Here is a 69,853-nt window from a genome sequence, read left to right as displayed (position 1 = left end):
GGAGAGGGGCAGCTTTGAGCTCAGCCTGCTCATAAACAGGTCAGGGTCCTGATGCTGAAAGCCCCGTCAGGATCGGTTACAGCTGGAGCGGTTCTGGTTTACAAATGGGACGGCATTCCTTTGGCAAACTGCTGAAACGTGGGGAAGATGTCTTCCTCTCCTGGGATTGTATGTCCCTGTGCTTTGTTTCCTGTCAAGAGAACTCTTCAAAGAATTGTACAAATCAGTCTCTGTGCTGGCCACCTGTGCTGCAGGGCTGTCTGCCTGGTTGTGGTTGTTGTTACCCAGCCGACCACAAAGGGCTCAGTGTTCCAGGCGCTGGGGCTGCCTTTTGTATCTCCTGGAAGCTGGGATCTCTGCTTTAAAGTCAGCATCTTGCATTTTGTTTCCCTCAGGGAGAATGGTGAACACCACTGAAAATCCCCTGATGAAATACACGCATCTGAATTATATTGGCAGCGGGTGAGTCCAACAGCAGTTACTCCTGCACAACCGTGGGCCAGGTGTTTTTGGGGTGGAATGTCTATCCAGCGTGAAGTCAGGCCAGCTGCAAAGATGATCACACACTGGGGATAGATTGTCCCATCTCTCAATGCTGCTCAGAATTTGTGAGTGGGCTCAGAAGGCATTGTCAGAGATGCCTTGCTACCGAGATCTTGCCTGCATCAAGGAACAGGACCTGGAAGGTCTCCTTGTCTCTCAAGTGTGGGACAGCTCTGTGTTAATTTCTTTAGCATTTTTTGTATGTCTCAAAATCATACTGGCACACTAATGAAAAGAGAAGAAACTTGCTTGCCTGAAAGAGCAACCTATGCCCTATCAAAGCTGTGAGATAACAGTTCCCAGGAACAATTCTTTCCCCTGGTTTGAAGAGGGAAACACTCTGTGGTCAGGATAGGAACCACACTGTTTAGACAGTGAAACCCAAGAGGAAAGACTAATCTCCCTTTAGAAATTGAACCCCAGTGCTTCAGGAACAGGCCCAGTGCCCATGCAGTTGAGAGGAAAATGCATCATCTCCCTCCTGGCAGAGCCCTCCTGCATCCTGCAGGTTTTGACACTTCCAACAGAGATCTCCTGTGTGGGCTGGCTTTCACTGCAAGATCTAAACAGCTTCTCCTTTCTCTGCTTCTGTTTTGTTTCTAGGACTTTTGGAGATGTTTACAGAGCACTCGACAGTGCCACAGGAGGAGAGGTAAATGTCAACAGCCCCTGCAGGCTCTGCTGCACTCGAGGGCTTTCCCCTCTGGTGTGAGCTGTGGCTGGAGCTTTGGGCAGAGCTGTGCTGAAAAGGCACAAGAAGCACAGACTGGTGCCAGCCCACAGAACACATTTGGGACTTTGTCCTCCTCAGCTGCCAGAAGGAAGGCACGGAGGGCAGCAGTTCCTTTCAGAGAAGGACGCGCTCACTCGCTCTCCATTGCTAAAACAAAGGTGGTGCCTGCGAGCACCTCACTGCTCTTTGGGGCTGCAGCTTCAGAGTCCTGAATTCTCATTTCTGGCTGCCAGCAAATCCATCTGAAAGTTACTGGTAGTTCCTTAGCCACCTGCAGTGCTGCACTTGGGAACTGCACGTAGGGAGAGATCTGCAAGGCGTCCCTGAAAGCCCTAAGCCCTGCCCATATCACAAGATGTATCCACAGAGTATTAAGGCATGGATTCCTTCTTCTGAGTCCCAAACAAAGCAGCAGAGAGTGCGGTCAGAGGTTTGTGGGTGATAACTGAGACACTGCTGTTACCAAGTGGTCAAGGCAAAATGCCAGTGGCCCCACGTGTCCTGTAACTGGCTCCCAAGGGAGCAGAGAAATGGGCTGTTGGAATGTCAGTTCCTGATTACTGCAGTGCCTAATCACAAGGCAGTTTGGCACAGCTCAGCTGTGTCATTGCAAAATCACTCGCTCCACCTGCCTTGTAGTCTCGTGCCACCAACCTCTCTAGTTACTGATTTTCAATGTCATTTTAGGTGGCAATAAAAAAAAATAAATCTTCAAGGAGTGAGGAGGAAGGAGCTAACCTTTAATGAAATAGTGATCATGAAGAGGTATAGGAGTCCCAATGTTGTGAATTATTTAGACAGGTGAGAGGTCATGGTCTTATCCCATGGATGTGTGTTTACGTAAAGCAAACATGAGAGGTTCAAAACCCACTTTGGTCAGTGGCAGCAAGTAAAGCTGTTAATTTTTATTTATTCATATTTCTCTACTCATCTCCAATGGATGAGAAGAGAGTGCATCTTGTCTGCATGAGTCTTTCCTGGCACACCTAGTTTGATAATTACTCCAAAATTATTCAAAACCTGGATCAGCTGTATCTTCCTAACTCAATAGCCTCAAAGTTCACTGCCTCCACATTTATTTGGGATTGATTTTTTAAAGTTTCTTAAGTGCAGATGAAACATCCTAAAGTGGATTTCCCTTGGATTGCTGCCCCTCTTTGCCATTGCTCTGCATGCCAGGAAGACTAGATGCTTATTTCCAGAAACACCATGCCTGACATGTTTTTATCTGGGCTGTTTCTAAACTGCACTTTTCATTTGCTGCCCATCTAAGACATCTCCTTTTTCACAGATGTGTCTTTCTCTTTGAGACTGCACAGATTGCAAATAATGCACAGCCAAGAGGGAATGTCTATTCCTTTGATTCTGTCCTTGTCACAAAGGCACCTGGAAATAAGAAACCTGGAAGCAAAAAATCTACATAGCCATGCATGTTCATCTCTACCTGCTTGTTTCCTTCTTTCAGCTACCTTCTGGGCGAGGAACTCTTGCTGGTTATAGAGTACATGGATGGAGGTGTCCTGAGCGACATCGTCAGCCAGACATGCCTGTCAGAAGATGAGATGGCAGCCATCAGTCGGGAGGTCAGCAATCCCAGCTGTGTTTCCAAGGGCTTGGGCAGGATTGTCTGGGAAACAGGGGCTCAGAACAGGAGAGGTTTCCTGTGCTGAGCTTTGTTTCTGTGTTGCTGGTATGCTATGGGCAAGTAAAAGCATCTCAAGTGAAAGGCCTGCCAGTGCCCCTGCACTCCCTGTACTCTTATCTCCTGCTGTTGTATTCTCGCTCTGTCTCTTGTATTTGTATTTGCTGTTCTCCAACTTGCCTCTCTAAATGTTTGCCTGGAGTCTGTCTTCACTGCATTCCTTGCCTGTAAAAGGAAAGGTGCTGGTGGCAGGATTTGAAACAAACAGCAAAGAAAGAAGAGAGAGACTCGTTTCTCTCAGTGCTCAGCTAAAAAGGATAGAAGTGCAGAATGCTCTTTGCTTCTGAGCACATGCGCTGCAGCAGGAGTCATCCTGGCTGGTTGGCAGGGGACAGCCTACAACAGCAGGTGCTGTTGCTCTTTCAAAAGCTGACGTGCCTTTCCTAAGAAAGGTCCTGCTCTGCAAGTGTTGGAGCAGCAAGCTCTTCCTCTCAGTGGCCATTACTGTTCTGCCATTACTCCCCATTCCCCCAGAGAGGGAATCTTTTAGATTCTTTGTTTCCTTTCTTGTGTGATGAAATCACATCACTCATTTTTGCCCTTCTGTTTCTGTTTTCTCGCTCAGTGCCTGCAAGGACTGGATTTTCTTCATTCAAACGATGTGATCCATCGAGACGTGAAGAGTGACAACATCCTTCTCAGAACCGACGGTTCTGTCAAACTGGGTCAGTATATTCTTGGTCAGGTGCAGCGTTCCAGGGATGTGGGTGTGGGGCTGCTTGGCGTGACTGCCAGCTCCCCAAAAATGGTGCTGGTGGCAGTGCAGGGACCCCTGCTGCGAGCTGAGGGCACAGTTGCAACGTGCACAGAGGTAGAAGGAGCCACAAGCAGTCAAGAGTGGCCTTGCTCTGTGTGGGTCCCTTCCAGAGGGAGGGAGTTACAAGTCTAAAGTTTCCAAAGAACAAAAGCCACTGCTAGAGGCAGTGTAAAACATGGGGGGATTTTTAAAGTCGCCAATGCCAGGAGATTCAACAGAGCAATTTCAAACTTCTGCTGGGGAATTCTTTTGCTTGCTTTCCTAATTACACAGAATTGAGATAAAACCAGTATTTTGTTTTCTCCTCAGCTGATTTTGGCCTCGCTACTCAGCTCACCCCTGAGCAGAGCAGACGGTGCTCGGTAACCGGGACTCCTTGGTGGATGGCGCCTGAAGTGGTGACAGGTCAACCATATGGCCCCAAAGTGGACATATGGTCTTTTGGAATTGTGGGAATTGAAATGATAGAACAAGAACCTCCTTACTTGGGCGAAAGTTCTGGCACGGTAAGGAGCAAATACTCACTGATCCCACTGTCTTTCTCACCTGTCCCATGTCCTGTGTGCCACTGGACAAAATCCCATTGCCATCTGCTAGAACTACTTCCACCAAGGTCCCCTCCTACAAATGTCCCTGCAACACATCAGCATCTGCTGGACTTTTGGTTGCATCAGTGGGGGAACTCAAGCCTTACCACATGCAAACAAACTCCAAACAAACTCCATTCTCACTCAACACTCTCCTTTGGGTTAGTGGTTCCAGTTCTTTTGTCTGTGTAGATGGCCTTAATAACAGGAAAAAAGCATCTTAAAACTGTTGTTATCTTTCCAGAAATTAAGGAAGGAAACCCAAACCCAACAAAGTTTCTAAAACCGTGGTCTTTAGAGAGGAACCTAACCCTGTGTGCAGTTTCTTCTCACTGGAAAACATGGGCATGAGGGTGTAATGCACAGAGTCTCTTCTGCTTCTTGTGCAGTGCTGCTGAAACACTCAGTGACCGTGTTTCTCTCCTAGCCCAAGCAACATTCTGCACATCACCAAGCCAGAGCCTGGTGATGTGGAGAGCCTGCCAAAACCTCCTGTTTGTTTCCTGGCACTTTCTGGCATGGGCCTACAATTAATGCATTGACTTGAGCAGCCAAATGACTGGAGGGTGTCCATAGGGATGGAACCTCTCCTTCTTCTGACCTAGACAATTTTTCTTTTGCTGCAAAAATGGGAAGCTGAAATTTTCAGACTGCTGAGAGACAGAGCTGCAGGTGGCTCCTGTGTGCCCAAGCAGGCATTTTCATCCCAATACATTTGTGCAGGCATCTTAATGTGTCTGTGTTGAAGAGGAGATTGTAAATGTTTGTTTCCCTACCTGGGTATTAACTGATGGATTTCCTTTCTTTTCTTCCAATTCCCATTGTTTTCAAGAACAGCACAAAAAGCTTGATGAGTTTTGTTCTAGGGCACGTGCGCTTAAAGGACCAACAAGCACCGCAGAGATGCCTTTCATGTACTAACCCTTGAAATTAGTATAGCAAAGTCCCTCTTCCAAAAACCATCTCAAGCTGGCATGAATCCTCAGAGAAGCAAATGTCCTTTTGCTGAAGTAGTTCCCACTAACTAGGTCAGGCAATGAAATCAGCTGCCAAGGCAAGATCTGCAGGATGGTGGAAAAGCTGTGGCTGCATCGGGGTTTGGGTTTTTGGTTGGTAAAGGAAAGTCATCTCTGGGTCTGTGCCAGGGCAGAAACTGCCACTGAAGAACAGAGGTTAAACAAAGGGATCTGGGAGAGCCTTAGAGATGTGAAAGCAGGAGGTGGAGCCTGGTGTCTCCTTTCTCTCCAGGCTACATACCTGATAGCCACAGTAGGGACTCCACAGCTGCGGCAGCCCAAGCTCCTCTCGGCTTTGCTGCGTGACTTCCTGAGCTGCTGCCTGCAGACAGACGAGGAGCAGCGCTGGTCTGCCAAGGAGCTCCTGCAGGTAAAATGTGAAGGGGCTGCAGGTGAAACAGGCTCTGAGGGATGGGCTCCTCCTCCACTCAAGCCCAAGGCAGCAGATGACCCCCCTTCCTCCTCACCTCCCCTCTTGCTGCTCTTCAAATGAAAATGGTGAGGAATCCTAGACTGGGCTGGGCTGGCAGGGCCCTGTAAATGTCCTCTGGTGCAAGTGTCCTGCAATGAGCAGGGACATCTTTAAAAAGATCAGGTTGCTCAGAGCCCTTTGCCACCAGAGCCGGAATGGTTGCAGGGATGGGGCTCCTACAAGCTCTTGGGGCAAGCTATGCCAGGGTCACACCATGCTCCGAGTAAACAAGTTCTTCCTTAGACCTAGTCTGATTAGATGCCCTTAGTGTTTAAAAATATTTGTCCATATCCTATTGTAACTGGCCCTGTTAAAAAAGATGTTCCCCACTTTCTTCAAAGCCACTCTGAAGTCTTGGAAAGTGGCAATAAATTCTCCCTGGGGCCTGTCCTTCACAAAACTGAATAACTCCAGCTCCCTCTGCATTTCCTGTGAGGAGAGGTGCTCTGTCCTCTGACTGTGTCTGTTGCCCTCTTTTGTGATTTGGTGGAGTGTTCAGTTTTATCTAATGGCAAAAGAATTGAAGCAGAGCAATGCAGGGTACAGAGACATGAAATGGTGGTGGAGGAACCCAAGGAAGCCAGTCCCAGCCTAGGGGTCAGAGATTTGGCTGTGGGCAGGAGGGGCTGTGGGGGGCTCACTGTGAGCCTCTGAGGGGCCCTGGTTGGTGCCCCCCAGCCCACCCTCAGAGGTTTCTGCCATACAAACAGGGACAGCTGGGAGGGACTTGTCCCAGCCCCATCTGCTGCCTGGCACGCTCAAGCAGATGGGAACTGTGCCAGGGTTACTGCCAGGTTGTGTGGCAGAGAGGGAACTGCAGGGCCCAGTGCCCCTGGGCTGGCCCTGCTGGGAAGGAAGGTGCCATCCAGCACACGAGGGGCAGGGCATGGAAAGGCAGACACTGCTTTCTGTCCCTGTGGGAATCAGCACAGTGCCTGTCTTTCAAAGGCAGGGACCTATGTGAGTCATTGGAGTTTCCTGAAAGGAAGAAAACCCAGGGACAGAAAGCGCCATTTCTAGAGCACTTGCAGGGCAAAAATCCCAGCATGATGAAGACATCACAATAAACAGATGAGTGGGATTCTGGGCCAGGTTTGCCTGTGATGGCAAGGTCTTGCACATTGGGGATGACTGGGGAGCAGATGGTCCCATTGCTCCTCTTTCTGGGTCTTTCCAGGAACTTGATGTATCCTGATTGAGTCCCTGAAGCAATGAGCTTGGAAAGTAATGGTTCACTGTTCTTTGTTGTATTTTTTTTCCGGTGGACAGCATCCATTTGTAACTTCAGCCAAGCCACCATTCATCCTGGCACAAGTCATCAATTCAGTGAAGAAGACGAATAACCCTAAACCTAAACTCTAAACCTAAAACCTAACCCTAACCTTAAATGCTAACCCAAACCCTAACCCTATGCCTATCTCTATCCCTTACCCTTTCCCTAACCCCAATCCTAAGCCTAAGCCAAAGCCTAAACCTAAACCCAAACCTGAACCTAAATCTAAATCTAAGCCTAAGCCTAAGCCTAAACCTAAACCTAAGCCTAAACCTAAGCCTAAGCCTAAGCCTAAGCCTAACCCTAACCCTAACCCTAGGAGACGAGAACATAGCAATCATGTCAAGATGTTATCTCTGTTACCAATTTAGAGTAGGATTGTAGAGTAGGGTTGCTAAAGAGATTTGAAGCATAGAATTATAGATTAGAGTTGTAATTAATAAAGTTTCTGAAACATCAACTCACTTGGAAGATTCTCCTCCTTCTGACCCCTTCAGAAAATTCAACATTTCCTTCTGAATTACCAATTGTTTTTTATTGGTACTAAGTCACACATATGGCTTTTTTTGTATGGTTTCATAAGTGAGGAGGCCTCTTCTTCATTCATCCTCTCCAGACCGCACTGCCTTTGGAATATGACCCACTGGCTGGTTATGGCGCAGCTGTGGTATTTCTAGTTGAGGCAGAAAGGGCAATGGCATTTGAAGGCAAAACCAAAGGAAGAATGAGGCAGCCCAAACACCCTGTGCAGATGCAGGCCTCCAGCTGTGACTGGAGAGCAATGGGGTTCCTGCCACTTGGATTTGTATCCCTAAATGCAATAATCTCTTTGTCTGGAGGAGAGCCTTGCTCAAGTGAGAAAGCAGAAAGATCAGAGAGGGTGCTCGGGAAGGTCTCCTGTGGCGCAGAGCTGTCAGCGCCTGTGAGGTGAGAGCGGGCCCGGCCTTGCCCGGGCTGGAGCCCCAGCAGAGCCCCGGCAGAGGCCGGAGCAGCCTGAGCCCCGGCAGAGGCAGGCTGGAAGGAGGCCCTTGGAGCTGCAAGAGGCGGCAGCCGGGCCCTGGGTGCCTCTTGCTGGGAGCGGGCGAATCCTCCGCTCTCAGAGCCCAGGTGGCAGCTGGCTGCTGCCGAGGGGAAGCGCAGCCGTGCTGGGCACAGCCCGGCCTGGAGGCCATGGCCGTCTGGAGTGTGCCCAGGAGCAGAGAAAGGCCAAGGGCAGCCGCGGGCCGCTGGGCTGGCTGAGGATTCCTCCTCTTCTGCCGGCTGCCCTGCAACTCCTGGCAAAGGCCAGCAGTGTGTGCAGCACTCTGGGCACCGGGGCAGGGAGCCGGGCTGCTCGGCAGGCTGGAGCACAGGGCAGCTCCTTCAGGCCCGGCACTTGTGCCAGGGAAGCGAGGCCAGCGTGAGGCAGGGACAGCTTGGCAGGGCCCATCTGCAGGAGCCAGCGCCTCACGCAGCTCTGGGAGGAAGCGCCTGCAACCCTGCAGTTCTGCATTGAGCCATAGCAAAGGTGTGAGATGCAGAGTGTTTGGCAGAAATATTCAGGCCCACCAGGCCAGCCTGCTTTGTGCTCTGTGGTGCACAGCAAGCGCTGTGCAATGCAGCTCTGAGGTGCTGGGAGAGAGGCAGTCGGGGATGTGCCTGAGGTGAGTCAAGGGGTTAGCTGAAAATGTAATGAGGATAATTGAAAAGTGCAGATGGGTTGAGGGCTCAGCTGGGAATAGAATTGGGATAGTAGAAGATTGCATATTTTAGTTAAGATTTTAAAATGAGGTAAGAAGCTAAGTTAGTAATACAGGTAGCAGAAATCATGTGCCTTAGTTAAAGAGTACCAAATATATTAGGAACATAAAGCTAGGAGTGACAGGGATAGAGGAAGCAATTGTGAAGAAGCTGAGACCATAGAAAGACCTTGACTTAAGAATAATTGAACAGTTAGGAGAGCCTTGGACCATGAGCAGCAGGTCAAAAGTTCTTGTCAACTGGCCATGGGAGGAGAGTTCACCATGAGGAAGACTGCTTTCTTCCTCCTATACAACCACTCCCTCATTTCAAAATCCTTCCGATCCAATTAAGGGAATACAATTGCGCAGCTGTAATAGATATTCAGCTGATAAAAATGCAAAGCAGGCAGGTAATAATTATGTATTATGGGTCCTTAGAAACCTAATGTGAAACCTTTTCTGTAGAAATAGAGAGCAGGAGTCTGCAACTCCTTGCACGTGTCTTTGGAAACTAGTTCACGGGTGACCATGGCTGCAATAAATACCCTTCTTTTCTACTATAATTAGTTGAAGAGTCATCTGTCCGTGCTTCAAGGGTTATGCTGGAGTAGTGAACTGATTTGGATGGGAGCAGAAGAGTTTCAGCAGGCAATTTTTGGAAGAGATGGAAGGCTCTTGTGACTGAAGGGAAAGCCATTTGGAATGGAGAAATGATCCCAAAGTCCATCCAATTGTATCTTTGTGTCTGAATTTAAATCAGAATGATTATAGATAGCTTCATGCAATTTGTCTACAAATTTATCAAAGTCTTCATTCTTTCTTTGACAAATCTGTGTAAAAGACATAGTGTGTAACTTATCTGGAAGTGCAAGAAATGCATTACATGCTAGTTGTTGGCTCATCTGTAAGACTTGATCAATGCTCCTAGCCTGGGCAGTGGCAGTAGCCCAGGGCCCTTTGCCAAGTAACTGTTGTGCTGTTAAACCATACAGAGGATCACCCTGCACTCTAGGTCTTGCAGCTTTTTGAGCACACTTTTCATCCCAGCTTTTATGAAACATCACCTGCTGATAGGGTGACATTCTAAGTCTTATTAGGGTATGCACATCAGCTGGAATTAATGTGTTAGATGGAAAAATATACTGCAGAAGTGACTGGGCAAGTTGGCATTTTCAACCAAATTGTGAAAATGCAGCTCTCATCTTTTCTAAAATCTTCCAATCAAAAGGTTCTCAAACTCTACTTGCAGCATTAGTTACTACAAGAAAAGCTTCTACATCATTGGAGAGAAAAGTCCCTTCTACAATAGCTTCTGCAATAACTTTTTTCTGCTTTTGTTTCTCTTTGGTGGAGATAAAGCTTGGCCTGCAATTCCTCAGAAAGGATTAGGAGGACCATGCTAGTTTGGGAAATTGACACTGTTTGCCCCTAGCATTCAACAGATGCTTGACATCAGGCACAAATTCCAACGTCCAAAATGTAGTGAGCATCTATTAGACTGCAAGGATAATGTAGAATTGTGGAATTGGCCTTCGGTTATCCTGGCATCACTTTTTACACCAGGATTAGCTTCATCACAGGCCCTTACAGCATTCAAACGATTGGCTTGTTGGACAGGAAAACAAATTAACATTACATCTGCAATCCGGAATGAGCTTACCACTGATGTAGGTAGCATACACCACGCTGTGTTACAGGATAGGACTGCTATAAATTTTTTGTTGCTAGCACAAGGAGATGAGCGTGAAGATTTTGAAGGGATGTGTTGCATGAATCTCTCTGACCACTCTGGATCTATTGACAAGAAATTGTCATTGCTTAAGGAGAATATGAAAAAGCTCACAGTGGTTGAGAATTCTTTTGATGAGTGGCTAAAATCCTGGGGAATAACAGGCTGGCTCAAGGATTTAGTACCCTTTGGCATAATGATACTTTGTCTTCTTTTTTCAATTCTGCTTGTAGTGCCTTGCTGTGCAGAAAATAATTGAGCGTGCTTTTAAATCAGTCTGGCTTGTGCAGAAACAAAACCGGGGAACTGTTGAGAGTTTTTTGCAGATTGAGGAGTTCTTGCTAGACAAGGGCCATATTCAGCCGATGCACAATCCAACCTGCTTGTACTAATGGACAATGGATACATTCACAAACAATGGATAATGGACATATTCAGAAATGGGGTTGGTATATCCTTGAGAAAAATCCAAGAAGAGTCATCAGGACTCAGCAAGTTTAACAGCAAGCTTGGGAAAGAAGGAAAAAATTGAACCATGAGTGGGCCAGAAGACGACAGCAAGACGTGTGAAAAATTAGGTGATCCAATCAGCATTCTAATTTAGATGTGTAAACAGCTAGGATTAACCAATCATGTATTAGCTAGAGACACGTGGACAGTAGAGATTTATTATAAATATAGTCTTTTTAGGGATAATAAATTTGGCTTCACTGGATCATATTGGTTGTGGTGTGATATCCCTGAACCTCCGCACCCCGCACAAGGGCAGCTGGGGAGGCCCAGCCTGGGCAGCAGCAGAAAGGAATTTCCCTGGCAGGGCAGGGCTGTGGTGCAGCACGTCCCCAGCAGGAGCCTGGAGCAGCCCCAGGCTCTGTGTGGGCAGGCAGAGGCAGGCAGGAGGCAGAGCTGTCAGCAAAGGAAGGGCCCAGCCAGGTGGGGCAGCCGGGGGATGCCGACAGCCTGCAGGGACAGAGGCGCAGGGCAGGGACACCGTGGGACAGCCTGGGCTGCACAGGGCACAGGGATGGGCAGCAGCTGCAAGACAGCCCTGCCAGAGCCAACCTGGGCAGCACTTTGGCCATGGCTGCTGGCCCTGGGCCTGCGGCCACGAGGGGACAAGTGACCCTTGCAGGCCTGGGGCCTCATTGCCTCCTCGTCCCTGCTCAGCAGCCTGGCAGGGGCCGACATGCCAAAACTAAGCTCACAGATGTTGCAAAAGCAGGGGAAAAAGTCAAGGAGGAAGACACAACTTAGGGGGCAAGATATGAGGGACATGGCATGGACACTTTAGAAAACAACCAAAAAAAGAAAAAAATCTTTCCCAAAGTCAAAGCCATCAAAAGGCATGGCATGCCATCAAGGGCAGGGACATGCACCAAAGATTCCTCTATTGGTCCCCATTGAAATTGCAAGATTCCTTTTCCCTTCCCGAAGGGAAATTTCATTTCCTTTCGGGAAGGGAAAAGGAATCTTGCGAATCCCAAAAGAAAGGCTTACAAACACTCTGGAAAGGAGATAGGTTCAAATGAAATGCAATTGAAAAAAGCAGAAAATCGGGAATTTTAGTGTCTTCAAAAAATATGCTGTGAAGAAATCAGCTGCATTGCAAAGGACCAAAACATGCCAAAACTAAATTCACAGCTGTTGGAAAAGCAGAGGAAAAAGTCAAGGAGGAAGACAACTTAGGGGGCAAGATATGAGGGACATGGCATGGACACTTCCGAAAACAAACAAAAAAAGAAAAAAATATTTGCAAAAATCAAAGCCATCAATTGCAGGCAGGCCATACGCCAGCAAGTGCAGGCACATGCAGCAAAGCTTGCCAAAATTGATCCCTACTGAAGGCCAAAACAGAAAAGAAGGACCTACAAACACGCTGGAATGGAGACACCATCAAAGGAAGTGCAATTGGAGGAGAGAAAAAGAAAATTTGGGAAATTTAGTGACTCTAAGAAAATGGCCCAGGATTATATCAGGTGCAGTGCAAAGGACCAAAACATGCCAAAACTAAGCTCACAGATGTTGCCAAAGCAGGGGATAAATGTCAAGAATGAAGACACAACTTAGGGGGCAAGATATGAGGGACATGGCATGGACACTTTAGAAAACAACCAAAAAAAGAAAAAAATCTTTCCCAAAGTCAAAGCCATCAAAAGGCATGGCATGCCATCAAGGGCAGGGACATGCACCAAAGATTCCTCTATTGGTCCCCATATAAATCTCAAGATTCCTTTTCCCCTCATCCTTGGCTTTGCCATTCCAGTATCCACCATCTGCATCCTGTACACCATGATGCTCTACAAGCTGAGGAACATGCACCTGAACTCCAATGCCAGAGCCCTGGACAAAGCCAAGAAGAAAGTCACCATCATGGTCTTCATAGTCCTGGCTGTGTTCCTCTTCTGTTGGACCCCCTTCCACCTGGCCACCATCGTGGCTTTGACCACTGACTTACCCCAGACCTCCATGGGATATTTCCGTTTAATCAAAGCAGCTGTTATCTCAGAAAGAGGATGATGCTTAATTTATAATAAAAGTTCTGCCAGAAACATTATTCCTTTGTTTCCCCCAACCATTCACTAAAAGCCCTCAGTCACTTAAGAACTTTTAAAATAATTTCTAGTATTCACTACATGGCCAATTACTAAAGGAGCTCTGACCCTGCAGGGCAGTTAATGACCATTTCTGACATATTTCTTACATGTATTTTTTTTTTCCCAACATTTTCTTCATCAGCAGCTAACCAGGTACCTTGCCCTTTTTATCTCCTGTTTAATCCATTTACTCTCATCCTCCATGGCACAGCACATGAGGTTTCCACAGAACCAGCCTGCACCAGTGTTGTAATGCGTTTTTAAGTTTCTCTTATGTTCTCCCATTTTATGTATTGTTTCCCCCTTTGTACCTTGTATGATGGTTCTTCCCTCCCCAGTTTTCCCGCCACAGCTCTCCTTGCAGTTATGTTACTATGGTTACCCCTGCCCCCTTAGCTGTCAATCGCTCAAGTTATGTAACTTCCCCTCCCCTATTGTACCATATAAGTAAGTTTTTCCTCCTCCCTGCGCCCAGTCAATCACCCCCCCACTCCTCCCAGTGTTCGAGAACTTTCTTCTCTTTGGGGGTTGTGGTTGGCTGGGGTCCCGGGGCTCCTCCTTAACTTTATGTTTATTGGATATGTTTGTTTGTCAGTTATGTTATGCACCTCCCTATATGTTCTCCTATTGGCTAGCTGGGTTTCCCTCCCTTCTCCACCCCTTACCTTTAAAACCTTGCCTCTCCTCTTGTTCCTGGCCATTTGCTGGTCGTTGCCCTCCCTGCATTGGTAGCTGCCATCCTTCAATAAACCGACTTCAACCCCCAGCAAGTGGTCGCTCCCTTTCCTCGTCTCATCCAGCGTGTATAATCCAGTCCGCGATCCAACCCAGCCCGAGGCCGCGATGCCAGGGGGGGCTGGCCTCAGATGCAGCAGGGGCGTCGGCCGTTTCCCCTCTAGCTAGCCGGACTTTGGGCCACATACGCCCTCGTGCACACCAGCCACTATTTCACAACTCACCCATAAAATCCCAATCTTTGACACTTCCACCTCTTCATCTTCCCATCCAGGGAGGGCAGTCAAGGTCAGCCAGATGCAAACGAGTGTTTGAAGCTGAGGTGTGATGAGGCACTGATTGCTTGATGAGCACAGGAGGAGGAAAGGTCTTGGCTGTGCCTTGGTTCTTAAATCATCCTCAGTTGTGCAGGAAAATTAAGGACAGAGCAGTGATGCTCCTCTGACCAGCTTCCCCATGGCGTTGTTCCTGTCACGAAGTCAAACACAGGCAGGTCACACATGTTCTCTTTCTCTGACTCCTGCTGGGATGACAACATTGAAAAATAGAAAAAAAATTATAATTATCAGGGGTTTTCATAGTGTGAGCTCAGGATTCCCCATGCTCTTGCAGAGGGGGAATGTTCATCAGGTAAAGGATATGAGAAGGAGCTTCAAATTGCCCAAAATCCCAGTAAAAATATTTTTTTCCTATGGAAACCTTCACCAAAGCTGGTCACACTTCAGGCCCTTTGTGCCCCCATTTCCTGATGTGCATCTCCCAGTGGGGTCTTCCCACTGCTCCAGGGACCCCACACAAACCTTACAGCCTCCCACAAACACACCCCCAGGAGCTGCACCCTTCCCTCCAAACCTGGGTACCTGCATCAGCCACCTCTGTGCTGAGCTGAGTCTGTTTCTCCCCAAAAGAAGGTGCTCAGTTTATCCTTGGAAAGACTGACAGCAGCATTCTTGTCTTCTTCAAAAGAGCCATTATTTCACAGCTGTAGTCTCCACACTGAGACTTTATTCCCTTAAAGTGTCCAAGTACACAGGCAGTATCAAGGAAGGCACTGAAGTGAGTCAAGTTTAACCCCAAAGAGTTCTCAGCTCCCTGTGAAAGCCGAGAGAAGCAGCAGAGAAAGAATGAATGCTCCTATAATGGCATCTAACAGCCACAGGGCAAGGGAGAAGTTGGGTTTAGAGAATGAAGAAAAAGCACTAAGTAATAAAAGGTGAGAAAAATCCATCACTCGAACAGGTAAATGAAGGTAAACCACTTGAAGAGACAGGTTTAATATGGAGAGAAAAACCCCACAATTAATAGTGTTCATGACACCCAGAGGCAAAACAAGCCCAGGGGATCAGGAAAGAGGCAAGCCTGTGCTCCAAGGAACAGCAGAAATGAAGTGAGAGCTCTGGAGGGAACAAAAGAAAGAGGCACTCTGAAGAAAGGAAGAAGTGCCTCCCCACAAGGTGTTTGTTTTGGTTTTTTTAAATCAAGAGTCTCTTATATGATGTGGTAGAAATACAGAAAAATAAAGGTCAGGAGAAGCATGGTTGATTGGTAACATTCCTGCATAGCAGACAAGATATGTCCTTGTGCAAATTATTCCATGCCACACTCACATATTTAATTACTTCTTTTCCTCTTCCTGGGGAAGCAGAGTTGCTTTATTTACTCCAAGTAATATTTACTCCCTCCTCCCTGGCAAAGACCAAGCTCCCATCTTGGCAAGGGCTCGCTGGTTTACTTAATGCTCATCACAGCCATGCTGAGGAGAGTGGAGCAGGTTAATTTATCACTTGTTACAATGATTAACTTGCCCAGCTGCCGGGTCCAAGAGCCCCAGAGTGCCTCAGGTTATACAGGATCACAGAAGGAAAAGCTCCATTGCATTAAGCTGCTGCCACACTGTCCCTCTCTGCCTGTCAAATACACTCAGATACTCTTGCACTGCCCTTTGAAAATCCCCCATAAAATACAAGTGAAAATCCCTCATCACCTGTGGGAAAGCACAGCTGGGTTCTGCTCAGAGCATTTCAAACTATGGGGTGTTTGTGAGCTCCCCTTACAAGGGCAGCATCTCAGGAAAACCAAAAGTTTCTTTCCATGGACTCACCATACTCAGGACACTTCCCCTAGATGAGGTTGCTCCAAGCCCCATCCAACCTGGCCTTGAACACTTCCAAGGGTGACACAAGCACAGCTTCTCTGGAACCTTCTGCTCCACCCAGATCTAAAATCATACCCCAACTTAGCAGCCTCAGACACAGATTTCTATTAAATATCTACATTTTTCTAGGAAAGAAATATGGCAAACCTTGTTTGCATCCAACTTTGCAAAATCAACACAAGCTCTTCAGAAAGGGCTGCCACCAACTTTTCTTATTTTTCCCCATTTGGTGGAACATTTTCATTCTGTTGTTGTTTGGAGCAATATTTTAATATATATGGCTGAGCTGCTTAAAATAGTACAGCAAGATACTTGTGTGAGGGGTGGAAAACTGAGCTATCTCACATCCAGTGTTTGTGTTGTTGGAAGTTTTAAATCCCACCTCTCTGGTGGGATGAAATAGGTGCTACTAATCCAATTTCCAAAGTATCATGCATCAAGCTGACACTATTTTAAGACTTTAAAAACCCCAGCCAATTTAAACAAACCTCTGCTCCTTTCCATTTTCTCTGTTCCACAGTTTATGACAGAAGACAGAAGAGAAAGATTGTTTTGGGAACAATGTTTTCAGCACTCTAAAAATAATATAAAAACTGCTGTGCCACACTCTCAGCTGTTACAGCCCCAAAAAGCACAGGCTGTCTTTGCTCACAGAGTCACAATTGTGGTGGGATTTCTACCACACCAGAGGACAATCAATTTTTTGTTTTCTCCTGGAAATAACTACAGCACTTCTGGGTAGCAAGGCAAACATGAGCCTCTTTCAATGGCCCTTGAAACTGGCCATGTGAAATGAGGGACACAAAGCCAAAGGCCAGCTGAACCTGTGATCTCTGAATGTCTTCACAATCTTCCCAGGAAGATGAATGGCAATCACTGTTCTGCCAGGGAAACTGCATCTGCTGGGAATGGGGTGTAGAAAATGTGCTTTCTGCTCCTCTCAGAGCCAAAATTCCTACACATTTCTTGTAAGTCCCTCTTAGAAAAGGACCATGTTCAGCTGAGTGACAGTGAAGCAAAATGGCAATCCAGGAATAAATGTTCCTGTGCACAACATCCTCCATTCACATGGATGCTTCCTCACTGGCACACAGGAGCAAGGAAGGAACAAAAACGCATCATTGTACATCAAGTCAGATGTGTTGAGGGATGAAAAGATCTCACAGGCATATGGAAACCTCCCCTGAAAACCCAGTTCAGGGAGAGCCTGAGCTGTTTTGTGGTTCCAGGCATGAAGATGCTCAGGACCTTCCACAGATGCTCAGGATTGTGCCTGGATCTTGCTCTGGAAATGCCAGCGGCTCAGCTGAGAGCTGTGGGGATGATTTACACTGCACTGAGAGGGGCCACAGTCCTGCAAGGGTCCTTCATCAGGAGCAAACAGCAGCCTGGAGGGTGGGGAATGCTGATCTGAACCACTGCTCATCCTTCACCTTAATGTGGAGCTGCCCCCAAAGTTGCCATGTATCACTTTTTATTTTTCTCCAGTTGGGTATATTTTGGAGCAGCTGTTTTATGTGGCTTTTTATGGTGATTCTGTGGGAAGCAGCCATTTGCCTGCTGTGATATCCTCACAACTAACACTAACTCCTCATTCCCTTTGGTTTTATTTGGGGTTTTTTATCTGTTTGATTGGTTTGCGTGGGTTTGTTTATTTGGGTTTTTGTCTGTTTTGGTTTGAGCTTTTTATTTGCTTTTTTATAAATAACTGGTAAAGTTGGCATGGCCAAACTCAAGAAAATGTAAACCAGGCTTGACTTTCCAGAAATTACTTTTGGCTGGGTTTAGCTGCACCCCCAAGCTCAGGATCACCAGTATATTTGCAGGTTTTGCTCTGCATCATCAACCTGCCCAGACTCTGCTTGGTGTTTCACAAATGGAGAAGACAGTGGACATTGTGCCAAGCTTCATTTCAAACAGAAAAACCATCAGCATGACAAAAAAGAAGAAAAAAATAAAATTGACCAGTTAGAACAGAACAAGTGTCCCACCATCTTCCCCTCCACTGTTATTAATTTTGTATATTTAGAGGCAAATCTGGGTCTAAAGCTTCCATCTCTCAGTTCCTGATGCTATTTGCTACCCTTCAGCTTTGACATCCCCTGATCTGACTGACTGCTGTCCAAGTGGCACTGGGGATGCTCAGCCTGAAAAGAGGAGACACTGGGAGGCCCCACTGTGGCTGTGCAGGACTGGGAGGGTCCCACAGGAAAGAAGGGGACAGAGTGTTCAACAGGGCCTGTGGTGACGGGACAAGGGGGATGGCTTTCAACTGCAGGAGGCTGATTGAAGGTGGATCTAAGGAAGCTGCTGTTTTACACTGAGGGTGGTGAGGCACTGGCCCAGGCTGGGCACAGAGGCTGTGCATGCCCCATCCTTGGCAACAGGGCTCCCCCAAGGTGTGGGGGAAGATTGCTCAGCTTGGAACAAGATGATCTTCAGGGTCTGTTTCAAGCCCAACCATTCAGGGATCCCCAGTGACCACTTCTGTTGACCCTGGAATCTTGGGATCTCTGTGATGTCACATCCCACGTTCCAACTGGAACTGCCACCCCCCAGCAAAGAGCACAACTCAACCACTGGCCCTTGTGTCAGCCTACCGTGCGGTCCACGCCTGCTCACCCTCGTGACTGTTCTTGCCGCCCTTCTTGTCACCTGCCCTCTGCTACTCCCATCAGTCCTGAGAGCTCCCTGGTGCCTGCATTTTGTCACCCCTCACTTCAGGATGCTCACGTTTATCCTTTGTCTAATTTGTCAGCTGAGGGAGGTATGGTGGACACCTCCAGCTGCCCGAGTGGGCTGCAGCTCTGTGGGGATGGTGTGGGACAGGGACCCCACTCTGAGGTTTTGCCACCTCTGCAGGCTGTCATGGACACAGTGGAAGAGATGGAGGTGGATGTCCCGAGTCCTACAGTAGAGGATGTTGAAATGGAGGAAGAGACTGAAGAGATGGAGGTGGATACGGATATGGATGAAGAGATGGAGGTGGATGTTTATGATGAAGAGATGGAGGTGGATGTTTATGAGGAAGAGGAGGACATGGAAGTGGAAGTAGAAGAACACATTGAGGACATGGACATTGATGTAAAAGACGAGGAAGAGGACATGATTTTGGGGTGAAGACCAATGCCAGCAGCAGGACAGGCACGTGATCCGCACAGGCAGAGTGGGTCCCCTGCTGCCAGACTGGAGCTAGGCTGGTCCCTGCTCAGGGACGTGGTACCTCGCAAACTGGAGTCTGGTGGCCACACGCTGCCTGCCCTGTCCTCTCTTTGGGCCACTCAAGCTCCGTTCCAGACCCAGCCAAGCCCAGCTCTGGTAGCAGAGTCCTGCTTTGCCCACATGTGCCAACCTGGGGACACATGGAAGAGCCCTCTGTGCCTGATGCAGTGACCATGACACCTGCTTTTCTTCTACCCCTGATGAACATTCCAGACAGCGCTGGCACCCTTTTGTACATAGTTCTACAGTTCTACATTGTTCTACAGTTTTTTGTATTTAGAATAGGATTTAGGACTTAAGACTTTAAGAATTTTTTGTCTTCTACAATTAGATTTAATATAGTTTAGCTAGATAGGTTCTTATGTATATACGTTCTATGGATTGTTGTTGTTGTTGCAAATGTTCTTACATTCTAAAATTGTTCTGTATTGTTGTTGATAAACAATTCTGTAATAAACAATTTTTTTTTCACACCCCCGTTCTCTTACCATTTGCATTGGGCACAGGCAGCATTTGCAAAGTTGTGGTTTCCACTTGCTCCAGGTTCTCAGGGCTGGAGGTCCCTGGGGGAGCTGGCACAGCCACCCCAGGAGTGGGGGCACCTGTGCACAGAGGGGTCCCACTGACAGAGGTCACCCCCTCCCTGCAGTTTCTCTGGACACACCTGGTAGCTGCAGGGGCAAATCCCAGCGTGCCCTGTCCCATGGGATCCCATGTTGGAGCAGGGCTGAGCCCGCCTGCTCCTGCAGAGCCTCAGCCATGGCTCTGCCCTTGGGAGCCCAGGGCTAAGGAGGGTGCCCTGGGCTGTGGGGAACCCCTGTTCCTGAGCACCCTGAGGGGCTGGACCAGCCTGGAGGGAGCCCCAGCCCTACATGGACCAAGATTTCCCTTGGAAACCCCGTCTGTGCCCAGACTCTGGTACAAGCACAACAGGAATTGATCCTCCTAGTTAAAGGTGTTAATTGGCACAAATTTATCCCTTGGACTTTCTAGTACAGTAAATGTCAGCACTTGTAATCCCTGTTCTGCACTCCCTGGTCAGGCACCAAAGCATCTGAACCTGACAGAACATCTTTAATTAGCACCAACCTGCAGAGAGCTATGGGGGAGAACCTATCCCCAACACCCAGAGAAACACTTGACATTGAAAGTCTGGGGCAGAGCTGAAACTAAAGCATTTTAATGCCAAGAGAGAGGATTTTTTTATTGAACAATAATGAAAGCTTTTGGTCTCCTCACCTGCCACAGATGTGTATTGCCAAGGTTTGCTTCTGGGTTATGACTGATTTTTATTAATCTGTTCAGAACTCTGCTGCTGTTCCTGGCTAAGGTGCACAGATGATATTTCAGAGCCAGATGAGCTCAACACAGCTTGTGCAACACACAGTTTCCACACCCAGACATTCAGGCCATGCAAACTGATACTTTTTCATCTCTGTGCAAAGATGAGTGTTAGGACATCACTGACGTACCACACACTTCTCAGAGCTGTCCCTTTCATCCAGCTCCCCCCAGTCACTTCACAGATTTCGCTCCAAGCAGCTCCAAACTCTATCTCTGATAGAGTTCAGTGGCACATGGGATTTAATCCTGGTTTTTCTTCATCTTCTCCTGAGCTGTCTCCATCCAGACACAATGTGTGGGCACTGTCTGACAGCAGCAGCATTAATGTGTCACCTCCCTGACACTGAGGTTCACGTCACAACTTTTCATCAAAAGCAGCAAATAAATGATTCCCACTGTGTCCCACACAGCTCCATGGGGAGTTTGTGTGCCTGCAGTTCCAGCACCAGCCCTGGTGCACAGGAATTTCAGGAGGAAATACAGAAGGAATCAGCCATTCACAGAGAAAAACATCAGTTTGCACGGCCCAGACCCCCTCAACACTCCAGACTCTGGTGACCCAGAATCTGCATTTACACTTTGGCCTCTGTGCCTTCCTTTTCTTCTCACTAAACTCCTCCCAGTTTCCCTCTTGCTCAGGTTCCCAAGATAATTAAAAGCAGCATTAGGAGCAGAGATAGATGAGGGGAACTGTCCCAAGGCTTGATAAAATTAATCTTTTTAGAGAATTCCAGCCAAGGAGAGAGGAAAAGCCTGCGTGAAAGAGGTGTGAAATCAAAGCAGTAATCAAATTTAGGTATAATGAGAGAAGCTGAAGAGTTTTTTCAATGTTCAGAACAAGATTAGCAGCTCCAGGCACAGGAGGGATGGGACAATTTCCCTGCTGTAACAACTCTGTGATGCAAATTGCATCTCAAACCCTTCTCCCCAGCTCTGGAACCCGTTCAGCCACAAACATGGTGCTGAATTTTTAAAGCAAAGTGGAAGCTGGTCAGAGAGGTGGTTTGCAAATAAAAACCACAGCGGGAAGCACCAGCCAGAGCAGAGAGGGGCAGAGCCTGGCCCTGAGGTACAGCACAGCTTGAAACTCTAACAAATTAAAGAACTTTCCATTTGTTTTTTTTTCCCTCAGGAGCTACAGAAGCTGCTTTGTGGAATCCCTGCCTCCTTCACACCACATCAGCCTGCAGGAGAGCCCAAGGATGAAGATTACAGCCCCTTCAGCTGCTGCTTCCATCTCCTGACTCAAGTCTCACCAAAATCTATCACCACTGGGCCTTCCCAAAGCCTCAGATTCACTCGGTCTGTGCAGGACTTCAGTTCTGAGGAGCATGAAGGGAGATAAAGGCACTTGCAGACACCAGAGAAGCAATTGCTGCCTGAGGTGCATTTCACTGCCCAGGTTAGTGCCTCTAAAACCATCAAAATCAGCCCCTTTGACAGCACCAAGCCAACAGCAGGACATGAGGGCCTGCACATGGTTGGAAATGCCTTTTTTATTATTCCTCTCCCCGTCTCTCATTTCATGGGGCCATTGCAGGAGTTAATCCCATCATTCAGCAGCAAGTCTTGGCAATCAGCTTCAGATGGATTTTTAGTGCTGAGCAAATAAGAGGCAATTTTACTTTGTCTCCAATGAATGAAATTTCACCTAAATCAAACTCTGTGTTCTGAGGCTGGCCAGGCACTAACCACTGCCAGGTCCCCAACCTGGATGTCTGTGGTGGTTTGACCAGGAAGAAGTGGGAATTCTGGGATGCTGTGGTCAAACCAATGGGTGCTTGGATTTTGATACTGGCACCTGGTGTAGCCAGTGGGATTTTGGACACACCTCTGAGAACACACAGGGGTTAAAAGCAGAGCTTCGGCCCTGGGGGCTCTATTGGGACTTCGAGGGACGGAGGTCGGATCTCCCTTCCCCCCGTCCAGCCTCCGCTGCTGCGTGGGAGAGGGGCAGCCATGTGGTAGGCCTGGGCCTGGACAGAGATGGGAGGTGAGGAGGCCCTGGAGGATGGAGGGGTGGAGGAGCCCCAAGAGACATCGGGGAGCCATTCCCCCCCAGGAGAGAGAGAGGGAGAAGAGCCGGCGAAGACGAATGTGATAGCAGCCGGCCCAGGAGGAGAAAGGGGGGGGGGGGAATGCAGCGAGGGAGGAGGTGCCCGGCCGGAGCAGCAGCAAGTGTGGGAGTGCCGGAGTTCTGGGACAGACAGACTGAAATTTTTAACCCCTTTCTTTCATGATTGGGAGCTTGCAAAAAGGCTGATCCTCCTCGGAGCTGAATAAGACGGGAGATAAAAGATGAGATGAGAGAAGGACCTGGCCCAAAGGACGTGGAGAAGGCTTGCTGAGTGGAGAGAGAGATGGTTGGAGTGGCCTTTTGGCTGGACTTTTCTTGTGTAGCCATAGACTGAACCAGTTTTATTCCTGTGACACAGAGACTGCATTTAGGGGGAGGCCGTGCCTCAGAACCAGGAGGGTTCAGTGTGGGGACCCCTCGGCCCCAGGGGGTTGGATAAAAATGGGGGGAACAGATGTCCCAAAGCAGAGGCTGTGCCTTTTTGGAGTGAGACAAGGCATCCTTAAAAGACAAGCCTAAAAGCAGCTCTGGTCCATGCCAGTGGTGAGAGCACTGAGCATGGAAGGAAGATGTCACAAGCGGCAAAAGGACTTTCCGGGCGGTGCTGAGTGACAGGGAAGCACATGAGTTTCAGTGTGTTTCCAGGGGAAGCCTATGGTGCAAGAAAGACTCCTCTCCTCTTCATGGACTGAAGTTTGAATATCCAAAAGGGTGGTGCCAGACTGGGCAGGTGGTGAATTTGAGGGGTATGTATCGGATTGGGAAATTTTGCTGGTGGGGAGGAGGAAAGTGTTTTTTGTAAGGTTTTCAATTTTTTTCTCTTATAGTTTTTTCCTTCTTTCTTTTCTTGTACTTTAGGTAATAAAGTTTTCTTTATGTTTAAGCTGGAGCCTGCTTTGCTTATTCCTGGTCACATCTCACAGCAAACACCAGGGAGAAGGTATACTCATGGGGGCTCTGGCTCTGCCAGGCCCAAACCATGACAATGTCAAACTGCTCTAATATTGAAAAGTTAAATTTATTTGGCTTTGTATACAAGATTATTCTCTCTCAAAATAATTTGAATCCATATAATTGCATTTCCAAGCACTAAACTCAGACCAGCCACAAAGAGCACAAGAGACAAGAAAAGAAATAGAGTTTCTAAGGAGATGGAAATTGAATGCTGAGTTTTTTCCCATTATAGAAAGTTTCATAAATTATCACCTGCCAGCTCCTTGCCTTCACTTGTGTGGCCACCACTGAATACACTCACAGATAAGAAAATGTTTGTCCTACTGAAAAGTGAGACTAGAAGTAGAAAAAGGCTCAGATATCTGAATTAAAAGACAGCATAATGAAAAGAGCTGCCTTATAATAGCAAGATATGATGGACAGCAGGAATGGCTGAAGGCAGCAGAGATAAGTCCATGAACTATTCATGCTACAAAGATTTCTGACAAAACCCCCAATAACCCAAATACAACGTTTTGTCTGGCAGAGCTGATAGGAACCCTGTGCATTTAATTCAGTCATTGGCAGCAAATAGAGATCAGCTTGAAGCTCCTTTGGTCCACTACTACTTATTTTTTTTCACTCAAAAAATGTAATTACATCTACTCTTTGGGAAGAAATTACTGCTTTGAGTGGTTCAATGCAAAGAGTTTCTTCCCATACCCACTCATAATCAGTCACCAAGAGAAATATTTTCTAAAATGATCTCTTCAAAATTTTGGAGTGACTTCCAACATAAATAACTGGGTTATTTTGCTCAAAATGATAAGGGAATTGAATTGGGCTCCCTCATCTTAAAAAGAAGTGTTTCTTCCTGGTTCTTCACAAAGAGGAACAAAACACTTTGTGTCAGCAGACTGAAGGGAGGAAGAGGTTTCTTTCCCCCTGAGCTGCATAATAGGAGACAATTTTGTTGGCAAGAGGTAACAAAACTCAGCCAATTTCCAGTTCTTTTAGTGTAAGGGAAAAGCTCTGAGGATCACAGCTGTGGGAGACACAGAGTGGCAGGAGCAGGGGATCTGCTGGGGGTTTTGAGGTGGGGGACAGATTAAAGAAATGTTCAAGTGAAACCTGTGAGAGGTCAAGACTCCATCCCTCAGAGGAGAAACTCGATTTGACCCACATGCCATTCAAATCCAACCAACATTGAGGCATTTCCCCAAGCTCCGCTGGGCCATCAGGTACAACCCAAATCACTCTGTGGGACCAGGGCAGCAGATCCCAGGCATGGGACAGGGATGCTCCCCTGGGAAGTCACCTCCATTGCCCATGGGACTCACAAGATCTGCTTCTAAAGACCCCAACATCCAAAAAACTCCACATTAAAAGCCTTTAATTTGGGGTTTCACTTCTCCACCTGTCTGCTGTCACTAGGCAGCTGCTCCTCTTCAACACCCTTCTGATGAGTATAAATTTTCTCCTGATTCCCAGCCTAAACGGGAAGTTATTTCCATTCATTCTTCTGCAACTACTGGGAGCTTGTACCTGCTTTGCTCTTTCTCTCCTGGTGTGCACCTAAAATGCCAAAGCCAAGAGCATTTCCTTGCTTAAATCATGTCATTTGTCCTTATTATTTCTTTCCCATAAAATTGCATGGATTTGGTGCTGGCTCAACACTCAGAATATTGACAGCACAAAGTCCAGTTCTTACAGTGACCTCTCCAATTTTGGACCAAGCCTGCAAAGAAGGAAATACAGCAAAGAAATTCCAAACAGGGGCCCTAATAAAGGTAATAAAATGCCACCTGTGTTTGCTGCGGGGAAGAATAGTGCTGCTTATTAAATCATTACTAACAATTAAAGCAGCAGAGGGGAGGAAGACAGTGCTATCGTTTCCATCTCCCCAGCCTCTGCCACTGGCAGGAATTTCATAAAGCACAAATCTCCCAGCAGAAATCCCTCAGCAATTGGTTTGCTGCTCGTGAACACAGCAGGCAGACACTCTGGTTTTCCTGACCAGAAAAGGAGGATTTGCCTCGATATTTTCCCCTCGATGTTTTGTGATGTCAAATCCCCCTCCCTGCCCTGAAGTGACATGTTTCTGTAGGGTGACAGCCCTCTGGAAAGGCACAGAGAGCTTTGTGTCAGTGTAAGGGATCCCCACAAGGGCAGATCCCTAATTCAGGCTCCATCTCTGCTTACATGTAGTTCCTAGCAGAAAATTAATTGCATTTCCCCAGAAAAGGTAATTTCAAGCACAGAGCTCTTCTGCCTTCCACAAAAGCAGCGTGCCAGGGATTGCTTTGGAGACCAGCATCAGGAAACATAGCAACACCTAACAGCCAGGACCATCCAAACCCACTTGTCAGCTCACCCCCACATCTCCTGGACTCACTTGAATGCCCAGGAGGGTCTGAAGAGCCAACTGTTTTCTAAGAAATGGTTGTGCAATCAAAAGGTAAATGACAGGGACAACCAGCCCCACACAGGTGCCCCAGGCAGGAGAAAGAGCAGGAGGGATCCATCCCTTACTGACAGAGGTGCAGCTCAAGTGATGCTCTCTCACTGTTTGGGTTGTTTTTGTTACTTTTACATTAAAAACACATGCTCTCAGGAGACAGTCTCATTTAAATCTTCTACCTCTTTAGCTTTGTACACTCAGCCCATTACATTGAAAGATTTTACCTTAATTTCTTCTCCAGGAAAGAAGTAATTGATCTTTTATTTGTGGCACTTTAAATTGGCATGTTGACTACAAAAATCCACTGCTCATCACATCAAAAGTTGATCCAATAGTGCCAATTACTCCAGTAATGGAGATCTTTAGAGGGATGGGTGGAAAGGAACAGGATCAAAATGGATGGGTCTTCTCAGAGGAAGAAGCAGAATCTGGGAAGACAGCACAGCTTTAAATTAGGATATCTGCTGTGCATGGCAAGACAAAACACAGCCCATTCCTCATCCTGGCTCTGGATGTGATTCAACCCACTCATCCCCAGCTCTGGAGGTGTGGTGGAGTCTGATCCTCATTCCCCTGGCAAATGACAGAGCTGAGCTGATCTCAGCCTGGAATCCCTGAGGGTTGACAGCAAGGACTCCTACCAGATGTAACTCGTGTTTGCAACAAGCACAGCATCCACTGGCAGGGAATGATTTGCTCTTCATCCTTCCCATTCTCCAGGTATTTCTCTAGGAAAATCCACTCTTTAGTGGGGACAAAGCAGTAGATATGGAAGGCTCTGTGTGCCCCAAAAAGCCACCAGCCTGTCACCCCACAGCTCTGCCACTCACAGCCACCAGCTCTGCACAGAGCAGGCAGCAAACTGGTGACTACTGGCACTGCCTGTGGTCTGAACTGGGAACTGTGGATCACCATCAAGCTGCAAGTGTTTTCTAGTGGGAAGTATTTTACCCAGTTTCATACAGATTCTGGTTCTGGGTCAGTCCCACAGCAGCTTTGGGGAGTGTTTAGGTCAACAGGATCTCCCCAGGCTGCAGCTGGAGCTTGGGGCCTCCTTCCAAACTACAGCACAGTAAAAAAGATATACTAAGGTCACAATGAAAAATCCTCTGCTGAGCCTCCTTTCGTGTCTCTCAACTCCTAATTCTGATTGAAAAATGCTATTTAGGAAGATCAGACTGATCAAAATCAGGACACCTTTGTGGATTTTTGTAAAAATGTGTTTTGAAGCTTTAAGATGAGGGATTTTCACTGAAGTCATTAATCCTCTTACAAGTTTTTCGGCATTCTGTTGTTTTGACTTTCCACTCTTATCTCCTGCCAACTTTTACCTGCCCAGAGCCAATTGTTTTGCTGACAGCTGCCATGCCCATGTGCCATTTTCTGAGCATCACCTACATGAAGCCTCAGGGGCTCACTAAGGAAAACTCACTCCTTCATATTCTTTGCAGAACCAGGAAAGATCTTGCTTGGAAAATCTCTTGCCCAATAGAAAAAAGAGGTTTTCATTCAAACCTACTCTATGTGCCATCACTGATGTATTTTTGACTCAGAGAAATCTGTTTATTTTCTGTTCTTAAATCAGGAGTGAGCAGCTCCATGAGCAGTACCACAGCAGAGGAAACACAAACAGGCTGTTACTCAAACACCATCTCTGAAGGGATTGTGCTCTGCTTTTCAGATGAGATTAAGAGCTCAATTACAGTAGAGAAAAAGGCTTTCATTAAATCACACATAGAACATAATAAGGACAAATTACAAAGCTCTTCAGAAGCAAATCTGTGTCAGACTGCTGGGTAAGGAGGCCCTTTAGGGGAGGCCTTCAGAGGTTTCTCCTGCCCTTCTGAAGAAATGAGTCCTGCACACCTCATCTCACCATGTTTTTGAGGAAAGCTCACAACCAGAATCCTATGGGGCATGCAGTATGCAAATCCCATGGACAGAAATATCCACTGGCCTCTGGATTTGCAGATGTGAACCTGGAGGTGAGGGACTGGATGCTTTTCCCTCCCCAGAAACCCAAGGCACTGCATGGCAGAGCTCAAAGTGGCCAGCAAAGGGTTACCCAGAATCCTGCACCTGGGAAAGGGGAAGTCCAGGTTCAGTCACAGAGTCATCACCACTTGATTTTGGTCCCTTGTTATTTTGCTCTCCTGGAATGTATTATACTTAATTAAAGGCAGTTAGCTAATTGGATGGTAAGCAGGTGCTGGTTAAAAAAACCAAACCACCGTTCCCCTTTGAAATGCCAGACAGGAGATTAATTGAAATTCCCTTTGAAAAGATATCCCCAAACCTCCTAATCTGTTGATGAAAACAGTCAAGGAAAAGTCAAAGAGAAAAGAACAAACAATGTTTTTCAGGAGGCTTCACAACTCAGGCAACTGCACACCCCATCAAGCATTAGGATTGAGGATTTTCATTGCCACACCAGGAAACCTTTCAAAGTCTCAAAATCTTTCACTGAACAGCAGTGCCAGAATGCCCCAAAGCTGAATAACAATCCCATGAAGGCATAATATTTCCACCAAGACCAGGATGAGATGAGTAGGAGAGGATGACTGGGGCTCTTCAAAAGCCAGACCTCAGAGCTGAGACAGGATTTAATCCCGATATTCCTCTGGTTATCCAGAAAAGGATCAAGACATGTGAGGGAGCTCAGAAAGCCAGAGTGCTCAAAAAAGCAGCATGTACAGAAGGAAGAAGAGAAAATACAGCTGGATACTTCCTAATGCTCTTCTTTGGACTGACCTGGTGCAGTGAGTCACAGAAAACTTGCTCTAAACATGGGTGGCAGAACTGAAAATGCTCACTGGTAAGTGTGGAGAAATGGCTACATGACAGAGGTCACGTAGACATTCGCTTGTTAGCTGACCAGGAGCTGGGAAAGTACCAAACACAGCTAGTTTGAGTTTTGCACCTGCAAGATAGCGTGTCCTTAGGCCTAGCTGGGTATGATAACAAGTGGACAGAGAGACGTGGGAAATAGAGAATGTAGGCCCAAAGGAATGAGGAAGAGTTGATAGTATAGTTTAACCAATAGATCGCTTGGCTTACAGAATATTCATAAGCTTATTATTTGCTGTATAAGTGTTTGATGCTCTCTTCAATAAACGGAACTTGCTTATCACTCATATTGAGTGCCCGAGTCTCCCCTCACCGACAAATGGCTCATCCCCGACAAAGGCCTCATTCTGCAACAAATGGCTGCCTGAACAGGGACCTAAAGGAAGTTTGAACTTGAGAGCCATTCTGCAACAGCTTGGAGCATGGGAAGAGCCTCAGACGGAGCTCCGACCTGATCAGCCACCAGATGATCCACACCGGGGAATGGCCCTAAAAGTGTGGGGAATGTGGGAAGGGCTTCAGCTGCAGCTCTGCCCTCGTCACCCACCAACGCATCCACACTGGGGAGAGGCCTTATGAGTGTCCCCAGTGTCTGAAGAGGTTTCAGACCAGCTCTGATCTCCTCCAGCACCAGCGCATTCACACAGAGCAGAGGGCCTCCTGCTGTCCTGACTGTGGAAAGGGCTTCAAGCACAACTTGACCCTCATCAGGCACCGGCGCATCCACATCGGGGAGAGGTCCTACAAGTGTCCCCAGTGTGGGAAGAGCTTCTCACAGCGCTCGTTCTTTACCTGACACCAAAAGAGTCATCGGTAAGGGCAGCCCTGTGAGTGCCCCAGCTGCAGGAGGAGCTTCATGCACTGCTCCAGCTTCATCCCCCATGGGAGGACCCATGTTGGTCAGAGCTCTGGCGATCCACATTCCCTGTGATCCATGTTGGGAAGACACTGGGCTGGTTATTCTTTTGTTTTGGCCCTAATTTTTGGATTCATCTTCATCCCTTTAAAACAGAGAAAATTGGGGTAAAAATCAATAAATTCATCAAGGGCATCTAAAACCTCACTTTTTACTTGTGTTTCAGGGGAATCTGGGATTCAGGGAGATAACTGGGAGAATTTGGGGGTTTTAGGGTTATTTGGTGTACTTGTTTCCCTTTCTTGGCACTGAAAGAGACAAGAGGATTCAATCTGTCATCTTAATGCCACTGAAAACTATTCAATCCCACTCCAAAATTCCTCGATTCCACAGCTTTTTGGTGTGTAATGGGGTTGGAAGGGGATTGAGCAAAGTGAGCTTCAAATCAGGAGTGTTGAGATGGGGATTAGGCAGGGCAGGATGGGTGGGATGGAGTTTGGGAGGTGGAAAATGGGGGAAATATGGCTTGGGAAGGTGGCCATGATGTCCAGGAGGGGTGGGATGTGTTGAGGTTGGGAATGGGGAGGTGGGTTGGGGTCTGGAATGAGACAGCCAAAGTTTGGGGATGATGAAGGGAGGGGGAGCCCATTACTGAGTGAATTTTTTAATAATCTACATTCCTGAAGAGATTTTGAGGTATCTCACATTTCTGAGGCAGTTTTGGGGCACTCTCCAGCTCTTGGGGGCATTCCTGAGAGCAGCTCCATGGAGCCCCATTGCCAGGGGTGGTTGCCTTGGGCATGATCTCAGAGCTGTATCCAGAGTCTGTTGCCTTGGTGCTGGAGAGCAGAGAAATGATGAACAGCCCCAGACATCTCCAGTGTGTGTTTGGGGGCAGGGAGTGTTCTGCATAGGTGGGGTGGTCACTGTCCCACCCCAGCCACTGCAGCCTCTGGCCCAGCCTCAAAGTGGCTGCCAAGCCCCTGGCACCCCGAAAACCCCACGTGAGCGAGGGACCAGAGCAGGTCAGGCTGTGACACAGGTGTGACACTGAAACGTCCCACGGCTCCAGAGCTCACAGCAGCTGAGATCCAAGACTGACTGTGGATCTCTCTCTCCCTCTCTCTCTTCTCCTGACTTCCTCTTCTCAAAATCTGCATAACTTGAAGTTGGACAGGTTAGAGTTTGCAAAGTCAGTGCTTTGTCAAGTGATTTACTGTAATTCAATGCTGTTTAAGATTTCCCAAGTACCTCATTCTCTTAAGTTTGTAACTAAAAGTTTGTTCTCCACCCCCCTGAGAAGTTTTTTATTTTCTCCCCTTGGCCATGTGTCCTGCAGGCTGTGCCCCCTGTGCGTGCTGCTCCTCTGCCCTGGCTGGCTGCACTCGCCCATCTCGCTGTGCCCCAGCATTTCTCACCCAGCGTTTCTGTGCCCTCCCTGGGCTCCCTGCACCCAGCGCTGCCGGCTCCTGGCACACAGAGCCAGGGCAGGAGCCCACCCTGCCAAGGGGCTCTGGAGCAGGGCGTGAGCTGCGATGGCTTCTGAGCTCAGCAGCTGCTCCTGGCATGGTTCCATGGGGACCGAGCACAGCAACGCTGCTGAGCATTGTCCCTGCTGAGGGTCACACACTGCCGGGGCACATTCCCTGCCTGCAGCATTGCTGAGCATTGTCCCTGCTGAGGGTCACACACTGCCGGGGCACATTCCCTGCCTGCAGGATTGCTGAGCATTGTCCCTGCTGAGGGTCACACACTGCCGGGGCACATTCCCTGCCTGCAGGATTGCTGAGCATTGTCCCTGCTGAGAGTCACACACTGCCGGGGCACATTCCCTGCCTGCAGGATTGCTGAGCATTGTCCCTGCTGAGGGTCACACACTGCCGGGGCACATTCCTTGCCTGCAGGCTTCCAAGTGCTGCACTTGTGTCTCCAGCGTTGCTTTCCAACAAAAACAGGGGAATGCAAACTGTGCAGCTCATGGTATTTTAGAGTGTCTAAAACTTGCTAAGTCATTGATCTTAGAGGTGAGATGCATTTGGAATTAATGGCATGGAGAAGTAGTGTAAGATGGAAAAGGGGAGCACAGAAATAAATTGAGGAAAACATTTCACATTATTTCTTTCCATTTTCATTTCACTTCTAGAAAGCTGATTCAGTTTCCCAGGAATCTTCTCTGTAATCCTGTCTGCTCTTTTCAAAAACATTTCGTGGAGAATGAGGTCAAGTTCCTGTCACAAGATGTGCCACCAACTGCAGCTTCTCTTGGCTCTCCACACTGTGCCTGCAGCAGAACTCTTGCAGCAAAGCAGGACAAAGGTTTGGAGAACTTGACAACTTGTCCTTTCTTTTGCTGGTGAACTGGGGAGTTGTGCCATTGGTGAGGTTTTCATTGTTACTGTTCCAGGCTAAGAAAACAGGAGGTGGTACCAGGAATTGTTAGGGAATACAAGCCTGGCTGTAAACTGGGGGCAGCAGCACTGCAAAACACCTCTGGGCATCTCTGTTTCCTGCTGCTGGGAAGGAGCCATGAAGCGAGTCGAGAAGTTCTGGTTTCCGTTTCTCCTGGTGGATTTTTCAGTTTAATTCCACACTGCAGAGGCAATTTTTGTGATGGCCTCTGTCAGCTTATTCTATTTCATCAGTGCCAGCAACAGGGCTGTGTATGAGCACTGCAAATGTGGCCTGTGAGGCTTTAATTCCCCTCACCTTAGAGCTTGAGGTTGGTGAGCATTCCAGTATCTGTTGATCTTTATGCCTGAGACAAAAATACTGACTTCACTGTCATGAAAGCACCGTGGGTAGCACCAACTGAAAGCGGCACTTGCAGTTTCATGGATAAAATTCAGGTGGCAAGCAGAAGAGGGCCAAGAGCAGCCATGATCCCCAATTCCCAAGGCAAAGGCACCAGCAGCCTCCTGCTGCCACCTCAGGGTGAGTAAAACAGTGCTGTAAACAGCTCTGGAATCCGATCCTTTCTTCCTCTGAGGGCTGGCTCAGGGCAGCACAGGTGGGCCCTGAGCAGTCAGGGCTGTGTGTGGGTGCTGGTTGCTGTGCTCCAGAACTGAGCTGGAAAAAGCCCTTGGGAGCCGAGGCAGGAGGAGGCGGGAAGGGGCCGGCGCTGCTGCTGCTCCTGGCCGGGAGCCCCGGCTGGGCCGGGCCGGCGCCCCCTGTGCTGCGGCTGCTGCTGCTGCCAGAGCCGGGCGGGACTCGGGGACAGGGAATGGACACGGGGGGACAGCAAAGGCCTGGCGGCTGCAGGGATGGTGGCGCTGGGGCCGGGGCCAGCACAGAGCTTCAGCCCGCAGTTAACCCCGAGGGAAACGCTGGGGAAAGGCTCCATTTCAGCCTTTCTTTACTTGTCGCTGTAATGAAGGGAATGAAATGAAGGGAGAACAAGCAGGGCCCGACCCCTCCTTCTCTGGGAGGCGCCCCGCGTCTGGGGCTGTGAGGGGGCGTGAGGGGCTGTGAGGGACCATGAGGGGCCATGGGGAACTGTGAGGGGTTGTGAGGGGCCATGAGGGGCTGTGAGGTGTCACTCTTGAGTCGAGAATGACACCGGAACAGGCGGGAGGCAGTTTGTAGAGAGAGTGAAAGAAGGTTTTATTCAAGAGAACCTTGTGGTTTTTATAGCGTGAGATGATTTATTCTATTTGATTGGCTGGTTAACAAAAATACATTACACTGTCCTTGAGAAGAACAGAAAGACAAAGTAGAAGAATACCACCTGCAGATTGTTTATACTTAACAAGTTATCACATCCCTACAACACCCTAAAAATTCTCACATGCTGCTGTGAGAAACACTTGCTGTTTCTCTCTCTCTCTTCCAGAGCATCCACAGTAAGGGGCTGTAACGGGTCTTGGGGAACTGTGAGGGAGCCATGAGGGGCTGTGAGGGGCCATGGGGAGCTGTGAGGGAGCCATGAGGGGCTGTGAGGGGCCATGAGGGGCCATGGGGAGCTGTGAGGGGCTGTGGGAGGCCAGGCTCCTCATGGAACCAAGGATCCATTGTGACACTGCGGAACCAAGGAGATCATTGTTGACAGTACAGAACCTCATGGAACCAAGCGGCCATTGTGGCATAGCAAGGCCTTGTGGAACCAAAGGGACCATGGTGACCCTATGGAACCTCATGGTACCACAGGTCCATTGTTACACAGCAGCCACAGCAGGGCCCCAGAACCAAGGAGATCATTGTGACACTACACAACCTCATGGAATCAAGGCGTCCATGTTACACCAATGAACCTCATGGAGCAAAGGGTCCATTGTGACACTGTGGAACCAAGGAGACTGTTGTTGGCAGGACGAAAGATCATGGAACCAAAAGTCCATTGTGACATTGTGAGGCCTCATTGAACCATGGAGACCATTAGGACACTTCAGGACCACTGGAACCAAGGGGCCATTGTGACACTGCAGGGCCTTGTATAACCAAGGGGTCCTTGTAGCACAGCAGGGCCTCATGGACTCAAGGGGATTAAAGTGACACTGTGGGGCTCCATAAAGGGCTGTGGAGCTCCATAAGGGGCTGTGGGGGCTCCATGAGACCACAGGGCCATTCTGACGGTGGAACCAAGGATACCATTGTTACACTACAGAACAAAGGAGGCCATTGTGAACCAGCAGGGAAATCCACTGGGACTATTGTGACACTTCAAGGGCCATTGTGGAACAACAGGGCCTCGTGGAAGTGATGAGACCATTGTGAAATCCCAGGGCCTCATGGGAGCAGGGGGCCATTGGGACACTGTGGGTCCCCATGGAAACAAGGGGCCAGTGTAACACATCCAGGCCTGCTGGAGCCAAGGGGCCACTGTGATCCCACGGAACCCAATAGAACCAAGGGGCCATTTGGAGACACTGTGACCTCATGGAAGCAAGGGGCCATTGTGCCACTGCAGAGCCAAGGAGACCATTGTTATATCACTGGGCCTCATGGAAACAAAGATCTGTGGTGATCCTACAGGGCCTCATGGAACCAAGGGGCAATTTTGATGCTGCAGAGCCCCAAGGATCCAGGAACATGGAACAGGTCTGGGTGGCTGGGCCTCCTGGGGGCTGCTTGACTGGTCCCGCTGGCCTTGGCATGTTGAGAGTTGCTTCTTATCATCCCCTGAAACCCTGGAGTTCTGTGCATTCCTTCCTGTGGGAAAGAACTGTCCTTCTCCTCCAGGGGTTCAAGGCTGAAATTGGGATTCCTCCCTCAAATCTGATTATATCCAAGGATTATTCCCATATGAAACCTGCCCGGACAGATAGCTCTGGCTGCCCTTGGCCTCTTGAGGGCCACCCCTCATGTGCCTTCAAAACACTGGGGGCCCGTTCTTTTCTTCCCATTGAAAAAAACACTTTCAAGTCCAGCCATCCATGGCCAAAATTGAGAATCCGCCTCCAAAATTCTTTATATGGTTTTCCAATGGTACCTCCCAGACAAAAGCTGTCAGGGCTATCTAGATTCCCTTGGCTGCCCTGGTGGCCCTAGTGTTGCTGTAGGACCTGAGTGCTCTCAGGGCCGGGCACAGCCCTGGGGGTGGCAGTGCCGGGGCTGCAGCAGGGACAGGCCATGGGCACTGCTGGGGCAGCACTGACGTCTCAGGCCAGGCCCTGGGTGCTCCAGGCTCCTTGCCCAGGCTCTCTCAAGAACACAGCCAGGCCGATGCTCAGTACAGAAAACCCCCGTGAGCAGCCCCAGGCTGGCCGTGGGCAGGCTGAGGGCAATCAGCATGGCTGGGGCTCTGCAAGGGCCCTGGGGCAGATGGGAAGGAGCAGCAGAGCAGGGGCTGATCCATCCCCAGTGCGCTGCACAGCCCAGGGCAGTGTCCCAGAGCGTCCTCATGGAGCTGCCAACAACAGCCTCCCTCTGAAACCCTGGCCTCTCCCCCAGCTCACACAGGTGCCCCATCCTTGCAGGCACAGACACGGCAGCACTGGCTCAGCAGCCCCTGTTTGCATTGAACAGAGCAGGGGAAGCACCCCCATGCTGTTGCTGTGGGGACATGAACCTGAGGGAGCACAAATGCCATCAGCCCCTGGGGCCAGCAAGGGCTGGGGGACACCAGGGAAACCACTCAGCTTTGTCCTGGCCTCTGCAGTCAGCCAGAAAGTTTGTTGCCATCAGCTGGGAGTTTCCTGTCCCACTGCAGATGCTGTTGCTCAGAGCCAGGGCTGCTTGGCAGCCACCCCCAAACTGTCCTGAGCATTTCCTTGGCTCCACCTTTGCTTTCTTTACTCTTCCTGATACAAATGTCTTCCCATTGCCCACCCCTGTTCCCTCCCCTGCAAACAGCCCATTCCTTCTTGCCCTTTCCTCTCTGGCCCCACTCCCCATTGCAGTTCCTGACTTGGCACCATGGGAACGTCCCTTGGGCAGCAGGATCATCCTGCAAGTGCTGCAGGAATTGTCTGCAGGCTCCTGCAGTGCCTGGTGCTGCTCCCTTGCCAGAGGCACCCCAGGCCAGGGGGGCACATCTGGGCTGCTGTGTCTGGCTCTGGGGCTCCGTGTTCTGGGCAGTGAGGAGGAGCTGCAGAGGCTCTGCAGGACTGACAGGATGGGCTTTGGGGCTGCCAGGAGAACCTGGGCTGCTGGAGCTGCTGAAGAGGAGGCCCAGGGCTCCTCCTGCAACTGCTCCAAAGGTTCTTTCAAAGAATCCCAGAATCAGCAAGGGTGGAACAGGCCATGGAGATCATCAAGTCCAACTTGTGCCCTGACACTGCCTTGTCTCCCCTGAACCTCCTCTTCTCCAGGATAAACAACCCCAGCTCTCTCAGCCACTCCTCACAGGACTTGTGCTCCAGACCCATCCCCAGCCCTGTTGCCTTTCTCTGGACACGCTCCAGCTCCTCCATGTCCTAAATTGGGGGCACCAGAACTGCAAACAGCACTTGAGGTGCTGCCCAAGCAGTGCCGATCACAGGGGAACAATCCCTGCCCTGGTCCTGCTGGCCACACCATTCCTAATCCAGGCCAGGAGCCACTGGCCTGCTTGCCCACCTGGGCACACTGCTGGCTCATGTCCAGCCTGCTGTCCATCAGTCCCTGCAGGTCCCTTTCTGCCTGGCTGCTGTCCAGCCCCTCTGGCACCTTGTTGAGGGAGGGAAGGGAAGGGAAGGGAAGGGAAGGGAAGGGAAGGGAAGGGAAGGGAAGGGAAGGGAAGGGAAGGGAAGGGAAGGGAAGGGAAGGGAAGGGAAGGGAAGGGAAGGGAAGGGAAGGGAAGGGAAGGGAAGGGAAGGGAAGGGAAGGGAAGGGTCCAGATCCAATCCTTCCTGTCCTTCCTGAAATGTGGGGTTTGCTGGCACTGCCAGTGCCTTGATCCAAAAATTTCCCTATTCTGGAACAGCCCAAGTACAGCAATTTGCTGGCACAGAAATACAAAACCTGGCAACTTCCTGCTACTGGGTCTGGCACCTCCCACATCTTGTGTTTGCTGCCCCAGTACCCAGATTTGGAAATTTCCTGGTGCTGGCACAGCCCAAGTCCAGTGATTTACTGGCACAGAAATCTAAAATTTTGGAAATTTCCAGGTTCTGACTCTAGCACCATCCAGATCTAGTGTTTGCTGGGACCACCAGTGCCCAGATTTGGAAATTTCCCGGTGCCTTCACAGCCTAGGTCTAGCAATTTGGTTTTAGCTAGCTTAGGCAGAGAAGTTTCTTTGGACTGTGACTTTCCTTTTTCTTGGAACTGTTTAAACCTGCTCTGGACTGAAAACCCAGACAAACACCGACAGCAGCAGCTCACACCTGTGGCCCCCCGAGCTCTGGGACGCTGCATTCCAGCACCAGAGGGACTTAGAAGAGATGAAGTGAGTCAACTACAACCCACAAAAAGGACTTTCTGAATTTGCCATCTCTTCAGCACTGTCAGAGGTTTTATTTAATATTATTCATTTTTCATGCTTGTGAATACTTTACTCGTTAAAAAAACTGGGATTTTTTTCACTTTTCTCAAGGGAAGTCTTTTCCTGAACTAGTAGGGGGAGGGGCCGCTTGAACTTGCTTTTTAGACAGACCCCTTTTGGAGGTTTCCTCCCCAAATTTGCTCTAAGCCAGCACAAACAGTCACAATGAAAATTTCACCAGTGGCGTAATTTCCTGATGGAAAATCTTGTGACAGAACCTCAACCTTGTTCTCCATGAGAGATTTTTGGGAAGAGCAGACAGGAGAAGACTCCTGGAAAACTGAAACAGCTTTCCAGATGTGAAATAAAAGAAACAATCCAAGGTGTTTTCCTCTATTTATTTCTATGCTCCCCTTTTCTATGTTGCATCCCAGTAATTCCAGATGCACCTCACCTCTAGGATCGCTGACTTAGGGATTTTTAGACACTCTAAAATACCATGAGCCACACACATTTTCCTTCCCCTGTTTTTACAGGAAAGCAACACTGGAGATGTAAGTGCAGTGCTTGGGTCAGGTAGGAATCCTACCCCAAGGGAAGGTGCCCCGACAGTGTTTGACGCTCAGCAAGGACAATGCACAGCAGCGAGGGGATTGCTGTGCCAGTGTGCAGGAGTCAGGGCTCTGCATTTGGGCTCAAGGCTGCAAAGTTCCCGTGTTTGGACAGACGGAGGGGCTGTCCCCGGGGCGCGCGGGGCTCAAATGTGGGGCTCGTGGGGCGAGCGGGGAACGGACACGGGGACGAACGGCCCCGGTGCTTCAGTTGCAGCGGCGGCAGCGGCAGCGGCAGCAGCGGCAGCAGCAGCAGCGGCGAGAGCAGCAAAACAGATAATTTAAAACACGCTTTCCCCTATTTTTCTTTCTCTTTCTCTTTGTCTCTTTATTTCTCTTTCTCTCTCTTTCCCGCTGTCGGGCACCCTTCTCTCAGGGTCCCTTGCCCGGCGTCCCTCTCCTCTCCCCGCCTCCCTCTCCCCTGCAGGTCAGGGCCATGCCCCCGGCCCCGGGCGGGGCTGCCCCGTGCCCGGCCCCGGCCGTCCCGCCGCGGTCTCGCCTCCGCCGGGCTCTGGGTGTACTGGCGGTGGCGCTGCTGGGCGGGCATCAGTGCCTGGTGCGAGGGCGGCATCGCCGCCCTTCGGCTCCGCCTGGCCCGAGCCCGGCCCCGGACCCGACGCAGGCTCCAGTCCCGACCCCGGCCCCGGCTCCTCCCGGGGCCCGCGGAGCGCACACGCGGCGCGGCCGCTCCCGCCGCTTCCGCTGCGGCTTCCCCGGCCCGAGCTCCGCCACTCGGAAGCGCGGCCTCCGGCCCCGAGCCGCCGGGGCCCGGGGCGGGTGGGGATGCCGGGCCCGGGGCGGGTGAGGGGCGCTCGGGGGCCGTTGCTGGACCCGGGCCGAGCGCTGACAGCCGCGTCCCGCCCGCAGGGACGGCGCAGGAGGCCCTGCAGGAGCGGTACCGGCTGGGATCGCTGCTGGGACGCGGCGGCTTCGGCAGAGTCTTCGCAGCCACGCGGCTCTCGGACGGCGCCCCGGTGAGCGGCGGGGCCGGCGGCGGGCGCAGGCGGAGGGGGCGGAGGAGGAGGGAGGAGGAGGAGAAGGTCGGGGCGCGGCGGGACGGGCGGCGAGCTCACCCCACTGCTCTCCCTCGCTCGCAGGTGGCCATCAAACGCGTGCCGAGGGATCGCATCCGGCACTGGGGCGAGCTGGTGAGTGAGCGGAGCCAGCGGCAGCAGCCGGGCTGTGCCGGGCGAGGAGGAGCCGGGGCCCGGCGCGGTGGGAGCCGCCGTGAGCCCTGCGGGGAGAGCGGGCGTGGGTTGAGCGGGGCATGCAGAGCATCCCGGGCTGGCTGAGGGCTCCCAGAGCCCCGCACGGCCTCGGCCCCACTGACGGCGTCGTTCTCCTCCCGCAGCCCGACGGCACCAGCGCACCCCTGGAGATCGTGCTGCTGGCCAAGGTGTCCGGTGGCTGTGGCGGTGTCATTCAGCTCCTGGAGTGGCTTGAGCTTCCCGACAGCTTCCTGCTGGTGCTGGAGCGTCCAGAGCGGTGCCAGGAGCTCTCGGGTTTCCTGGCGGAGCGGGGGTTTCTGCTGGAGGAGGAGGCGCGGGAGCTGTTCCGCCAGGTGCTGGAGGCCGTGCGGCACTGCACCAGCTGCGGGGTCCTGCACCGGGACATCAAGCCCGAGAATGTCCTGCTCGACCTGGCCAGCGGGCAGCTGAAACTGATCGACTTTGGCTGTGGCGCCTTCCTCCAAGACACAGCCTACACCCAATTTGCAGGTGAGCCCTCGCAGGGGGTGCTCCTGGGCATCTCGTGGCCCAGCCTGGGTGCAGCACTGGGGCTTCCCCCTATTGCAGCCGGGATGGAATTGATGCTAGAGCCGAGTTGATTTGGGTGGGGTGTGAGGGCGGCCAGCTCCGAGCCCTGCTGACAGCCTTCAGCACCCACTGTGCCCTGGGCTGGGGCTGGAGCTGGGGCAGCCAGCCTGACACAAACCCCCATGGGGGCAGCAGAGAGGGGGGTCTGACCCCATTCCCCGGATGGTTTGGTGTGCAGGCAAGGAAGGGCTGGACTGCTGCGCTCTCCTTGTTCACCTTATTAACATTTTTGGGGGCCATGCAGGTGGGGAGGAGAGTGGATTTTCTCCACTACTGGGTGGGTTTTTCCTTTGTGTGTCATGGTTGGGCTTTCCCAGGGATTGTGCTGCCCTCTTCCAGTCCAGTGGCTTCTTTTCCAGCCGTGAGTTTGTGCACAAGTCCCAAGTGCTGGCGAGAGGGCAGCGCTCACCCTGTGTGCCTCTGGGGCGGCCCCCACATGCCCAGGGATGCTGGGGCCGGGCTCTGGGAGCAGCAGCAGCCCCCTGCTGAGCTGTGTCTGTGTTCCACAGGAACCCTGTCCTACAGCCCACCAGAGTGGATCCAGCACCAACGCTACCACGGCGAGGCAGCCACGATCTGGTCCCTGGGCCTCCTGCTGTGCCACCTGGTCATGGGGAAGCACCCGTTCCGGAGGGGCCAGGAGATCATCCGGGGGCGAATCTTGTTCCCACGATGGCTCTCTCGAGGTGGATCCTCATCTCTGGGCACGGGGGGAATACCAGTGCTGGGAGCCAGCAGCGGGCTCATGGGCAAACCACTCTGGCAGCTGCTGAGCAGGCACATGTCCTGCTCTCCTGCTGTTCTCCAAACAGAGCATCCATGGGGAAGTTTAGGCCCAGCTCTGGTCACACCCAGCATGACCTGGGCATGGGAACAGGAGGGCAACTTCTCCAACTGACTGGTGATTTCTGGTTTCTCTCCCCAGAGTGCCAAGATGTTATTAAGAGGTGTTTGTCCATGCAACCCTCGGACAGGCCATCCTTAGAAGAGCTTTTCTGTCATCCTTGGGTGAAGGGTGTTTCCCTGCCCTAGAAGACTGAAGAAATCCACGTGCGCAGTTGGATCCAGGGACCTAGCAGGTACCAGCTCCACACATCTCTTGGCAATCAGTGGCAAAGCAAACCAGGCTGGTTTTGTCCTGCCTGTAGCTCTGAGCAGGGGTCAGCAGAAGGGAACATGCAGCTCTTGGGCTGGAGCTGAGCTGGAGACCCGATGTGACAAGCACTGGTGGCCACCATCCCCCTGGTTTTGTTTGTATGGTTCATGGATGGCTGGGGCCCTGGGCAGAGCCCTGACAGCCTGGTCTGACCCCAGGGAAGGAGAAGGAGCCCCTGGAGAAGCTGTTCCAAATGGGGCTGGTGCTGGAGACACCAAGGACAACCTCAAGGATGATAATCTCTTCCTTGGCCTGGCCAGCTGAAGATGATGGACTTAGATTCTGGCACCTTCTTCAAAGCCAGGCTCCAGGTCCAATTTGCAGGTGAGTCTATAGGCAGGGGGTTGCTCCCAGATCTGGGCATGGCACAGCTGGGCACCAAAGGTTCCCCCTTTGCTGGGGCAGATACAATGAATTCTTCAGTCAGCTGCCCAGCTGCTTTTTGGCTCTGGGCAGCTGCTGAGGGCTGGATGTGCCCTGGCTGGCTGCAGGCTGGGCACATGTGCTGCCCTCCTGCTCTGCTGCCAAAGGCAGCAGGGATGGGCAACTCTGGGCACAGCCAGCATGGCCTGGGCACCGCAGGCCTTGGCACAAGGGCACAGGAGCCCTCAGCTGACGGGCGGTTTCTGCTTTCTCCCCTTGCAGCCGGGCTCTGCGGGTGCTGAGGCTGCTCTGGGCTCTGCCAGGGCTCAGCTGGGCTCAGCCCTGGGCCCAGCTGGGCTGGCTCTGCCCTCACATTGCTCTGACAGCTCTGCATCAGACGAGCCCGTTGTGAGCACAGTGCCTGAGCTTTCTGCTTTGGCAGGTGAGTGAGACTCTGCTGCAGGCCCAGAGATTGCAGCTGGGGACACACATCCAATTGGCAAGGACCCAAACTCTCCACAGTCCAGCTGAATGCCTGGATCTGCACAGGGTGTTTTGTCTGTCCCATTCTTCCTTCTTGATTGGCTGGAATTGTGCAATTGCACTTTCTTCCTCCTCTAGAAGTGCCACGAGTGGGCCAAAGCTGGCGAGTGGGCCGTGCTCCTGAGGCAGTGCAGTCTGGAGCTGGTGGATGGAGAATTGCCCTTCTGCACTTCCACACCAGAGCAAAAAGCTGTCAGAGGGACTTTGTGACTCTAAGAAATCCCTGAAAGTTTCAATGGGAATGTGCAGCTCTCTCCCAGGCTGAGAAGGAAGGTCGTCTTGTAAAGGATTTGGGCTTTGAAAGAGTTTCCATTCCCAGTCCTGCTTGGAGCTGGAAGGGCACAAAGCAACTTCCTCTTGCCTCGACCACAATTTAAAATAACAATATTGGAAACAATCCCCAAAAACTTTTTAAAAAGACTGCTGAGGTCAGTAAGATGGATCCATGCCATCAGCACATTTACAAAGTAAATAACTTTTCTTTTCAAAAGATCAGTTGCCTCTTAATTCAAAGTTAGAGATGACTTTTCACTGCACACTTGGGTTTTTTTTTTATCTTTCACATTTTATATAGTTTTTGATTACTTTTTCCTTTTTTTTCCTTTCAATAGAAAACATGTCCTATAAAAGGAACGTCCTTTGCTCCTGGTTCCCATGTGGAGCAGCTCCCTTCCTGCTGGCTGAGCTGCTCAGGCAGAGCCCAGCAGCTCCTGGCCCTGCAGGGCTGAGGCTTTTCCCCGTTGCTGGGCACAGACTGATGGAGCAGCACTGCTGAACACGGGCACACACAGGGAGCAGCAGCAGCTGCCTTTGGCCACCTGAGGCTCCAAGGCCCAAACTCTTGAGCAGCCAGGGCTGGAAGAGACTGGCAGGATCTGATCCCTGACTCTGGGCAGACAGGGCTGCACAAATGACCCCACAGCAGCAGCAGCAGCAGCACATGGAGCTGACTTTGAGCACAGCCCCTGCCCCTCTTGCCTCCCGTGTGCAGCGGTGTCACAGCAGCCTGAGGCACCTGGGAGCCCCCAGTGCCAGCAGGGACTGGAGATGGCAGCCCTGGGCTCCTGGAGGCTGTGCAGGGAACGGAGCTGGGCACTCCCTGTGCATGGGGAGCTTCCAGATGGAAAAGGCTGCTGTGCCCAGGCAGCTGCAAGGGCACAGAAAGGAGGCTTTGGAGCACTGGATCTGTGCCAGTGCCACAGTCCTGGGCAGCAGCCAGCGAGCCCTGGGGGAACAGAGGGCACAGCAAGAGGGACAGAAGCAGGCAAGGGCAGAGACTGGAGAGAGCCAGGCCTGGGAGCAGGAGCAGCTGCTCCATTGCACTCTTGGAGAAAGCTCTTGGCTGGTTCAAAGCGCTGAAAGGCGTAAAGGGCAGAGAGGAGGCCACAGCAAACAATGCTCCTGTTTGCACAGCCTCCCCTCTCCGTGTCCCAGAAGGAATTGCATGGACTGTGTTCTTCTCTCTGAGCCGTCTCGTTCAGCATGAGCAGCTCAGCACCAGGAGCTGAAGCCTCAGGCCACAGGAGCTGGGCAAGAGGGAACTTTTGGAGCAAAGTAATGCTGCTAAAATAGACCCAGCTGAATGCAGTGGATATAATCATGGAATCACAGAACACAGAATCCTTTCTGTTGGAAAAGCCCTCTGAGCTCAGCCAGTTCAGCCGGGCACCCAGCAGTGCCAAGCCCAGCACTAAACCACGTCCCTGAAGTGCCAAGGCCTGGACACCAGCCCTGAGTGAGGCCTGGACAGCAGGCCCTGAGCCAAAGGTGGCCTCTGGATGAACCTTCCTAGCAAACGTTATCTTTGTATCTGCTCCCTGATGAAATATGCATGGTCATTAGCACTGAGATAGATGTAGCCACTCATTAGTGAGACATGTATTGACCTTTGTGTATTTAGAAGCCAGACAAGGCCATGAAATCTGACATCTGGCCTTGTTTGGGGCTGTATGGTCAAAGTCAGCTCCCTTGGTTCCTCCTTGAGCCCTGGCCAGGCTTTGGGAGGGACCCAAGAGGAGGATGAAAGCAGATGTTGCCCCATTAGCAGTGCTGTCAGTTTGTTCATTCAGCACTGTCAGAGCTGGGCCCTCTCCCAGCGGGGTTGGAGCCTCACCTGGGGCTGGAGGCACCTGCAGGAATTCCCAGTGCCCAGGAGTGGCTCTGCAGCCCTTGGCTGTGACAGCTTCCCCAGCTGCTGTGTGGGTCTGGGGGATGGTAAAGGCTGAGGGTAAATGCTGCTGGATCTTTGTTAATCACTGCAGGCAATCTTTGGTGGGGATGGTTGGGTGCATTGCTGAGCTGCTCCTTTTGTGATTCTTTGCTGCTCTGAACTGCAGGAAATGATACTGATTCCTTCAGCTGGAGTCTGTGTCTCTGGTGCTGACCCTGCCCACTGGTAAAACAAAACTGGCACAGTCTGGCCAGATGCCAACAAAATGTCACTTGTTCAGTGTAAATGTGAGGAATCAGTGCCATCAGAAATTGCCAGCTGGGAAGCCCTTCCCTGGAGTTCCCTGGCTCTGGAGTGGGCTGAGGTTGGAGCCCTGTGGGAGTAGTGGGGCAGTCGGGTAAAAGAAGCTGCACCCCTGAATGTTTTCAAATGCGTCCAAAAATTGCATACGGAAAAGGAAACAACCTTGTGGGTTTGGGCAGACAAAGATGAATTTGTTCAGAGTACATAGGAAACAGCACCTTCAGAAGGAGCAATTATTGTTGGAATGCTCCCACATGGAGCAACAGAAGAAGGTTTTAATCTTGAGCTCAGATGCACTTGTGCAAGTGAAATATCAATATAATAAATAACTATATACATATTTAGAGGATAATAAGACCTTCATGTTTATAGATTTATATCTATATATGTCTATATCTACGTATCTATATCTATATTTCTATATCAATATGTACATATAAAATAAGAATAATGTGAAATAGTGCTGACAATACTAATTTGGTATCTTTGGCTGCTCAGGGATGTAACACAAAATACCCTACAGAACAGGATTGGCCAGGACCCTAATGTCAGTGGTCAACTTTGGGAGATTGTATACAATGAAAAAAGGAGGAAGGGAGGAAATTGGCTATTTTTACAGGGTGTGCTGATACTGTGATACAGAGTGCTTTGTCTGTTCCTGTGAAAAATACAGTGATTTTGCCTGCAGGGTTTTTCACGTACCAAATTATGCACAAGCTGCAGGATTGGTTGCATGGGTGAAGGGGTTGTTAAAAGAGCAGTTGAAAAAATGAGGAGATGGGAACCTTTGCCCATGGAGAACCCATCTCCCAGATGTGCTCCATGTCCTTCACAATGGCCCACTGGGGAAATGGAAACCCCCTGGCTGTGCACGGCTGCCCCCAATTTGCAAATCCAGCCATGAGCAGTGAGACTTGGGGTGCCTGGGAAATTGTTCTGGCTGTGATGGCCCCTGGCAGGGCCAGCCCAGAGGCTGCAGGGCTGGGCCTTCATGCATTGGAATTCATTAGTATAAATTCAAAGCCAATGAGAGCTATCAATACTGAAACAGGAATTCAGATTCCTCCAGGACACTTTGCTTTGGTAACTGCGCCCTTGGAGCTTGGCCTTGCAAAGTGTTCCTGTCATGGCAGGAGGAATTGATGCAGAATATTCAGGAGAAATTACAGTAATTCTGTTAAACAATAATGAACAAGATTGGATTATTAAACCCCATGACAGGGTAGCACAATTATTGACCTCAATCTTAACTGTGTTATTGAAAGAATTGTTAGGAAGGTTGTAGTTCATTGTAGGTCTCAGGACTGATCAAAGTACCAAGGCCTGAGCAGGCTGTGATCATGGCCTGAACAGGCCCTGAGGTAAAGTTCACCTCTAGAGGAACCTTCCAGCCAAATGTTATATTTGTATCCAATCCTTAAGGAAGCGTTATTACCAACATGATCAGTGTATGCGTTCTTTGATAAAACAAGGATTCATCTTTCTGTGTTGAGAAACCATACCTGGCCCCATCTGGCCTTGTTTGGGGCTGAAGGATCAAAGTCAACTGCCTTGGTTCCTCCTGGAGTCCTGGCCAGGCTTTGGGAGGAACCAATGAGGAGAATGAAACCAGATATTGCCACAAGTAGCAGTGATGTCAGCTTGTTTGTTTAACAGTGGAAAAGCTGTGTCCTCTCCCAGTGGGGTTGGAGCCTCCTTGCCTGCAAAGGTGGAGGCACCTGCAGGAGTTCCCAGTGTCTGGGAGTGGCTCTGCAGTCCTTGGCTTCCCCAGCTGATGTGTGGGTGTGGGTGATGGTAAAGCCTGAGGGGAACTGCTGATGGATCTTTCTTTAATCACTGCAGGCAACCTTTGGTAGTCATAACTGGATGGATTGCTGAGCTTCTTTTGTAATTCTTTGCTAATAATGATGTGCTTTGTTGAGCTTATCCTTTTGTAAATCTTTGCAGCTGTGCATGATATAAATGACACAATTCCTTAACTTGGTGTCTGTGTCCTTGGTAGCGACCCTGCCCACTGGAGAAACAGGGCCCCCTCTTGCCTAAGTGTTCCCTGGGAAGGCAAAAGCCCTCCCTCCAAAATTCCCCCTTCCTCCCTGTTCCCCCCTTCATACCCTGAGCATGATGTGCTCTGTCTGGGCTATGCCCGGGGTCAGGTGGGGTCCCCTGTCCTGGCTGTGTCCCCTGCCCAGCTCCCCCGCAGCCCCAGCCCCTCCCCAGCGTGGCTGGACGAGGGGCAGGACAGGCCTTGGCTGTGCTGCAGCTCAGCAAGAACAAAACCATCTCTGCGTGCTCAGCCCTGTGCTCAGCACCCGGCCCAGCAGTGTCTCAGTGCCAGGGGCTGTGCACTGACACCAGCCCTGAGCAAGGGACCAGGGCAGCTTTCCAGATCAGCAATAAAGAGATTTAACTGACCTAGCCCCAATCCTGAGCCCTGGTGACATCCCTGGATGTGACTCCATTCCTCAGCTGCTCTGAGTCCCAGGGCTTGGATGGGAGAAATATTGGGGTGGGGGTAGGGACAACATCTGAGTGATTTTCAGCCATGAAGGGTCTTGATTTTCATATCTGTTCAAACTGCATTAGGAGGTGCTGGGGGTCAATATCAATTGGACATTGCTGATCTCAGTCTATGAACAGCAGAACAAAACTGAACAGGACAAAACAATTCTCTCTTCATTGTTTTCAATATAGTAGATTCACATTGAATAGAGTTGTGAAAGCTGTGTAATTAACCACAGAAGGATTAAAGACTTGAATTATTCCCAAGGGCTTGTCTTGTTTGGGTGTTTAGAAGAAATGTTTATGAGCTTTTCTCATTGAATTCCTGAACTGAAGAGCCCAAGAAAGAAGTGGCCTGTGGAGTAATAAAATTCATCAGCAACCTTCGAGTGGCTGAGGATCCATCCCCAACAGAGCAGCAATGAACAGAAATGGGCACAGCTTTGTGGCTGCCCCAGCTTTGGCCTGGGCCCTGGGCCTGGAGCAGGAGCAGCTCTTGAGGGCCCCAAGGCCGGGGCTCTTGTGCTGCCCTGGGCAGATGGGATGGCAGCAGGGGCTGCAGAGCTCTCAGCACCTCAGCCCGAGGGGAGCAGGGCAGCCAGGGAGCCTCCTTTGGCCTTGGCCAAGCACCTTCCCCCATGGCTGGGGCTGAGTCCTGTGGCAGCTGCAGCTGCTGCTGTGCCCTTGCCAGGAGCTGAGGCCGTGGGGCAGTGCCCAGAGCAGCCTGGCCTGAGCAGAGCTGTGGAGCCAGAGGCGGCTGGGCTGGGCTGGGGAGAGGCCCTTGGTGCTGCCCAGAGCTCAGGGCAGCGGGCAGATCTTGCAGGGAGCTGGGCTGGGCTCAGAGAGCCTGGCCCAGAAACCATCAATGTCCATCTCAGCCTGGCTGAGCGTGCAGGGGCAGGACTCAGGCCAGGCCTTGTGGGGCAGGGCCAGCGCCTGTGCAAGGCATTGCAAACAGGCAAGTGGCCCAGAGAGGAGGCTGTCTGTGCCCTTGGAGGCATGGACAGAGCAGGGAGGGGGCCCAGGACATTTGTCAGCGCCAGCCTCTGTGCCCAGCCCTTGGCAGCCCTGGCTGCTGAGCCCAGCTTTGGCCTGGGCTGAGTCTGGCTGTGGCCCAGCTCCATCCTCCTGCGGGGCTCAGGGCCTGTTCCCGGCCATGGCCAGCCCTGGCTGCCTCTCTGCTGGCCCAGAGGCCGGCAGAGGCCAGGGCAGGGCGGTCTGTGCAGCCCCACAGGTGCCAGGGGCTCTGCAGGAGCTGGCAGAGGCTGCCCAGCAGGGAGGCCATGGGGCACAGAGCACCAAGGCTGCTGTGGGCACCACGGCACAGGGGCCGTTCCCAGCCGCAATGCTCCTGGCCTGGGCTGGGCCTGCACAAGGACTGGGCCACCATGGCTGGGCCAGCACAGGGCCACAAAGGGGCCGTGCAACCGCTACCGGGGCTGACAGCAAGGCCAGGCACACAGAAGCAGTTGCTGAGCATGTCCTGCGCTGGCCAGGCCTGACTGTTCCAAAGGCAGAGCTCAGCTGTCCTTGGGGGCTGCAGGAACAGTCCAGAGCCCAAAGAGCCTCCATGGCCGTGCTGGAGACCAGGGCTACAGATGGGAAATGCAGGGATGCTGAGGGATGGGACAGGATGGAATTCCAGCCGACTCATCAGCTTGCAAGGGGCCAATCTTAGCTTGGCACCTCAGGGCACATCGGCCCTACAAGTAGAACTGCCTGGATGAACAGAACATCAGAACAAGTGATGTCTGCCTGGAAAGGAGCACAGGTTTTATTACCTGTTGTGTCCTCTGAGTTGGATGTACTGCAGAAATACCAACAAGACATTCTCAGGAGCTCAAAACAACCAAACAGCCTTTACTGAGAAATTTAGAAAATCAGTGAAACTTTGGCAAAAGATTTAATATGACAGTCAATCAACAAACACTTCTCAAAGCATTAACTTGGCCCATTCAACTTCAGGAGCCCAAGCCTTTTCGATTTTAAGTTAATCAAACTTTGCAAGGGGAAAGAAATAGAAGTAGACACAGAAAGAGAGAAAGAAAAATAAGATATAGAGAAGCACCCATGCCTGGATTCCAGTGTTGTTCAGACGGAAATTCCAAGAGGAGGTAGGGTCAAAATGTGTGCTTGCCTTGTGGTCAGCCTTAAATACCCCTTGGTCTTCCTGGGCCCTGCCCCCAGGTGGGCCTTGGGGTCATTTGGTCCTTCAGGAGCTGGGCTGGGGGCTCCAGAGGTGGCTGTGGAGCATTGCCTGTGCTGTGCCAGGCACTGGCAGAGACTGCTGGGCTGGGATAGAGGCTCTGGGGGGGATTGGGGTTGCAGGGCAGGGCAGGGCTGGGGTTCCAGGGCAGGGCAAGGCTGGACCTGCCCCTTCCTCCCCACACATGAAATGATTCAAGCCAACAATCTCCTCCAGTTTGTCACAATAGGCAGTGTTGGAGATGGAACCCAAATTTGGCCATGGGCACCTGGCCGAGAAGGACAGTTCCTTTCCACAGGAAGGAAAGCACAGAGCCTTCCCCAGGGTTTTGGGGACAGATGAGAGGTGACCCTTGTGAAACCATTGCCAGACAGATTTGTCCTGGCAATATTGCTGTGGGAACAATCCCTGGATATAAGGAAATTTGGAGGTGAAATCCCAGTTCTGGCCAAGGGCGCCTGGAGGAGAAGGACAGTTCTTTCCCATAGGAAGGAAAGCACAGAGCCCCAGTGTTTCAGCAGCAGATGAGAAGAGACCCTCAACATGCCAAGGTCAGCTGGACAAGTCAGGTGGCCCACGGGAGGCCAAACCAGCCAGACCTGTTCTGTCTTCCCTTGGTTTTGTGGGGCCCTGATGTGTCACAAGGGTGTCTTGGTTCCATGGGTCCCACAGTGTCACAATGGCCCCCAGGTTCCTGAAGGTCCTGCAGTGTCTCAATGGTCCCAAGGATTCCACAGGGCCTTGCAGTGTCACAATAGTCTCTGTGGTTCCACAGGCCCCGCAATGTCATGTCACTCCTCTGTTCAGTGAGGCCTGCACTGTCACAATGGACCTTTGGACCATGGGCGTTTGTGGTGTCACAATGGTCTCCTTTGGCTCCACAGTGTCACAATGGACCATTGATGACAGGAGGCCACTCTGTGTCACCCTGGAGCTTTGGTTCCATGCAGCCCTGCCGTGTCACAATGGTCCTGCTTGGTTTCTTAGTGTCACAATGGACCACTGAGGACAGAAGGCCTCGCAATGTCACAAAGGCCCCTTGGTTCCATGCAGCCCTGCAGTGTCACAAAGGCCTCTTGGTTCCATGGTGCCCCACAGTGTCACAATGGTCCCTTGCTCTCACAAGGCCCCACAGTGTCACAATGGTCTCCATGATTCCATGAGTCCCCTCAGTGTCACAATGGCTGCCTGGTTCCATGAGGCTGTGAAGTGAGTTAATGGTCTTTCCATGGTTCCATGAGGCCTTGCAATGGCACACTGGACCTTTGGTTCCACGGAATCTCACAGTGTCACAATGGCCCCTTGGTTCCATGACACCCCCAAGTGCCATAATGGTCTCCAGGGTTCCATGAGGCCCAGCAATGTCACAAAGGCCCCTTGGTTTGATGGGGCCTCTCAGTGTCACAAGGACCCCTACATTCCATGGAGTCACACAGCATCAGTACAGTTCCCCTGGTTCCATGAGGCGCAGCAATGTGACAGTGCTCTCCATGATTCCATGAGGCCCCACAGTGTCACAATGGTCCCTTGGTCTCACAGGGCGCACAGTGTCACAATGGTCTCTTGGTCTCACAGGGCCCCACAGTGTCACAATGGTCCCTTGGTCTCACAGGGGCCCACACTGTCACAATGGTCCCTTGGTCTCACAGGGCACACAGTGTGACAGTGGTTCATTGTCTCACAGGGCGCACAGTGTCACAATGCTCCCTTGGTTCCATGGGCCCTGTGCTGCTACATTCCCCCCTCCCCTTCTCAGGCCGCCCTGCCAGCTGAGAAATGCTCCCTGGGCCTCGGCCTTGGCCAACAGCCCCAGGCTTGGCTCCTCTGCAGCTCATCACAAACACTGTCTGCTCCAGGCACTGCTGCTGCCCAACAAGCTCCTGGTTCCTATAGGAGCAGCCCTGGGACCTGTTTGTGTTCCCTGAGCGGCACAACATCCCTGTTCTCACACTGCCAAAGAAAGCTGCTGATGCCAAGTGCGGCCAGGATGAGCCATTGCTGGGACTGAAGCCCCTCTCTTGGGGCCCTGCAAACAGCGCTCCAAAAGGAGCCCTTGGAGCTCTCCTGGGCCAGCCACTCCCTCTGAGTGGGGCCTCTCCCAGCCGGGAACTCTCCCGTTTGCTGCACTCGGGGATCCTGAACAACAACAGAGCCTGGGCCGATCCCCCCACTCCTCCAGGCTCAACCCTTCACCCGCTGGGGAGATGCCAAAGGACCCACAGTGAGCATTTCCTGCCCTCAGGGGAATTTCTTACAGGTGCCTTGCACTGACTCTTTGTGTCTGTGTGCACACAGGAGTGCCTGTGCTGGGGAAATGTGGCAGAAAGGCTGCTCTCTGAGGGGCTTGAGTGCCTTGGATAGCTGAGTCAGTCAGGCCTGCAAGGAAGGGTGAGTCACAAGCTGTAAACTATGTTAAATGCTCCTAAGAGTTGTTTTTTTACTAAGTAATGAAGTTTAGTATGAGTTATAAGATAAGTTGAATATTGTTAAGAGTTATTCCACTGTGAAATCATTAAGTCCTAGGTTCTAAGTAAGGTTAAATACTGTCAAGTGCTGTTCTTTTGCTAAATGCTGAAGTCTAAGGTATCAATCAAGGTCTGTTAAGTTTGAGCTCGGCTTAGCTTTTTGGCTGCATTCCTTTTATCCTTGCCCACACTGTCCTTTAGTCACACACACATGCACGCACACACACATGGAGAGTTCATGGTTCATTTCTGGTTTTATTGCCTGGATTCTGTTTGGTTTTGTAGTTGCTTTGTTTCCTTGGTGTGCCTGAAGTGCCCAGTCAGGAACAGAGTGACTCTTGCCAAGGAACTTTGTGCTGCTGTCCCTTAATATTAAATCTGGTTTTGGCTGATCCCTTGCCAGGGGTTTTTCAGCGCTCTCAAGGCCTCGTTTTTAACAGGGTGAAGGAGCCCTGGCCCAGGCTCTGGCCCTGGGGGACACGAGGACGCTGCCGGGGGGTCCCTGTCCCCCTGTGCCACCCCCAGGGCCCTGGGCCCCCGTCCCCGTGTCAGGCTCTGGGGTCGATCTCATGGAACATCCTCTGGGGGAGGCTGCGGGGCTGGGGGCGGGGGGACCCGGGGGGACAGGGGACCCCGCTGTGCACGAGCAGGGTTGGACTGCTCTGGGGGGAACTGTGAGGGGGGCCGGGGCAGAGTGACCTCCCCAGTGACCTCACACAGCCCCCGTGATGTCACACTGCCCCTGTGATGTCACACTGCCCCTGTGATGTCATACTGCCCCGTGTGATGCCACACAGCATCCTTGTGAGGTCACACAGCGCCTGTGATGTCACAGGCTACCAGTGATGTCACACAGCTTCCTATGATGTCACACAAGCACTCTGTTATGTCACACAGATTCCATATGATGCCATTCAGCTGATATGTGATGTCACAGAGCAGATTTGTGATGTCACAGTTTCCCTGTGATGTCACAGCCTTGTCTGTGATGTCACAGCCTTCTTTGTGGCATCACACAGCTGCCCTATGATATCATACTCTATGTCACAACCCACATTGTGATGTCAAAGAAACACCTTCTAGGATGTCACAGCTGGCTCTGTGATGTCACTCCCCCCTCAGTGCTGTCACACAGCCCACTCTGCTGTCACACAGCCCCTTGCTGACATCCCAGCTGCTCTGTGCCTCTATGACACAGCCATCTCGGGGACATGCCACAGCCCCTGCCAGTGCTGAGCCCCTGTGAGCTCTGTCTGTGCCCTGCTGGTGTCCCTGAGGGGCCCTGGCAGCGTCCCAGCCCTGCTGGGCTGTGCACAGGAGCTGCTCCTGGCCAGAGCTGTCTCTCTGCAGTGCTGCCCTTGCCAGGAGCTGCCTCTGGGCCAGGAGCCCGGCCCAGCTCAGCAGCACAGACACAGCACAGGGCCTTAATGACCCTCTGGGGCTTTGGTGCTCTTTGCATCAGACCCAGTTCCTCAGAGTGGGCTAAAAGAACTTCTCAAGAGCTCAAAGTGAGATTGAAACACTGAAGTTTCTTGTACTTTAAATAGATCTCTGTGAGGGACAGGACTGAGAAAGTGTCCCCAGGTTCCAGGGAGAGCACAACACTGGAGGCAGTGATGACAGCTGGGGACAAGCAAGGCAAAGATATCTCTGTGCTGAGCACACCTGGATGTGTTTGAGGAATTCAAAGGGCCAAGGCCTGAGCCCCAGCCCCTGGCCAGGCAGATCCTGTCCCTCCCTCCTTGCTCAGGGCTCTTCCCGGGATGGGCACTGGCATGTGGGCATGTGCAATGCCAGGGAAAGGAGCATGGGGCGGCCCCTGCCAGGGTGCTGAGCAGGGACGAGGAGGCAATGAGGCCCCAGGCCTGCAAGGGTCACTTGTCCCCTCGTGGCCTCAGGCCCAGGGCCAGCAGCCATGGCCAAAGTGCTGCCCAGGTTGGCTCTGGCAGGGCTGTCTTGCAGCTGCTGCCCGTCCCTGTGCCCTGTGCAGCCCAGGCTGTCCCACGGTGTCCCTGCCCTGCGCCTCTGTCCCTGCAGGCTGTCGGCATCCCCCGGCTGCCCCACCTGGCTGGGCCCCTTCCTTTGCTGACAGCTCTGCCTCCTGCCTGCCTCTGCCTGCCCACACAGAGCCTGGGGCTGCTCCAGGCTCCTGCTGGGGACGTGCTGCACCACAGCCCTGCCCTGCCAGGGAAATTCCTTTCTGCTGCTGCCCAGGCTGGGCCTCCCCAGCTGCCCTTGTGCGGGGTGCGGAGGTTCAGGGATATCACACCACAACCAATATGATCCAGTGAAGCCAAATTTATTATCCCTAAAAAGACTATATTTATAATAAATCTCTACTGTCCACGTGTCTCTAGCTAATACATGATTGGTTAATCCTAGCTGTTTACACATCTAAATTAGAATGCTGATTGGATCACCTAATTTTTCACGCATCTTGCTGTCGTCTTCTGGCCCACTCATGGTTCAATTTTTTCCTTCTTTCCCAAGCTTGCTGTCAAATTTGCTGAGTCCTGATGACTCTTCTTGGATTTTTCTCAAGGATATACCAACCCCATTTCTGAATATGTCCATTATCCATTGTTTGTGAATGTGTCCATTGTCCATTAGTACAAGCAGGTTGGATTGTGCATCGGCTGAATATGGCCCTTGTCTAGCAAGAACTCCTCAATCTGCAAAAAACTCTCAACAGTTCCCCGGTTTTGTTTCTGCACAAGCCAGACTGATTTAAAAGCACGCTCAATTATTTTCTGCACAGCAAGGCACTACAAGCAGAATTGAAAAAAGAAGACAAAGTATCATTATGCCAAAGGGTACTAAATCCTTGAGCCAGCCTGTTATTCCCCAGGATTTTAGCCACTCATCAAAAGAATTCTCAACCACTGTGAGCTTTTTCATATTCTCCTTAAGCAATGACAATTTCTTGTCAATAGATCCAGAGTGGTCAGAGAGATTCATGCAACACATCCCTTCAAAATCTTCACGCTCATCTCCTTGTGCTAGCAACAAAAAATTTATAGCAGTCCTATCCTGTAACACAGCGTGGTGTATGCTACCTACATCAGTGGTAAGCTCATTCCGGATTGCAGATGTAATGTTAATTTGTTTTCCTGTCCAACAAGCCAATCGTTTGAATGCTGTAAGGGCCTGTGATGAAGCTAATCCTGGTGTAAAAAGTGATGCCAGGATAACCGAAGGCCAATTCCACAATTCTACATTATCCTTGCAGTCTAATAGATGCTCACTACATTTTGGACGTTGGAATTTGTGCCTGATGTCAAGCATCTGTTGAAAGCTAGGGGCAAACAGTGTCAATTTCCCAAACTAGCATGGTCCTCCTAATCCTTTCTGAGGAATTGCAGGCCAAGCTTTATCTCCACCAAAGAGAAACAAAAGCAGAAAAAAGTTATTGCAGAAGCTATTGTAGAAGGGACTTTTCTCTCCAATGATGTAGAAGCTTTTCTTGTAGTAACTAATGCTGCAAGTAGAGTTTGAGAACCTTTTGATTGGAAGATTTTAGAAAAGATGAGAGCTGCATTTTCACAATTTGGTTGAAAATGCCAACTTGCCCAGTCACTTCTGCAGTATATTTTTCCATCTAACGCATTAATTCCAGCTGATGTGCATACCCTAATAAGACTTAGAATGCCACCCTATCAGCAGGTGATGTTTCATAAAAGCTGGGATGAAAAGTGTGCTCAAAAAGCTGCAAGACCTAGAGTGCAGGGTGATCCTCTGTATGGTTTAACAGCACAACAGTTACTTGGCAAAGGGCCCTGGGCTACTGCCACTGCCCAGGCTAGGAGCATTGATCAAGTCGTACAGATGAGCCAACAACTAGCATGTAATGCATTTCTTGCACTTCCAGATAAGTTACACACTATGTCTTTTACACAGATTTGTCAAAGAAAGAATGAAGACTTTGATAAATTTGTAGACAAATTGCATGAAGCTATCTATAATCATTCTGATTTAAATTCAGACACAAAGATACAATTGGATGGACTTTGGGATCATTTCTCCATTCCAAATGGCTTTCCCTTCAGTCACAAGAGCCTTCCATCTCTTCCAAAAATTGCCTGCTGAAACTCTTCTGCCCCCATCCAAATCAGTTCACTACTCCAGCATTACCCTTGAAGCATGGACAGATGACTCTTCAACTAATTATAGTAGAAAAGAAGGGTATTTATTGCAGCCATGGTCACCCGTGAACTAGTTTCCAAAGACACGTGCAAGGAGTTGCAGACTCCTGCTCTCTATTTCTACAGAAAAGGTTTCACATTAGGTTTCTAAGGACCCATAATACATAATTATTACCTGCCTGCTTTGCATTTTTATCAGCTGAATATCTATTACAGCTGCGCAATTGTATTCCCTTAATTGGATCGGAAGGATTTTGAAATGAGGGAGTGGTTGTATAGGAGGAAGAAAGCAGTTTTCCTCATGGTGAACTCTCCTCCCATGGCCAGTTGACAAGAACTTTTGACCTGCTGCTCATGGTCCAAGGCTCTCCTAACTGTTCAATTATTCTTAAGTCAAGGTCTTTCTATGGTCTCAGCTTCTTCACAATTGCTTCCTCTATCCCTGTCACTCCTAGCTTTATGTTCCTAATATATTTGGTACTCTTTAACTAAGGCACATGATTTCTGCTACCTGTATTACTAACTTAGCTTCTTACCTCATTTTAAAATCTTAACTAAAATATGCAATCTTCTACTATCCCAATTCTATTCCCAGCTGAGCCCTCAACCCATCTGCACTTTTCAATTATCCTCATTACATTTTCAGCTAACCCCTTGACTCACCTCAGGCACATCCCCGACTGCCTCTCTCCCAGCACCTCAGAGCTGCATTGCACAGCGCTTGCTGTGCACCACAGAGCACAAAGCAGGCTGGCCTGGTGGGCCTGAATATTTCTGCCAAACACTCTGCATCTCACACCTTTGCTCTGGCTCAATGCAGAACTGCAGGGTTGCAGGCGCTTCCTCCCAGAGCTGCGTGAGGCGCTGGCTCCTGCAGATGGGCCCTGCCAAGCTGTCCCTGCCTCACGCTGGCCTCGCTTCCCTGGCACAAGTGCCGGGCCTGAAGGAGCTGCCCTGTGCTCCAGCCTGCCGAGCAGCCCGGCTCCCTGCCCCGGTGCCCAGAGTGCTGCACACACTGCTGGCCTTTGCCAGGAGTTGCAGGGCAGCCGGCAGAAGAGGAGGAATCCTCAGCCAGCCCAGCGGCCCGCGGCTGCCCTTGGCCTTTCTCTGCTCCTGGGCACACTCCAGACGGCCATGGCCTCCAGGCCGGGCTGTGCCCAGCACGGCTGCGCTTCCCCTCGGCAGCAGCCAGCTGCCACCTGGGCTCTGAGAGCGGAGGATTCGCCCGCTCCCAGCAAGAGGCACCCAGGGCCCGGCTGCCGCCTCTTGCAGCTCCAAGGGCCTCCTTCCAGCCTGCCTCTGCCGGGGCTCAGGCTGCTCCGGCCTCTGCCGGGGCTCTGCTGGGGCTCCAGCCCGGGCAAGGCCGGGCCCGCTCTCACCTCACAGGCGCTGACAGCTCTGCGCCACAGGAGACCTTCCCGAGCACCCTCTCTGATCTTTCTGCTTTCTCACTTGAGCAAGGCTCTCCTCCAGCCAAAGAGATTATTGCATTTAGGGATACAAATCCAAGTGGCAGGAACCCCATTGCTGCCCAGTCACAGCTGAAGGCCTGCATCTGCACAGGGTGTTTGGGCTGCCTCATTCTTCCTTTGGTTTTGCCTTCAAATGCCATTGCCCTTTCTGCCTCAACTAGAAATACCACAGCTGCGCCATAACCAGCCAGTGGGTCATATTCCAAAGGCAGTGCGGTCTGGAGAGGATGAATGAAGGAGAGCCCTCCTCACTTATGAAACCATACAAAAAAAGCCATATGTGTGACTTAGCACCAATAAAAAACAATTGGTAATTCAGAAGGAAATGTTGAATTTTCTGAAGGGGTCAGAAGGAGGAGAATCTTCCAAGTGAGTTGATGTTTCAAAAACTTTATTAATTACAACTCTAATCTATAATTCTATGCTACAAATCTCTTTAGCAACCCTACTCTACAATCCTACTCTAAATTGGTAACAGAGATAACATCTTGACATGATTGCTATGTTCTCGTCTCCTAGGGTTAGGGTTAGGCTTAGGCTTAGGCTTAGGTTTAGGGTTAGGTTTAGGCTTAGACTTAGGTTCAGGTTTGGGTTTAGGTTTAGGCTTTGGCTTAGGCTTAGGGTTGGGGTTAGGGAAAGGGTAAGGGAAAGGGTAAGGGATAGAGATAGGCATAGGGTTAGGGTTTGGGTTAGCATTTAAGGTTAGGGTTAGGTTTTAGGTTTAGAGTTTAGGTTTAGGGTTATTCGTCTTCTTCACTGAGTTGATGACTTGTGCCAGGATGAATGGTGGCTTGGCTGAAGTTACAAATGGATGCTGTCCACCGGAAAAAAAAATACAACAAAGAACAGTGAACCATTACTTTCCAAGCTCATTGCGTCAGGGACTCAGTCAGGATACATCAAGTTCCTGGAAAGACCCAGAAAGAGGAGCAATGGGACCATCTGCTCCCCAGTCATCCCCAATGTGCAAGACCTTGCCATCACAGGCAAACCTGGCCCAGAATCCCACTCATCTGTTTATTGTGATGTCTTCATCATGCTGGGATTTTTGCCCTGCAAGTGCTCTAGAAATGGCGCTTTCTGTCCCTGGGTTTTCTTCCTTTCAGGAAACTCCAATGACTCACATAGGTCCCTGCCTTTGAAAGACAGGCACTGTGCTGATTCCCACAGGGACAGAAAGCAGTGTCTGCCTTTCCATGCCCTGCCCCTCGTGTGCTGGATGGCACCTTCCTTCCCAGCAGGGCCAGCCCAGGGGCACTGGGCCCTGCAGTTCCCTCTCTGCCACACAACCTGGCAGTAACCCTGGCACAGTTCCCGTCTGCTTGAGCGTGCCAGGCAGCAGATGGGGCTGGGACAAGACCCTCCCAGCTGTCCCTGTTTGCATGGCAGAAACCTCTGAGGGTGGGCTGGGGGGCACCAACCAGGGCCCCTCAGAGGCTCACAGTGAGCCCCCCACAGCCCCTCCTGCCCACAGCCAAATCTCTGACCCCTAGGCTGGGACTGGCTTCCTTGGGTTCCTCCACCACCATTTCATGTCTCTGTACCCTGCATTGCTCTGCTTCAATTCTTTTGCCATTAGATAAAACTGAACACTCCACCAAATCACAAAAGAGGGCAACAGACACAGTCAGAGGACAGAGCACCTCTCCTCACAGGAAATGCAGAGGGAGCTGGAGTTATTCAGTTTTGTGAAGGACAGGCCCCAGGGAGAATTTATTGCCACTTTCCAAGACTTCAGAGTGGCTTTGAAGAAAGTGCGGGACATCTTTTTTAACAGGGTCAGTTACAATAGGATATGGACAAATATTTTTAAACACTAAGGGCATCTAATCAGACTAGGTCTAAGGAAGAACTTGTTTACTCGGAGCATGGTGTGACCCTGGCACAGCTTGCCCCAAGAGCTTGTAGGAGCCCCATCCCTGCAACCATTCCGGCTCCGGTGGCAAAGGGCTCTGAGCAACCTGATCTCTTTAAAGATGTCCCTGCTCACTGCAGGACACTTGCACCAGAGGACATTTACAGGGCCCTGCCAGCCCAGCCCAGTCTAGGATTCCTCACCATTTTCATTTGAAGAGCAGCAAGAGGGGAGGTGAGGAGGAAGGGGGGTCATCTGCTGCCTTGGGCTTGAGTGGAGGAGGAGCCCATCCCTCAGAGCCTGTTTCACCTGCAGCCCCTTCACATTTTACCTGCAGGAGCTCCTTGGCAGACCAGCGCTGCTCCTCGTCTGTCTGCAGGCAGCAGCTCAGGAAGTCACGCAGCAAAGCCGAGAGGAGCTTGGGCTGCCGCAGCTGTGGAGTCCCTACTGTGGCTATCAGGTATGTAGCCTGGAGAGAAAGGAGACACCAGGCTCCACCTCCTGCTTTCACATCTCTAAGGCTCTCCCAGATCCCTTTGTTTAACCTCTGTTCTTCAGTGACAGTTTCTGCCCTGGCACAGACCCAGAGATGACTTTCCTTTACCAACCAAAAACCCAAACCCCGATGCAGCCACAGCTTTTCCACCATCCTGCAGATCTTGCCTTGGCAGCTGATTTCATTGCCTGACCTAGTTAGTGGGAACTACTTCAGCAAAAGGACATTTGCTTCTCTGAGGATTCATGCCAGCTTGAGATGGTTTTTGGAAGAGGGACTTTGCTATACTAATTTCAAGGGTTAGTACATGAAAGGCATCTCTGCGGTGCTTGTTGGTCCTTTAAGCGCACGTGCCCTAGAACAAAACTCATCAAGCTTTTTGTGCTGTTCTTGAAAACAATGGGAATTGGAAGAAAAGAAAGGAAATCCATCAGTTAATACCCAGGTAGGGAAACAAACATTTACAATCTCCTCTTCAATACAGACACATTAAGATGCCTGCACAAATGTATTGGGATGAAAATGCCTGCTTGGGCACACAGGAGCCACTTGCAGCTCAGTCTCTCAGCAGTCTGAAAATTTCAGCTTCCCATTTTTGCAGCAAAAGAAAAATTGTCTAGGTCAGAAGAAGGAGAGGTTCCATCCCTATGGACACCCTCCAGTCATTTGGCTGCTCAAGTCAATGCATTAATGGTAGGCCCATGCCAGAAAGTGCCAGGAAACAAACAGGAGGTTTTGGCAGGCTCTCCACATCACCAGGCTCTGGCTTGGTGATGTGCAGAATGTTGCTTGGGCTAGGAGAGAAACACGGTCACTGAGTGTTTCAGCAGCACTGCACAAGAAGCAGAAGAGACTCTGTGCATTACACCCACATGCCCATGTTTCCCAGTGAGAAGAAACTGCACACAGGGTTAGGTTCCTCTCTAAAGACCACGGTTTTAGAAACTTTGTTGGGTTTGGGTTTCCTTCCTTAATTTCTGGAAAGATAACAACAGTTTTAAGATGCTTTTTTCCTGTTATTAAGGCCATCTACACAGACAAAAGAACTGGAACCACTAACCCAAAGGAGAGTGTTGAGTGAGAATGGAGTTTGTTTGGAGTTTGTTTGCATGTGGTAAGGCTTGAGTTCCCCCACTGATGCAACCAAAAGTCCAGCAGATGCTGATGTGTTGCAGGGACATTTGTAGGAGGGGACCTTGGTGGAAGTAGTTCCAGCAGATGGCAATGGGATTTTGTCCAGTGGCACACAGGACATGGGACAGGTGAGAAAGACAGTGGGATCAGTGAGTATTTGCTCCTTACCGTGCCAGAACTTTCGCCCAAGTAAGGAGGTTCTTGTTCTATCATTTCAATTCCCACAATTCCAAAAGACCATATGTCCACTTTGGGGCCATATGGTTGACCTGTCACCACTTCAGGCGCCATCCACCAAGGAGTCCCGGTTACCGAGCACCGTCTGCTCTGCTCAGGGGTGAGCTGAGTAGCGAGGCCAAAATCAGCTGAGGAGAAAACAAAATACTGGTTTTATCTCAATTCTGTGCAATTAGGAAAGCAAGCAAAAGAATTCCCCAGCAGAAGTTTTGAAATTGCTCTGTTGAATCTCCTGGCATTTGCGACTTTAAAAATCCCCCCATGTTTTACACTGCCTCTAGCAGTGGCTTTTGTTCTTTGGAAACTTTAGACTTGTAACTCCCTCCCTCTGGAAGGGACCCACACAGAGCAAGGCCACTCTTGACTGCTTGTGGCTCCTTCTACCTCTGTGCACGTTGCAACTGTGCCCTCAGCTCGCAGCAGGGGTCCCTGCACTGCCACCAGCACCATTTTTGGGGAGCTGGCAGTCACGCCAAGCAGCCCCACACCCACATCCCTGGAACGCTGCACCTGACCAAGAATATACTGACCCAGTTTGACAGAACCGTCGGTTCTGAGAAGGATGTTGTCACTCTTCACGTCTCGATGGATCACATCGTTTGAATGAAGAAAATCCAGTCCTTGCAGGCACTGAGCGAGAAAACAGAAACAGAAGGGCAAAAATGAGTGATGTGATTTCATCACACAAGAAAGGAAACAAAGAATCTAAAAGATTCCCTCTCCAGGGGAATGGGGTGTAATGGCAGAACAGTAATGGCCACTGAGAGGAAGAGCTTGCTGCTCCAACACTTGCAGAGCAGGACCTTTCTTAGGAAAGGCACGTCAGCTTTTGAAAGAGCAACAGCACCTGCTGTTGTAGGCTGTCCCCTGCCAACCAGCCAGGATGACTCCTGCTGCAGCGCATGTGCTCAGAAGCAAAGAGCATTCTGGCTGCACTCCTATCCTTTTTAGCTGAGCACTGAGAGAAACGAGTCTCTCTCTTCTTTCTTTGCTGTTTGTTTCAAATCCTGCCACCAGCACCTTTGCTTTTACAGGCAAGGAATGCAGTGAAGACAGACTCCAGGCAAACATTTAGAGAGGCAAGGTGGAGAACAGCAAATACAAATACAAGAGACAGAGCGAGAATACAACAGCAGGAGATAAGAGTACTGGCACTGAGTACAGGGAGTGCAGGGGCACTGGCAGGCCTTTCACTTGAGATGCTTTTACTTGCCCATAGCATACCAGCAACACAGAAACAAAGCTCGGCACAGGAAACCTCTCCTGTTTCCCAGACAATCCTGTCCAAGCCCTTGGAAACACAGCTGGGATTGCTGACCTCCCGACTGATGGCTGCCATCTCATCTTCTGACAGACAGGTCTGGCTGACGATGTCGCTCAGGACACCTCCATCCATGTACTCTATAACCAGCAAGAGTTCCTCGCCCAGAAGGTAGCTGAAAGAAGGAAACAAGCAGGTAGAGATGAACATGCATGGCTATGTAGATTTTTTGCTTCCAGGTTTCTTATTTCCAGGTGCCTTTGTGACAAGGTCAGAATCAAAGGAATAGACATTCCCTCTTGGCTGTGCATTATTTGCAATCTGGGCAGTCTCAAAGAGAAAGACACATCTGTCTTTCTTAGAAAAAGGAGATGTCTTAGATGGGCAGCAAATGAAAAGTGCAGTTTAGAAACAGCCCAGATAAAAAACATGTCAGGCATGGTGTTTCTGGAAATAAGCACCTAGTCTTCCTGGCATGCAGAGCAATGGCAAAGAGGGGCAGCAATCCAAGGGAAATCCACTTTAGGATGGTTCATCTGCACTTAAGAAACTTTAAAAAAATCAATCCCAAATAAATGTGGAGGCAGTGAACTTTGAGGCTATTGAGTTAGGAAGATACAGCTGATCCAGGTTTTGAATAATTTTGGAGTAATTATCAAACTAGGTGTGCCAGGAAAGACTCATGCAGACAAGATGCACTCTCTTCTCATCCATTGGAGATGAGTAGAGAAATATGAATAAATAAAAATTAACAGCTTTACTTGCTGCCACTGACCAAAGTGGGTTTTGAACCTCTCATGTTTGCTTTACGTAAACACACATCCATGGGATAAGACCATGACCTCTCACCTGTCTAAATAATTCACAACATTGGGACTCCTATACCTCTTCATGATCACTATTTCATTAAAGGTTAGCTCCTTCCTCCTCACTCCTTGAAGATTTATTTTTTTTATTGCCACCTAAAATGACATTGAAAATCAGTAACTAGAGAGGTTGGTGGCACGAGACTACAAGGCAGGTGGAGCGAGTGATTTTGCAATGACACAGCTGAGCTGTGCCAAACTGCCTTGTGATTAGGCACTGCAGTAATCAGGAACTGACATTCCAACAGCCCATTTCTCTGCTCCCTTGGGAGCCAGTTACAGGACACGTGGGGCCACTGGCATTTTGCCTTGACCACTTGGTAACAGCAGTGTCTCAGTTATCACCCACAAACCTCTGACCGCACTCTCTGCTGCTTTGTTTGGGACTCAGAAGAAGGAATCCATGCCTTAATACTCTGTGGATACATCTTGTGATATGGGCAGGGCTTAGGGCTTTCAGGGACGCCTTGCAGATCTCTCCCTACGTGCAGTTCCCAAGTGCAGCACTGCAGGTGGCTAAGGAACTACCAGTAACTTTCAGATGGATTTGCTGGCAGCCAGAAATGAGAATTCAGGACTCTGAAGCTGCAGCCCCAAAGAGCAGTGAGGTGCTCGCAGGCACCACCTTTGTTTTAGCAATGGAGAGCGAGTGAGCGCGTCCTTCTCTGAAAGGAACCGCTGCCCTCCGTGCCTTCCTTCTGGCAGCTGAGGAGGACAAAGTCCCAAATGTGTTCTGTGGGCTGGCACCAGTCTGTGCTTCTTGTGCCTTTTCAGCACAGCTCTGCCCAAAGCTCCAGCCACAGCTCACACCAGAGGGGAAAGCCCTCGAGTGCAGCAGAGCCTGCAGGGGATGTTGACATTTACCTCTCCTCCTGTGGCACTGTCAAGTGCTCTGTAAACATCTCCAAAAGTCCTAGAAACAAAACAGAAGCAGAGAAAGGAGAAGCTGTTTAGATCTTGCAGTGAAAGCCAGCCCACACAGGAGATCTCTGTTGGAAGTGTCAAAACTTGCAGGATGCAGGAGGGCTCTGCCAGGAGGGAGATGATGCATTTTCCTCTCAACTGCATGGGCACTGGGCCTGTTCCTGAAGCACTGGGGTTCAATTTCTAAAGGGAGGTTAGTCTTTCCTCTTGGGTTTCACTGTCTAAACAGTGTGGTTCCTATCCTGACCACAGAGTGTTTCCCTCTTCAAACCAGGGGAAAGAATTGTTCCTGGGAACTGTTATCTCACAGCTTTGATAGGGCATAGGTTGCTCTTTCAGGCAAGCAAGTTTCTTCTCTTTTCATTAGTGTGCCAGTATGATTTTGAGACATACAAAAAATGCTAAAGAAATTAACACAGAGCTGTCCCACACTTGAGAGACAAGGAGACCTTCCAGGTCCTGTTCCTAGATGCAGGCAAGACCTCGGTAGCAAGGCATCTCTGACAATGCCTTCTGAGCCCACTCACAAATTCTGAGCAGCATTGAGAGATGGGACAATCTATCCCCAGCGTGTGATCATCTTTGCAGCTGGCCTGACTTCACGCTGGATAGACATTCCACCCCAAAAACACCTGGCCCACGGTTGTGCAGGAGTAACTGCTGTTGGACTCACCCGCTGCCAATATAATTCAGATGCGTGTATTTCATCAGGGGATTTTCAGTGGTGTTCACCATTCTCCCTGAGGGAAACAAAATGCAAGATGCTGACTTTAAAGCAGAGATCCCAGCTTCCAGGAGATACAAAAGGCAGCCCCAGCGCCTGGAGCTCTGAGCCCTTTGTGGTCGGCTGGGTAACAACAACCACAACCAGGCAGACAGCCCTGCAGCACAGGTGGCCAGCACAGAGACTGATTTGTACAGTCTTTTGAAAAGTTCTCTTGACAGGAAACAAAGCACAGGGACATACAATCCCAGGAGAGGAGGACATCTTCCCCACCTTCCAGCAGTTTGCCAAAGGAATGCCGTCCCATTTGTAAACCAGAGCAGCTCCAGCTGTAACCGATCCTGACGGGGCTTTCAGCATCAGGACCCTGACCTGTTTGTGAGCAGGCTGAGCTCAAAGCTGCCCCTCTCCCAGCTAAGGAAGGCTCCAGCCTCTGCAGTCCCTCCAGCCCTCAGGGACAGGGCAGCGACCACAACAAGGCTGGCAAAGCCCAAGCATGAGCACTGACAGGCACTGATGGGAAGAAGCCAGAGTGAGCCTGAGCCCCGGACAAGCTGTTGCCCCCCTTCAGGACACAACAGGATGGGCTTTGAGATCAGCCACACCGAGGCACAGATCAGTGCCCTTTTTGTCCCAACTGGTGATGGCAGACACAGAATCCACTGGGCTCTGGTCTCAGCCCCACCAGGTCTCTTATCTGAGAGCACAGCACTGGCAGCTGTTACGGGCAAGAAGCAGATTCATTGGGTTGTGCCGCAGAATCACAAAGGGCTTGATGTGTTTTCCTAGAGACTGATCTGAGCAGGGCCTGGGCCAATGGGTAGGATTCCAACAGTCATGGGAAAGAGTGGGAATCAGGTATGGAAAAGTGCCATGGATCTGAGGGATATACCATGGCTGGGCTGGAGGTTCTCTCCTGAGAAATGCCCGCAGTACAGTTTTATCTGATCACGCCACTTGGATGTGTCTCCTGGACACATCTTGATAAGCATAAAACTAAAAGATTAAATAAAGTTTGTTATCAAAGTCTCTGTTTTTTCTTTGGGGGCACATGGAAAACACCTTGTGCTCTCTATTTGTCCTGTAACCTGATGTTCTTTCAAAGTAGTTCTTATTGACAAAAAGATAGCATTCTCTTATTGACAAAAATATAGCATTCTCATGAAAATAAACTGCAGATGTAGTAGTGGTAACAGTAACAGTCATAAAAATGACATCAGTAAAACGTGGGGTAGAAGGGCTCCTTCAGGATGGAGAAAAACACAACAAAAAACCCCCACCAAAAATGAACAACAGAAAAGCAATCCCACCCCACCCCTCCAAAAAAAAATCCCCAACCAAAAGGACAAAACTCCAAAGTCAGTCTATTTCTGTGAAGTTTTTTTGCTGTGATGACTGGTTGGAAGTCAGGAGCCTAAGGAGAATTTAGGAAGCTAAAAATTCTGTTCAGTTTGGCCACTAGCACACAGGACTTGCCTAGATCATTTGCTAGGTCACAGCCTTCTGCTGATCCAAGAACAATCCCTGCTTCAGCCTTTAGCAGAGAGGGAAGCTCAGGCAAACCCAAGCCAGTGCCAGGTGCCCTCAGAGGCAGCAGGAACACCCAGAGCTCTCTCGCTGCCCCGGAGCACAGCACTGCCTCTGGGGAGTCCTAAATGGCCCTGTGACACCGAGCTCAGGAGGAGCATTTGGTACGGCTCTGCTGACACCTGCACACAACACACTGTCCCTCAGATAAGAAACACCCCAGACGTACCCAGCAGCTCCAGGTACTCCTCCTCAATCTCCTGTTCCCGGGATGTGCCCGAGCCTGAGTTCCCAGGTTTCACAGAAGGGCTTCCTTGAGGTGATGCTGCTGCGGCAGCAGGTTCAGAGCCCATGATGTGCTGGACCTGGAGCATTTCTGGTGGGCACTGTTCCTGTGCCTCACTCCTAACTTGGGCTCCTTCATTGCCACACATTCCCTGCAAGTCTTCGCAGGCTGCCCGGTGAGATGTCAACACTTGCACCTCAAGTCAAACAGAACAAAGCAGTCAGACACTACAGCTTGTCCCTGTCAGCCAGGAGTCATCGACTGTGAGGAAAGGCAAAGAACAGATTGACAGGGGATACAACAGCTTGTTTCAATCCTCCATCTGAGTCACCAAGTTCCACTGTAAAAACACCTCAAGAAAAAAGGAGAGCAGGAACAGGCCAGCAGGAATCAATTTGGATGACTGCTGGCCAAGAGGCCAAAGGACAAGTTTCACTGTCCAGGGCAGAAGTTGAGATTCAGCACACCAGGAAATGTCCTTCAGAGGGACTGTGATACACACACTACAGCAGCATGGCACTCAGAGGCATGGCCCCACTCCCTGCTGCTCTGCACTGGAAAGGCAAGAAGGGCAGAAACCACCAGATTGGTGACTGCAGTGGCTGCATCCCTCTTTCACTCACTTGGTTTTGCAGAGACTGACGGAAGCGATTAAGTTTCTCTCTGATGATTTTCATTTCTTCCTCCAGCCGCTTATGCCTTGCCTTGATCATACTGTGAGCTGTCTGAAGCTCTGCATCCAGCTGTTCCTTCATGTTCTCTAACAAACAAAAGAGAGGACATTTCATGAGTGGAGTGGCTGCCACTCTTTCACTCACCTGGTTTTGTGGATCGCCCCTCTGCTGGTGGAGATTCTCCTCTTGAATTCTTCCCATGTCTTCCTTGTTCTTTCTCTTCACTGCCATGATGTCACTCTGAGCTTCGGGCAGCTCTGCTTGTGGCTCTGCCTTGATGTTCTGTACACACAAAAGCAGAGCAAGGGACTGAGAGCTGCCATCAGGCTCAGCTTTTTTCCTCTTGCAGCCTCCAAATCACATTTATTCAGCCCCTTCTTTCTGCTTCCCTCCCCACATCCGCCTCCATTGCAAACCTCCTGTCCCAGGGCTGATCTCTGCAGATTGCAAGGCTCTGTGCCTCCATTGCCTGTGGGACTCCTGGCCTCCTCAGTGCCAAGAGCTCTGGTTTATGCCCCTCTCCCTGCCCTTCCCTCTGTGCCCTGGCCAGTCAGGCTTACCTGGCCATTCTCCTGTGGCTCTTCCACCTGCTGCCTGAGCTGCTCTTCCTGCCCTCGGGCTGGGAACAGCTCTCCCTGAGTCTGGCATGGCAGCTCAGATGAGGCAGTGTGCTCCTGCTCTTTCTCTAGAAGCACCTGCACAGAAAGCAAGAGAAGATGGGTTTCAACTTCCCATACGCCCTTTGTGGGCCAAGACTCACAGACTGCCTGGCTCACACGTTCCCAAAGCACTGTGCTGCTGCTCTCCTGGGTTGTTCTCTGCCCGAGGGGAGGCACAGATTCCAAAGTGACCCTGGCCCTACAATCAGGGGCCATCTGGGACTGAAGCTCCAGCAGCGTCTCAGGCAGCTGACAGGGAAGGGGTGGCATTTCTCAAGGGTTGGGTGAGGGCCTCCCTCTGCTTCTGCCGTGTCCTGTTTGTCTTTCAGTAGTGACTGACTCCCCGCCCTGTCCCACAGCTCCATCCTGGCTCTGCAGGGGCTTCCTGGGTGAGCTCACTCCTTGTGAGAGACACTTCTGGAGTTCACCTTCTCTTCAGGCCTGCACCAGCATTCCTCCTTCCTGACATCCACACTCTTGTTAGAAAACTGGGTCATTCAGGAGATAAGGATGCATGCAAAGATCTCTGATGGAAGTCAGAGAACCTCTATGGCCACCTCAGTATATGGAGGAGGACCAAGGTGTTTCTTCTCCCTCTTTTGTCAACGGAGAATTCTGACCAGCAGTAACAGAGTTTCTCATAAGGCCCCATTAACGAATGCACTTACACAGCCCTGGGGATGCCAGTGAAGGAAACCATGTGTCATGTATGGCATGGCATGTATGACCAGAGTCACCAGACCCCAGGTACAGCATGGGATAGTTCCACTCCCTTAAGACATGCAAAAATTTAAAGGACAAATGAAGGCTTCAGGTCAGAAAAGGCTGGAGTAGGAAAACATGAGGGGAAAAAACAACCATCTCTGGAGGGGGAAACATCTCTGCCTGCTCAGGATCAGTCAATGGAACTTGTCTCTACTTCTCTCCTGAAGGGATGCCTTTAGGTGAGCTTTGCATCTTCCACTGCTTTGGAGCAGAGCCAGGAAGATTAAAATAGATAGATAGACAGATCTCACTTTTATCATCTCTCTTTACTGTGCTGTAGTATTTACATTCTTTGAATGGAGAGAGATATAATTCTCTCTTCTAGGTTTTTTTTAAGGGAAGGTAGTGAGAAACTCATAGAAGGAGAGAAAACAATTATTATCGCTACTTGCTGTTCTTGTTTTTTAGTACATGAAGAATGTGTTATAGTGATTGTTTACTGAAAGTGATTTGTTAAGTGGATTTTAGTGATAGTTGTTTAGACTGATTAGATAATTAGATAAAAGGCTGTGTGGAGACAGTCACAAGTTTTTCTTTCGTATGTTTTTAGTATAATATCTCTTTAGTATAGTTTTAATATAGTACTAGTGTAATATAACATTGCTTAATAAAGCATTTGTTTAAACTTCTAAATCATAGAGTGAAAGCACATTATTCGCCACGTGGGGGTCACCCTGAATCAATCCTGTCCTTTCTGTCGCTACACACATCAGCGCTCGGCAGCAGTGCCCCAACCAGCAGCCATCCTGAACTTGCTCTCCTGTTGCTTCAGTAACCCACACTCTTGGGGAATCTGGAGCATGTAGGTCCTTATGGAATGCAGTCAGACCCAGAGCATTGCACTGGGAACAGCTCCCTTTGTGCATCTGTGCTCGGGCAAGTTCTTCGCTTGGACTCGCCCACACTGATGGTGCTAAAGTGGCTGGAATCAGAAATGCAGCCCAGCCCCTCCCAGCTCCTCTAATCTCTGAGCACCAGCTGGAATACAAGGGCATTGATTTCCTACTCAGTTCCCAAACACAACACACACTGATTCCCTGGGCAGCCAAAAGACACGGGAGCCGTTAACCTGAAAGTTTCTGCCATGGCTGGAAAAAGGCC

At 50.4% G+C, this 69,853-nt stretch overlaps 2 protein-coding genes and 1 long non-coding RNA gene across 3 annotated transcripts; 2 read left to right on the top strand and 1 right to left on the bottom strand.

Annotated features, from left to right (window-relative positions):
* The first annotated feature begins 3,458 nt into the window (after window positions 1-3,458).
* LOC132078870 (serine/threonine-protein kinase PAK 1-like) lies at window positions 3,459-7,499 on the top strand. Its single transcript, XM_059481174.1, has 4 exons — window positions 3,459-3,643; window positions 4,045-4,241; window positions 5,571-5,708; window positions 7,080-7,499. Exons 1-4 carry the CDS (start codon window positions 3,493-3,495, stop codon window positions 7,170-7,172), a joined length of 579 nt encoding a protein of 192 aa, XP_059337157.1. The 5' UTR covers window positions 3,459-3,492; the 3' UTR covers window positions 7,173-7,499.
* An 11,386-nt stretch (window positions 7,500-18,885) lies between these two features.
* Window positions 18,886-41,057, top strand: LOC132079259 (serine/threonine-protein kinase pim-1-like). The gene is made up of 6 exons (XM_059481762.1): window positions 18,886-19,133; window positions 38,585-39,182; window positions 39,306-39,356; window positions 39,560-39,926; window positions 40,535-40,711; window positions 40,951-41,057. The coding sequence occupies exons 1-6, from the start codon at window positions 18,886-18,888 to the stop codon at window positions 41,055-41,057; spliced, it is 1,548 nt and encodes a 515-aa protein (XP_059337745.1).
* A 21,398-nt stretch (window positions 41,058-62,455) lies between these two features.
* On the bottom strand, window positions 62,456-66,655 carry LOC132078920 (uncharacterized). The gene is made up of 4 exons (XR_009419337.1): window positions 66,598-66,655; window positions 64,791-64,857; window positions 64,058-64,106; window positions 62,456-62,502 (listed from the first exon to the last, which is right to left on the bottom strand). It is a non-coding gene; the product is annotated as an uncharacterized LOC132078920 (long non-coding RNA).
* Window positions 66,656-69,853: the final 3,198 nt, after the last annotated feature.

Source organism: Ammospiza nelsoni, chromosome 13 (assembly GCF_027579445.1).
Source record: "Ammospiza nelsoni isolate bAmmNel1 chromosome 13, bAmmNel1.pri, whole genome shotgun sequence".
In the NCBI taxonomy this organism is placed as follows: Eukaryota; Metazoa; Chordata; class Aves; order Passeriformes; family Passerellidae; genus Ammospiza; species Ammospiza nelsoni.
This window is presented reverse-complemented; position numbering and strand designations above follow the sequence as displayed.

Bases quoted from the DNA above. Each gene is read 5' to 3' on its own strand.
- LOC132078870 (XM_059481174.1), top strand. From the start codon at position 3,493: ATGAAATCACATCACTCATTTTTGCCCTTCTGTTTCTGTTTTCTCGCT. The intron at 3,644-4,044 runs GTCAGTATATTC...TTTTCTCCTCAG, and splicing joins CGACGGTTCTGTCAAACTGG to CTGATTTTGGCCTCGCTACT. The intron at 5,709-7,079 runs GTAAAATGTGAA...TCCGGTGGACAG, and splicing joins CTGCCAAGGAGCTCCTGCAG to CATCCATTTGTAACTTCAGC.
- LOC132079259 (XM_059481762.1), top strand. From the start codon at position 18,886: ATGGACACAGTGGAAGAGATGGAGGTGGATGTCCCGAGTCCTACAGTA. The intron at 19,134-38,584 runs GTGAAGACCAAT...CCCTTCTCTCAG, and splicing joins GAAGAGGACATGATTTTGGG to GGTCCCTTGCCCGGCGTCCC. The intron at 40,712-40,950 runs GTGGATCCTCAT...TTCTCTCCCCAG, and splicing joins CCCACGATGGCTCTCTCGAG to AGTGCCAAGATGTTATTAAG.